The 72,089-nt window shown below is 28.6% G+C and overlaps 2 long non-coding RNA genes across 2 annotated transcripts; one reads left to right on the forward strand and one right to left on the reverse strand.

Moving 5' to 3' along the window:
- The first annotated feature begins 20,608 nt into the window (after positions 1 to 20,608).
- On the forward strand, positions 20,609 to 25,586 carry LOC132716783 (uncharacterized). Its single transcript, XR_009623868.1, has 2 exons — positions 20,609 to 21,084; positions 25,514 to 25,586. It is a non-coding gene; the product is annotated as an uncharacterized LOC132716783 (long non-coding RNA).
- A 17,485-nt stretch (positions 25,587 to 43,071) lies between these two features.
- Positions 43,072 to 48,715, reverse strand: LOC132716784 (uncharacterized). The gene is made up of 2 exons (XR_009623869.1): positions 48,325 to 48,715; positions 43,072 to 44,100 (listed from the first exon to the last, which is right to left on the reverse strand). It is a non-coding gene; the product is annotated as an uncharacterized LOC132716784 (long non-coding RNA).
- Between the last annotated feature and the right edge of the window lie 23,374 nt (positions 48,716 to 72,089).

Here is a 72,089-nt window from a genome sequence, read left to right on the forward strand (position 1 = left end):
AGTGCAGAACTCTCTTTGCTTGCTTTGTTTAAAGATCCTGTGACACAAATTTTTATGGTTTTAAATCATAAATATGATTCTCAACTTAAGAATTATCAATATAGTAGGTTCCAAAAAACATTATTTATAAAGATATTACCGAATTTAACGTTGACGGGAGGTAATAAAACATTTTTTTCTATAAAGTTTGAGTCAAATTTTACAATAACAAATAAATGCATTTATTTTACTGATTACATATAATATTCACAAATATTTGCAGTACATATTTTAAATATTCTTCGATCTTGAAAATTGTTTTATTTTCATAATTATGTACATATAATTACATATTTTCACTTAGTGTGGTTTACCACTTTGATCACAACATACAGGATCTTTAAAAGTATTTTTTCATAAAGCAATATATTCAAGTTGAGATACATTATTTATTTGATATTTTGATCTCAAAGTATTTGCTTCAAACTACCAAAATAGTTACCATATATCACTGGAACCAAAACTACTTAGTAAGGTTTTCATGTTGTTTAGTTCTGAACATTATATTGGTCTATACATTTTTTATTCGACATTCCCATTGCTTTGTTCAAACTGTGGCAATCGAGGGAGTAGAAGGTTCATACTATTGTAGATGCATATGGTTTATATGGTTTGAGTGAAAGGAAGACGTTCTTTATGAATAATTAATCATATGTGCCATATAACATATTCAAGTGAATTTCAATTTGAAAGCAAGATTGTATAAACTGATTTCATTTTATTAAATTTTACTGTTATGTACCTAATTAAATATAGAGCTTATGGAAATTTCTATAAACTTGGTTTACCTTTTTATATCACTAAGATGTCGTTTATAACATTGTGACTTTATGTATATTGTAATCCAAAACTTAAATATGTGTTATTTACAATCGGAGATATGGTATTTCCTTATTAGTCTTTCTTGTAAATATAATTGTGATTTAAAGTAATACCCGGTTTTAAGTGAAGCTATTGCTAACCTAAAGTTACACATAATGATCTAATTAATTTCCACTACTCATGAAATCGATGAGGCATTTATCAGAAATAAATATATGTCCTATCTTAATTTATGATTTAAATAATTATTTTCATATTCCATCTTATTTTACTTAAATTGAATATTGTCATTCATCCAATATCCAGAATTCTAATAATGAAAATTGTTTTCTTCTGTATTTAAAAAGATCTTAAATTAAGGAATTCAACTATCATTCCCGCTAAACGATGATGCCCCTTAGAATTTTTACAGAAGGTCAAACATTATGCATATTTGGATAAAATGGAGAAAATAAGAATCCCTAAAGAACGCCCAAAATAATAGAATTGAAAATGTTTCATGCTCAGTATGATTGAGCCTGTTCATTGACGTCACTGTCAAATGCAAACTATCGTCCACGACCCCGATCACCGACATAAGCAGAATTCAACATTTAAACATGAAAATAGAAATCATTAAGTACTTTATACGCATATTATGACCCAGATGATATAGAAGAGTATAAAGATATAAATGATATGAAAAGATACATGTATATGTCATGGCGGTTTCTATTATTTACCTTGGGTAAATAACAAAGCGCCAGATGTCTCATTTCCATCTGTGTATATTTTCATTGTTATCTGAGCTTTATGCTAATTGTTTAAATTACTGTATATATTTTTCCGTATGTCGTTCTCCTGCTACATTAAACAACATGCCTTTTGGGACATTATCGTGAAAATAGCATTGTCTGAGCTTACTTTCGATCTTTTAAATCCAATTATTCATGTGAGAAACCTGTTGTCATCAAATTATCTGACATGTAATATTTATCTGAACAAATATAGAATAAGTCACATGGTTTTACGAAACATGAAGTTGCAGCTGTTGTATACATATCAGTTTGAAAGATATAAGTTAATATAAATCCATTTTAATCGAGTTGTCTTCGGCATTATCTAGATATTGAGTTTTGTCATCCGTACGTTGATTTTATATGGTTATGAAATACGATATACAGTCCTAAGATTTCAAATTGTATTAAAAAGAAACGTCTATGATTATGAAAGTTTAACTAAAAGAGGGAGTAGTCAGTTACATCTTTTCTATATCATGAAAAATAATTTCTCGAAAATAATAATACAAATGATATCAAACAATGTATTTTGCTGTGCAAACAAAATGCTAATACTTGTTTGCAGAGATCAGTGAATGGACTTTTTGATATAGAAATATATATCCGACCCAAACAGTAGTACATGTATTATATAAGTAAGAATTATTTACCATACTAATATAAGATCATAATTTAGCTTTTGATAACAAATAGTTAATAATCAAAATGTATAATGAGTCGGAGTTAAAAGTTTTCCTTTCTTAACTTATTTGTTTATCTATCTATGCATCACACTACATTAAATAGCATGTCTTCGGGAAAAATATCCTGTAATAGCTTTTGTCTTATTTTACTCTAGCATTCATTACAGAATCCTTAAAGAACGTCCACAATTGAAAATTAAGCAGAAAAACTGTAGAGCTTCTTTTTATAAGTACAGCATTTACCCATTGTTATATCATGTCCAAAGCTTTAAATGGGAGTTCAACAAATATTTAATTAAGAAATACTTATCTTTGTAGAAATTGAAAAAGGAAAATTAGAATCTTTAAGCGCAAAATTTACACCTACTCGGTTAAAGCAGATTAAATATTTTCAAAGTTTTTCAAGAGCTTTATACAGCATATCACAAACATGTGTGCACCGGTTCAAAACTGTTATACTTTTGAAAACTCTTGATGAAAAACACCATGTCTAAAATAATAAATGCACTTTTGTTGCATGCATTTTGCAAGATGAACGTGTACATTTTTAAAATGTCGTTTGTCAATATACTCTATGAAATAACTTGTCCCTAGATAATTGTTTCTGAATAAGATTGCATGTCTGAAGGTATAATTTTCTGGTTCAAATAAGTGAAGTTTTTATCCTGGAAATTGGTGTCTGGTGTAGCTTCGATCATAATTTATAGCGTTTTTTCATATGCCAAAAAATAGTTTTCATTTTGTATGTGTATAGTCATATTTTGATTGAGTATCTCTCTATGACATTTTCTAAATTTCCATTGAAACGTACTTAAAGTTAAAGTAGTATACAATATGATGTTAGCTCATGCAATTGAATTAAAATATTTAAGCTATATATACGCAATAGTAATTTATATTTTAAACCTGTATCGATATTTTATTTGTGTTACAATAATTAAAGTATTACAAAGCATTTTTTGTCAGACATAAGAACAGCAGTTTTAGTTACGCTATTTTTATATAGTATTTGTTCTGTCATTTAAAATCAAATTTTACATTTTATAATGTAACCATTAAAATTTTAGTTCAAATTACATCAAATTTGTAGAAATGTTACAAATTAAACTTAACTAAATTGCAATATGAATGTTAGGATATATGCGGACTTACGAGCTTTCATAAAGAAAATGTTGTTAACTTTGTTTTTGAATATACCAGGTCCATTATTAACATTGAAAACAATCATGAATATTGGATAAACATGGAAATATGTTAGAAAAAAGAACACGGTACATATAAGATAGAATTCAATATTACAATCAGTTATGTTTCTTTTTTTTTTAAGCGTTATGGTTTTGGCCTTAGTAGCAGACGACATAATAAGAATTTAATATAAAATCTATGACGTATGTATAGAAAAACATGCAAATGCCTCATTGATTCTAAGCCCTTCTAGTCTTAAGATGCGTACATATACTACAAATAAATGTCAATAAAATTCATTTATGTTTGATTACTAAATAAAACAAAATAATTGACACTCCTATTATCACCTCTTACAAAGTAAAGTAGTGTGGATTGTCTAGTTTTATTTATGAAAACTTGTATCATTAATTATAGCTTAAAGACGCAGAAATATAATGTTTACATGAAATGTTTATTAACTAACTAATTAATTAATTTATTTATTTATTATTCAATCATTTAATTAATTAGTTTAGGTCAATAAATAAATTAAGTACGCCTGGCTGAAAGTGTTGTTTTTGACAGGCACAAATTATACCAAAAACTATAATCGCAAATATAGTCTTTAAATTTCTGGTATTTCTTTGAAATTAATTACGCAAATGTGTAATTCAACCAACATGTAATGATAGTATATCGTCGCCAATAGTCAAATTATATAACATAAATATTTGAAGAAGCTGATAGATACGCTCTTCCTATGACGTTTTTCTTAACGATACAAATACGTTTATGCATATTTTGGTGCCTTTCCAAATTGTAAACAGTAGTAATATAAACAAATTTCTACGATCTGCATTTCATGAAGATTTTATTGACGGGCTAAATGAGTCTTGACGAAAAATAATTCAATAAATTCAATAACAAGTTTTAACATATTCTTATATTTATACCTCTTGTAGAATGATTAAAAAGTACAAATAAAAACATGCTAGAATTATAGAATTAGAAAATCTGTGATACATCTTATAATGACATGACTCGTAAATAGTTAGACTTTTTCGCAGATTTTTTTAAAATGTGATTTATACGTTCTTTCAATATCAAATAGTGGTATGATTTGATTTGATTGGTACAGTACAAACAAAAAACGTGCTAGAATTTAGAAAAACATGTAATAAAAATCGTCTGGATGACACGCACTGTTGAACCATATTCGTCAATAGTTAGACTTTAAACAAATTTATTTTAAGATTTGCTTTAAATGTGTTTGCCGAAAATGGTTGACATAGAAACAACAGTGTACATGCATGTACCAGGCGGTTTTTTAAATGATATTTGCATAATTCCAAATTGTAAATAGTCATGATTGTATAAATGAATCTCCTTCTGTTCAAAAGTATCATTACATTTAACCATAGTCACCGTCGATTTATTGCCAGCATATTTATAAGCCGTCTTGTTGTTTCTGTTTGCGGGATGACTTATAATATAATTAATATTAAAATGTGTCTTATTTCCACCCCGAGCTTAGCATGCTTTGTACTATCAATATTAGCTTTAACATTGTATGTAAATCAACATTTTATCTTTTAGGCCATTTTTCTTATACGTTTTGCTCTTAAACTTTACATTACCACAATGTTGCAATATGACGATGAATTATATGACGTTACAGTGATGTTGTTTTGTTTCATTACTGTTTATTGCTCTATGTTGTATTGTTATTCCCACCATGCAATTTCTTGGTATGATTGTTCATGCAATCAATTTAAAAAAACTAAATAATTTCACATGTCATGGTTATTTCATTCGCATCACCTAACTTTGACATAAACTTCAGATTAATCAACAGTTTTATAATAAGGTTATTTCTTACTTAGTTTTGCTTATTAAGCAAAATGCTTAGAACAATATGTTGACTTCAAATTGAAAAAAAACCCCAAAAAACAACAACTATTTTTAGACAATGTTAAAGGTTTTGCTTTTCTGTGCTGATTGTATAGGCAGATCCAATAATAAGAAAAGCAATACATGATACATAGAGCACAAAAATTGAATATTTTCCTATGATGTAATAATTTAATACGTGGTAGACGGACATAAAACAATTCCTGGAAGTCGAGAATCTGCATGGTCGATAGAACAGTGCAAAATAGCGATACCGTGTTTTTGCATTCCAATTCTTGTTGAAATTGAGAATTGCTTGAAGTGTGAGATGCTTGAAGTAGAAAACAATGGATAATTAATATAGGATGCTTAATTATTCAAAAGAAGCCGTTCTTGTTTATATGACATTTAGGATGTTTAAGTGAATTTCAATTTGAAAATAATATTGTATAAATGGATCTCGATTTTGTACTCTACTTTGAAATGGAGTATGTATATTACTGAACTGTAAGTAATTACACGTTTATAGTATTCATATACTTGTTATAACTTTTTATTTAATTAAAATGTCGGTGAATGCATATATATTGTAATATTATACGTTGTTAAAACCTGGATATGTTCTCCTTATTTGCATTAAAGCATAAAATTATGTTCTTTTAATAGTACTTCTAATACATTATTTTGACTTGAAGTATTTTAGTGAAGCTTTCGCGAATGAAAAAAATTGATTTAGAATAAACACGAATCTTAATTGATGCATAATATCTTAATGAATTAATGGAATCCTACTTCTCATGAAATCGACGTGCTGTCTATTATAAATTAATTTCAGTTCTAACTTATTTCATGCCTTAATGCAGTTCATCTTATTTAAATTTAGAAATAAACTGAAATCATTTAATGCATTCTATTTTCAGAAAATCTAATCGTGCCCAATTTGCTTTCGTTTATTGTTCACAAGATATATTTAACTATGGGAATAATTTCAACAAAACTCTAATGTCCTTAAGTTATAAACAGAAGAGATTTGGTTCCTAAATACCTATTTATGTCCCAGTTTGTACTCATATCATTGCTAATTATAAATTATATGAAAAGATATGAACGCTAACGAATGTTATTATTTCCTTTCTGTAAATAACAAAACGCCAAATGTGTCATTTCCATATTGTTATCAGAGTTTTACGCTCATTTTTTAATATTTATTCATATTTTGCTCTGCTATATTTAACAACGGGTCTTTGGGGGACAATATCGTGAAGATAACATTGTCTGAGCTTACTTTCGATCTTTTAAATCCAATTACTCATCTAAGAAAAAAGATGTTGTCATCGAATTATCTTGCATGTAATGTTTATCTGAATAAATATATGAAAAGTTACTCGCGTTTTCAGGATATTCAAGTGAATTTCAATTTGAAAGCAAAATTGTATGAACTGATCTCAGTTAATCTAATTTTACTGCAATGTATCTTATTAAATATACAGCTTATAGAAGTTTCAATATGATTGGTTTAACTATTTATTCATATTTTGCTCTGCTATATTTAACAACAGGTCTTTGCCATTTAGTATAAATCAATAACTTAAATATGTGTTTTTCTTGTTTTACAATCTGAGATATGATTTCTCTATAAGTCTTTCTTGAAAATATATGAGATATTGATTTAAAGTAATATCCTGTATTAAGTCAAGCTATTGCTAATCTAATCTTATACATAAGTGCTTAATGATCTTATGGATTCCTACTACCCATGAAAACGGTGTGGCATTATTTAGAAATAAATATATGTTCTATCTTAATTTATGCTTTAAATAATTATTTTCATATTCCATCTTATTTCACTTAAATTGAATATTGTCATTTATCATATTTGCAGAATTCTAATAGTGAAAATTGTTTTCTTCTGTATTTAACAAGATTTACAATTAAGGAATTAATTATCATTCCCGCTTAACACTGATGTCCCTCAGTATATTTACAGAAGGTTAAAACATAATGTATATTTGGATAAAATAGAGAAAATAAGAATCCCTAAAGAACGCCAAAACGACAGAATTGAAAATGTTTCAGACTCAGTATAATTGAGCCTGTTCGTGAACGTCACTGTCAAATGCAAACTATCGTCCACGCCCGCTAGCACCGGCTTTAGCAGAATTCAATATTTAAACATGAAAATTGAAATCGTCAAGTTCCTTTATACGTATTTAATGACTCAGATTATACAGAATTGAATGAATATACCTTAACAATTGCTAAATTTAAATGATATGAATAAATATATGCCATGTCGATTTCTTTTATTTATTTTGGTTAAATAACAAAGCACCAGATGTGCCATTTCCATCTGGGTATATATATTTTCATTGTCATCTGAGCTTTATGCTAATTGTTTACAGGACTCTAAAAAATTCCTCATGTCGTTCTCCTACTACATCAAACAACAGGCCTTTTGGGACATTATCGTGAAAATAGCATTGTCTGAGCTTACTTTCGATCTTTTAAATCCAATTACTCATGTGAGAAACCTGTTGTCATCCAATTATCTGACATGTAATATTTATCTGAATAAATATAGAATAAGTCACGTGATTTTACGAAACATGAAGTTGCAGCTGTTGTATGCATATCAGTTTAAAAAATATAAGTTAACATAAATCAATTTTAATCAAGTTGTCCTTAGCTTTCACTAGATATATGATTGAGTCATCCATTGTTTGCGGTATTCTATGATCATCCGTATAATAATTTTGTATGGTTATGAAATATAGTCCTAACATTTTAAATCTATATTTATAAAAACATCTATGATAGATGAACTAAACGAGGAAAATAGTCAATTTTTTGCTTTTATTAGATGAAAAACATTTCTTGAAAAAGAAAGTCAAATAATATAAAATGTATTGCACCGCACAACAAAAAAAACCACTTAGTCTAATTAATGTTTGCATGGATCAGTGAAGGGACTATTTAAGATAGAAAAATATGTACGAACCGAAAAAGTAATACATGATATATATGAATAAGAATTATTGGCGAAACTAATGTCAAAATAATGTAAAAATGTTATCAAAATAACTTTTGATAAAAAGTAGTATATTAAATAGTCAAAACGTATTTTTTAGACAAAGTTAAATATTTCCCTTGCTTCGCTGCTTTAAATATCTATCTATGCATCACACTACATTCAATAACATGTCTTTGGGGACGCTATGTTATAATAGCATTGTCTCAGCAGACTTTAGAATTGATAACTCAAAAACATTTTGCATACAATTATCTTGATTATGTTTTTTGATCTGAACAAATATAACAATAGCTCGTGTCCATTTGACGTAGGTTTAGGGATATATTATAAAGGTAAATAATATAAACCAAATTTGATTTAAAGTTTTATATCGTATGAATGGGTTGAATGTCGAATTATTTCGAGTCATAGTTGTACTTTCTTGTTGAAACGTAATGATTTAAAATAATTTCGAAAGTAATTATGACAATATATTATGTCCAGAATTTGATAAACAAATAGAAGTTATTGAAGTTGTAATATCAAATAACATTTTTTTAAAATATAAAGTATAAACGTTATCAGACAAAAATGGTCCGAACTTTTTGTCATTCAGTGTTGAATCTAAAAATTTTGTTTGTTCATTGTTCATCCGGTTTTCTCAGCGGTCCGGTATTCTCAATGTCCCCTTCAGCTGTTCAGAATCATATAAACTGAGCAATGACTTACAAAGGATGCTGAACGTATATTTGCATTTTCATGATTATGAGTAAGTATATTGCTAAATAAAGAAATGATAACAATTCTATACAATATGTTTTAATTGTTTTTGTCCCATTATTGCATATAAATACAATAAAATTTTGGATTTAAACGAACAGCAGTTACCTCATAACAATCAAGTCCGATTACACCCGCATATGTTTATATTTGGGTAATGGATAATGATTTAACGAACATACATGTGGTTTACTTTGTTTGTTTATAATTATTCCCCAATTGTAAATATTGCCTATACCATATTTGTCAGATAACGATTTTTAAAGTAGATATCGGCAAAGTTTCACTGTTTTTAATTAATTTAGATTTGTCACTTATCGACAGCTCTCGTCAACTGATTTTAACTTATCAATTCCTTGTGCATTTTGGCATTTATATAAAACAGTAACATCTATACCAACTGTGAAATGAGACATAATTAACAAATCAGACAATCATTGTTCCGTTACCGCTCTATTAGCGTATTAGACACAACCAATTGATAAGTACACAAGGTTATTCACACCTTCGTCGTCCGGTATTCAGGGTAATTGTCTATATAATTGACTTTGTAGTCCCCTATCAACCGTCCGATATTCGGTTTTTACAGATTCCGGTATTGTCAATGTTTAATACAATAGTTTAAAGAAGGGAAAATTTGGGACTGAATTATTCGTCCGGTATTTAGAGAGTTCCGATTTTCTCAGCGTCCGGTTTTCTCAAATTTCACTGTATCATATATTCTTAATTAGATGTGTTAATCCTTTATTAAATATGTACAAATTCCCATGTTTTACAAGGAAATACAAGTAGATATTAATTATTTTGAAGTATATATCATAACTCTAAACTCTAGAGCTACCTTTTCACAATTAAAACATTTACCCACGGTAATGTCATGTCGAAAGCTTTAACTAGTTCTACAAACATTTTAATTAAGAAATAGTTTCTTTTGAAGCATTTGAATCTATTAACGTAAGATTTACACATAAAACAGATTATAAATTTTCAAGATCAAGGACTTTATACAATTAATCATAAACATGTTTGTAACAGCTGGACAACCGTTATACGTTTCTGATTGACTTACATTTCTCTTGCTTACGGAACGTCGGTGGCTCTACTCAGGTGTCCTTTCGTGCATGAAATACTGCACAAAAGGACAACTGAGGTCTCCCTCAATCAGTAAGCTTTGAACATCGCCATATGACCAATACTGTGTCAATGTGACGTAAAACTCAATTAAACAAGCAAACATCTTATTATCAACAACAGCCATGCAGAAGCTCTTGACAAAAACGCCATGTCTGATAAATTATTGCACTTGTTGCATGCATTTTGCAAATGAATGTGTACATTTTGTTTTTCAAACTATCTTGTTAAAAATATACTCTTCGAAATAACTTGTCCCTAGATAATTGTTACTGAATAAGATTGCATGTCTGAAGGTATTATTTCTGTTCAAATAAGTGAAGTATTTATCCTGGAAATCGGTGTCTGATGGAGTTACAGTAATACTATAGACCTTTTATCATATGCCAAAAATTGTCTAAATTTTGAATGTGTGTAGACATTTTCTTAAGTTTCCATTAGCATTATACATAAACGGGTATAAAGTCCTAGAAAATGAATTAAATATTATGAATATGTCATATACAAAATTGCTATATTTCAACCCGATATTGACATTTTCATTAATTTTGAAATACAATATTTATAATTAAGCATAATAAAAATTACTGTTATTTATTCAGACATGACAGAAGAAGTATAAGTTGCGCTATTTATTTTGTAGTTTGCATTTTGATAGTTTGTCATTTCATGCAATCCCTCATTATAAGCCAACTAATTGTAATTCAAATTCACTTAATTGCGATATGAATGTAAAAATATTTGAGCGAGTTGTTTAAGTGAGGTCCAAGCATATGTTGATTTTCTTTTTCTCAAGGATCTTGCATACACCCGGTCAATGTTTAGATTGACATAAATCATGATTTATTGACAAACAAGAAACTATTTAGGAAAAGGATAAACGGTACATAAAAGCTAGAATACAATTCTTCGATTATTTATGTTAATAAATTATACATTTCTCGTCATAGCTCTGTCTAAACTTTTCATAGAATTAGGAACAGAGTTATTATTTTGGCTACAAAAGAAAACGACTTAATAAGATTTTTATATTAAACTATGACGTAAGTGCAGAAAACATACAAATTCGTCACTGATTTTAGCAGCCGTTTTTCTCTTTACACGTGTATATATAATATACTGTAATAAATGTCAATAAAAGTCATATTATATAAGGAAATACTTCATATTTCAAAAAATGAACACTCCTATTTTCACATCTTTCGCGTAAAAGGAATGTGCGTTGTCTAGTTTTATCTATGCAAAGATTGTATCATTGTATATCTCCAATTTAACATGCCAAATATTGTTGTTGGGTTTTACTTTTGTCTCAATGTAAAATGTCTATATCTTGCAACAATTGATAAGTAATTAAAAATGTGTGGTTTTGGGGAACTGTATGAGGTTGACCTGAAAGCAAATGTTATAAACGTATCAATAATCTTGAAAAATCAAAAGAAGTAAATAATTAAAAAAAGATATAAAATGATTTATAGATAAATAAAAATACATAAAAAATTAAAAAATAGAAAAAAGGAAAATTAAATCGAATAATAAAAAAATAAATGAAAATAATTTTAAAAAATAATGAAAATAATAATAAAGTCAATAAATGTATGATAAAAAATAAGTCAAAGAAGTGACGAGGTGGACAAAGTAATTATTACGAAAGATACTAGTTGCTCATATTATTGCTCATTACATTGGTAATGTTGTTTCTTCCGTATTTAACAAGGTCTTAAAATAAGGAGTTTAACTATTATTCCCGCTAAACGCTGATGTCCCTTAGTAAATTAACAGTACAGATGGTAGAAACATAATGTATATTTGGATTAATTAATTAATTAATCAATCAATCAATCATTTGTGATTAATTAAATTAAGCCAATAAAAAAGTAAGTACGCCGGGTTGAGGCACGCATTATACCAAAAAAAGTATAATCAGATATATATGTAATCTGGGATCATGTCGAACATGATAAGTATGGTGGCTTAGAGACACGTTTTTGTTAGCAAGTGAAACTTTTCACCTCTTTGAACCAAGTATATGGTTAAATTCTATGCACACTGATAATTACGTAGATAAAGGTATCACAGATTAAACATTGCACACCTTTCAGTTTTGCAAAACGGAAATATTAAAAGTATTATTGCTTGTTGCCGTTTAATTAATTATGCTAGATTCTATACAAATAATATGAAAAATCAAATTATTGTTATTCAGACAATCACATACCGAATGCTTTCTTCGCAGATAACAAAAATTATATGATTGGACACATTTATTTTGTTTAGGTTCGTGGCAATAGAATTGGTTGTCGGGTTATAAAAATGATAGTGTACTGCGATACAAGCAAATTTAAATAGTTTCTATAATACATTTCGTATTTTAAATGTCTGTTTTTTTTTGAAATTCATTACACAACATTAAGCAAACGTGTAATTCAATCAACTTGTTTTGAAAGTAGATCGTCGCCAATATGTTTAATCATAAATATAAATATTTGACGAAGCTGATAAATACGCTCTTGCTATGACGTTTTTCTTAACGATACAAATACGTTTATGCATATTTTGGAGCCTTTCCAAATTGTAAACAGTAGTAATATAAACAAATTTTTACGATGATGAAATTGACATGTTAATGAGTCTTGACGACAAAATATTCAATACAATTGCTAACATACTTTCAAGAAACATTAGTATGATTACAGTACAAACAAAAACATGCTAGAATTTAGAAAACATTATAATAAATCACATGATGACATGCACGTTTAAACCATACTTGTAAATAGTCAAACTTTTGACAGATTTATTTTAAAACATGCTTTAAATGTGTTTTTGATAGATGGGTTTGACAAGCATGTGCCAGACTCTGGTTTCAACTGGTATTGCATTATTCACTTTGTAAATTGTCATGATTGTCTTTATTAATCTGCTATTAGTATAATTGCATTTAGTCACCGTCGTTTTGCAATCATTATATTGATGTTTCTGTTTGCGGGATGACTTGTTTAAGTAATGGTGATAATTAATATAAAAAAGTGTCTTATTTCCATCCGAAGTTGGCATGATTTTTTACTATCAATATTAGCTTTAACATTTGTATTTTATCTTAGGCCAATTCTTAAGAAGTTTTGCTCTGAAATTATACATTACCACTGTGTTCCAACATGACAAAAAATATTTAATTTTACCGTGGTGTTGTATGGTTTCTTCGGGGTATATTCCGACCATGCAATTTCATAGTGTATGTTGTTTATGCAATTTTTCTCAAAAACTGATTAATTTAAGGTTTATACTTACTCAGCCTCGCGCAAGCAGAATGCTTAGAACAAAATGTTGACTTCAAATTGAAAAAAAAACAACAAAAAACAAACAAACAACAATTTTTAGACGATGTTAAAATTTTTGCTTTGCATTGCTGATTTTTTTAGACAAAACCAACAATAAGAAAAGCAGTACATGATACATAGTGCAGTCAAAATTGAAAATTTGCCTATGATGTAATAATTTAATATGTGGTAGACGGACATAAAACAATTCCAGAAAAGCGGAAATCTGCATGATCGATAGAACAGTGCAAAATAGTGATAGAGTGGTTTTGCATTCCAATTCTATTGTTGAAATTGTGAAATGAAGAGATGCTTGAATTAGAAAGATCACACATAGGGCAATAATTGTAGGATGTGTAATTATTCAGTAGAAGCCTTTCTTGTAATATTTATATGGCATATGGGGTGTTTAAGTGAATTTAAGTTTGAAAGCTAATTGTTTAAATGGATCTCTATTTTGTACTTCTTTGAAATGGATAATATATGACAGTACTGTAAGTGATTAAACGCTTTTTTAACCATATACTTGGTATAACTTTTTTCATTAAAATAATAGTACGTTATTATATATATGTTGGAAGATTATACGTTGTTAAAAACGGAATATGTTTTATTTATTTGCAATGTAGCATCCATATACACTTGGTTTTACTTTTTTGATCACTAAGTTGTCGTTTATCACATTGTTACTTTATCTATACTGTAATCCAAAACTTAAATATGTGTTTTATTTGTTTTATTTGTTTACAATCTGAGATATGGTGCCTCCTTATTAGTCTATCTTGTAAATATAATTTGAATTATAGTAATATCCGGTTTTAAGTGAAGCTATTGCTATCTTAAATTTACACATAATTACTTAATGATCTTATGAATTCCCACTACTAATGAAAACAATTAGAAATAGAAATATGTTCTATCTTAATTCATGCCATAAATTATTATTTTCGTATATCATCTTTTTCACTTAAAGAGAACAATTGTCATTCATTCTATATGCAGAATTCTAATAATGAAAATTGTTTTCTTCTGTATTTAACAAAATCTTAAGTTATGGAGTTTAACTATCATTCCCGCTAAACGCTGATGTCCCTTACTAAATTCACAGTACAGATGGTATAAAACATAATGCATATTTGGATAAAATGAGAAAATAAGACACCATAAAGAACGCCCGAAACGACAAAATTGAAAATGTTGCAGACTCATTTTGATTGAGCCTTTTCATGAACGGTATTGTCAAGTGCAAACTACCATCAATGCCCCCTAGCACCGGCGTAAGCAGAATTCAACATTTAGACATGAAAATGGAAATCGTCAAGTTCCTTTATACGTAAATTTTGACTCAGATTATACAGAAGTAAATGAAAATACCTTAACAATTGCTAAATTTAAATGATATGAATAGATATATGCCATGTCGATTTCTATTTTTTTTTAGGTATATAACAAAGCACCAGATGTTTCATTTCCATCTGTGTATATTTTCATTGTCATCTGAGCTTTATGCTAATTGTTTACAGGACTGTATATATTTCCGTATCGTATGTCGTTCTCCTGCTGCATTTAACAACAGGCCTTTCGGGACATTATCGTGAAAATAGCATTGTCTGAGCTTACTTTCGATCTTTTAAATCCAATTACTCATGTAAGAAACCTGTTGTCATCCAATTATCTGACATGTGTTATTTATCTGAATAAATATAGAATAAGTCACGTGGTTTTACGAAACATTAAGTTGCAGCTGTTGTATACATATCAGTTTAAAAAATATAAGTTAACGTAAATCTATTTTAATCAAGTTGTCTGCGGCATTCTTTGGATATTGACTTGGGTCATCCGTATGATGATTTTGTATGGTTATGAAATACAGTCCAAACATTTCAAATTTATATGTATAAAAACATCTATGATAGTTAAACTAAACAAGGGAAATTGTCAATTTAATTTTTTCTATAGGATGAAAACATTTCTTGAAAAAAAAAGTACAAATAATATCAAACAATAAATTGTATTGTACATAAAGAAGGTAATACATGTTTCAGGGATCAGTGAAGAGACTATTTAAGATATATATAACTCAAAAACATTTTGCAATACACAATTATTTGGTATGTATTCTTTGATTGGAACCTATATAACAATAGCTCCTGTCCTTTTGACTAAGGTTTAGGGAAATATTGTAAAGGTAAATCATGTAAATTAAGCTGTCTTTAAATTTTGAAATCTTATAAATTTTTTGAATGTCGTATTTTGAGTCATAGTTGTATTTTCGTGTTGAAACGTAATGACTCAAAATAAGTTTTAAAAATCATGATAATATATTATGTCCTTATTTTGATAAACAAATTGAAGTTATTGAATTTGGAATATTAAATAACTTTTATATAATTTCCACCAGAAACTTAACTATGTAGACAAAATAGTCCGAACTTTTTGTCATATTAAGTGTTGAACCTAAACATTTCATTTGTTCATTGTTCATAATATCATATTTTTTTAATTAGATAAGTGTAAATCCTTTATTAAATGTGTACAAATTCCCATGTTTTACAAGAAATTACAAGTAGATACAAATTATTTTGAAGTATATATCAAAACTCTAAACTCTAGAGCTACTTTTTTTTATACAATTATAACATTTACCCATGATAATGTCATGTCGAAAGATTTAAACATTTTAATTAAGAAATTTTGAAGCATTTGAAAAAGAAAATTAGAGTCTATTAGCGTAAGATTTACAGATAAAACAGATTATAAATTTTCAAGATCAAGGACTTTATACAATTTATCACAAACATGTTTGTACCAGCTGGACAACCGTTATACCTTTCTGATTGACTTACGTTTCTGTTTCTCTTCTTATCATCTATCCAACTTGCTTACTCTACTCAGGTGTCCTTTCGTGCATGAAATACTGCACAAAAGGACAACTGAGGTCTCCCTCAATCAGTAAGCTTTGAACATCGCCATATGACCAATACTATGTCAATGTGACGTAAAACCCAATTAAACAAGCAAGCATCTTCTTATCAACAACAGCCATGCAGAAACTCTTGACAAAAAACGCCATGTCTGAAAAGTTAATGCACTTGTTGCATGCATTTTGCAAATGAATGTGTATATTTTGTTTTTCAAACTATCTTGTTGAAAATATACTCTTCGAAATAACTTGTCCCTAGATAATTGTTACTGAATAAGATTGCATGTCTGAAGGTATTATTTCTGTTCAAATAAGTGAAGTATTTATCCTGGTAATTGGTGTCTGATGGAGCTACAGTAATACTATAGACCTTTTATCATATGCCAAAAATTGTCTAAATTTTGAATGTGTGTAGACATTTTCTTTAGTTTACATTAATTCTATTTGCAGCATTATACATATGCTGGTATTAAGTCCTAGAAATTAAATAGAATATCATGACTATGTCATATGCAAAACTGTTATATTTCAACCCAATATTGACATTTTCATTAATTTTAAAATACAATATTTATTTTTAGGCATAATTATTTTACTTCTATTTATTCAGACATGACATAAGAAGTATAAGTTGGACTATTTATTTTGTAGCTTGCATTTTGATAATTTATCATTTCATGCAATCCCTCATTATAAGCCAACTAATTGTAATTTAATGTCACTTAATTGGAATATGAATGCTAGAATATTTGAGAGAGTTCTTTAAGTGAGGCCCAAGAATATGTTGATATTCTTTTCTCAAGGATCTTATATATACCGAGTCTATGTTTAGATTGACAAAAGTCATGACTAATTGATAAACATGAAACTATTTTAGGGAAAAGGGTACATACAAGCTTGAATTCAATATTACAATTATTTTTGTTAATAAATTATACATTCTCGTCATAGCTCTGTCTTAACTTTTCATAGCTTATGGAACAGATTTATGCTTTTGCCTACAAAAGCAGATTAATCAGATTTCTATATTAAACTGTGACGTAAGTGCAGAAAACATGCAAATTCGTCACTAATTTTAGTAACCTTTTTCTCTTTACACGTGTAATTATAATATACTGTAATAAATGTCAATAAAAGTCATTTTATATAAGGAAATACTTCATATTTCAAAAAATGAACACTCCTATTTTCACATCTTTTGCCGTTAAAGAATGTGCGTTGTCTGGTTTCATCTATGTAAACATTGTATCACGGAGTATCTCCAATTCAACATGTTAAATATTGTTGTTGTTTTTTACTTTTGTAAAATAGAAAAAAAGGAGCACTAAAACGAATAAAACGAATAAATAAAAATAAATAAATGAAAATTAAAAAAAAATTGAAAACAAAATAATAAAATAAATAAACGTATGATAAAAAAAATAATTCAAAGAAGTGATGAGGTGGACAAAGTAATTATTAAGGAAGAATCTAGTTGCTCATATTGTTGCTCATTACATTGGTAAAGTTTTTTGAAACGCAATTAATAATAAACAACAACAACAAAAAAACAACAACAAAAAACAAACAAAACAAAACAACAACAACAACAACAATACATGCAGATTTATTGCAACATGTGGATACCATACGATGTATTTTCTGTAATTTTCCGAAGTCTCTATGTTGATAATTGATATAAATAAACTACAAAAAACGTGACGTTGCAGCTTTTGTATCAGTTAGAAAAATATAAGTAAATGTAAATCAATGGTCATAAACCTGTCTTCATTGTTCACAAGACAAACAGTTGTTTCATCTATGCACTGTTATTATCTATCTGCGTCTGAAAAACTGTTGCATTCTTAACCAAAACGTATGATTAGAGTAGAATTATGTTTCGTTCGACTTGAGAAATACAGAAAAGAGTGTAATTCTCACGTGCCAGTTGAACTAGGGATGCAGCCTAGTTTACCTTTCCTAATCTTGTTTATCATATTTGGTACGGTGAATACTTTCATTAATTTTGTAGAAAAACATGGAAAAACACTTTTGCGAAGAAAAAATAAAGTAACTGTTTTAGAAAGAAAAGAATTAATTTATGATAAAACCGATGACGAAATATCGATATTTATAGTTTGATGATGTCAAAAGTAAATTCAGCTGAGATATTTCCATCCCATGTTATAGGTTATTTTAATATTTTCCTTATGCTCCATGTCATAACAGGTCTTTAGGGAAACTATTTTGAGGATAACATTGTCTCAGTTTTCTTTATATATCGTTCTAATCAAATAATGTATCTCAGAAATATTTTGCAATACAATCATGAGGTATTTTGCAAAGATTAAAAATAGTACATGTTTTTTACATTTACATTTAACAAAAACACCGTAATAAATACTATGTGTACTACCGATTGCACCGTTACAGCAGTTTTGTTAAAAGTTTGTACTAACTACTAAACCTAATGATTTAATTTTGGTTCATTTCAGATATGACAATCTTTCTATTTTGAAAAAGGGTGTAAACATTAGTTCATAATAGTGTTTAGAGTCTTACAAAATAAATACTTTAGTTAATTTTCCTTCTTTTAACTTTTGTGGGCATGCGACCAGTTTAGTCAAAGACAAACCTTTACATGTGTAATCTGCACTGCTCGCTTTTCAATGTGTAAATTTTTTTTGAACATTTATCTAAAATAATAAAAGGATATATACAGATTGAAAGATAATTAATAGAACTGTATACATTAAGCTGACTTTAAAATATATCAAGCTCTAATTTAAAGGTTGAAAGTATTGATAATTACTATAAGTCTCTTTTTGATTGTAAAATTAAAATCTTTTGGGTTTACACAAACAAAATATGAAACCTTTTAAACTCTACAAATTATACAAACATATTATCAATACATAGTGACAATAAAAGAAAACTGGCTATTGTTTAAAAAAATGGCTCAAGTCGACAAGTAACAGGTAATGCTGCTTTCCAATTGTATATTATGTATGCTCTCATTCAAATTAGCCAAATTAAGTATGAATTTTCTGGATAACAAATAATTTCTGTACTAAAAGATGGGCAAAGTATGATTGTTAACTGGATTGCCTGCGCTTAGACCTACCACGACGTTCTTGTTTTCCAATAATAATAAGTAGATTTACACATTTGTCACATCTAATACTTATGACAATGTAAGTTATGATGATCATAACCACACAAACATTTTCGTATCTTATATAAATATAATAAATCATTATAATATGTATTTTTGTATATCTTATTCTTATATCTTTGTGACATGAAAAAGCAATTATTGCCTCGTACATTTTGTATATAACATTCCAATACCTGTATGTATGTATAAGTGTATATACTATATATAACATACATTGGTATATTTGTTCTTCTCTACCATTATGTTATAACGAGTCCTGCTCTTATATCCGAGTGACCAAATAAAGCCGTACTCTCTATCTTTCACTTCATATCTGTAGAGTAAGTTCTGCATTTTTTACGATAGAATAGTTGCAAAAATGAAAAGTGTATTATGGTCGAGATTTGCAATTGTTGAATAAACTTCCTTGCATAATTTAAGCATTGAAGATAAACAGTTGACGAAATCATACTTGTGTAAATCATGATCAACAACTTGAAATGAAAGAAAGTAGAACTCTTTTAAAATGAGTATAATGCATCTTGCAAAATATACAATGATTAATGACAAACAATAAGAAGGTAATTCGTAATGACAAAGCGACTCTTTGAAGTCTCTCTGCGCTATAAAAACATTATTCTGTAACACTTTTTTCGTTTTTGTCCCTGTAATATTGGGATTCTTAGGCATAATGAGATTTTTGAGGCATTTTTTTCTTTTTGTTCATTATATGTTGCAGAATAATACGAAATTAGCACATCATAATTAGACATTACTATTAACAAAGACATATTTCTTTTTACTTTAAATATCTTATGTAAAGTCCTTTGAGAAATTTAACATCTCAGTAACAAATATTATTATAAGATCAGAGCATCGTATTGTTTGTATTGTTTTCTAATTGTCATACTTAACCTTGTGGTAATATGTACAGTTATTTGTACTTCAAAATGAACTATTCTTAGATATATTTTACAACGTCTAGCACTTTTTCTTGTTGTAGCATCTCCAATAAAAGGAGAAGTCATATTTAGAGAAGCACAGAATTGAATATTCTAGTATGATGTCATAGTTATATACGTGGTAGACAGGCATAATACCACAGTTGGAAGAAAAGATCGATCTGCACAGTGGATAGATAGTGTAAAATAGTTATAAAATGTTTTTTGGCGCCCGATTCTTACTGTTGTAATTGTGGAATAATGCTGAACTTATTCTGAAAAAAAGAAAGAAAATATTATCAAATTGCCAATAAATGTGATAAAAGTCGTTTCTTTTTTAAAGGTATTTTAAAGAAATATTCAGGATGCATCTTAAGTTGAAACCATTTGGATACTAAGACTTTGATACTTGGATTAATATCTCGAAAACTGTTCATTTGAAATGGAAAATAATAATATTTGCATAGTAAGTATGTAACAAAATTCATTTGTACTTTGATTTCAAGTTTTATATATTGAAGATACAATATGTACTTTAAAGTTTTATGACTATGCATCTTAAACATTTATATTACATTTAAACAGGGGAGCTAAAAGATATATTTCCTTAATTGTATATTAAATTAAATTTACATTTCTGTTTCATATACATTTAAAACAAACCCCGAATTTTCATAATGTATTTTGAATAATTTGTTATTTTATAGATTTTTTTACTGAAACATGAATGTGCCAGCAAATGTTTCTGGTCCTTACGGAAATAAGTGTGATTTTCTTAATGAATTTCTTTTTCGTTTTTTGTCACTACATGGAAATTAATTGTTTAATATCATAGTTTGCTTGAAGGTAAAAAGTTCCATTAAATCTGATTCAAGAATGAATTTCAATGTTTTAAATTTAATAGTTACAAAAACAAAAACTTAGGAAATGATATTATATTCTTGCAAAAGATTTCTTTCAAGTAACATTGCCGAAGTTACACGAATATTTGCAAATCATATTATTCCAACAAAAGCTGAGCTGCATTAGAATGTTTGATGCAAAATATATATCATCTGAAACAATAGAAAAAAGCTTAAAATATCAATAAAACAAAAGAAAAAGTGGTATCCATTTAACATCCAAAGATGCAAATTTAGAATATTGCAGGCCCAGTTTGATTGAGCATTTTCATAAATGTACTTGTAAATTCATGCAACCTGCAAACGTTCACGCTCCTAGTGCATGTTTCAGCAGTATTCAACATTTATATATGACAATGGTGAAATTTCAATTTCAATTTAGAATATCCCCAATGGATGACAATTTATCAGTCTTTACTTTAAGTAATTAAAAATATAAATCATATAAATATTGTGTTTGTTTATTTTACAACCATGCAACTGGGCATATATTTATTATAATCTTCATCCCACGCAATAGATACTGGTCTTTAGGGACAGCATTCTGTAGATGATATAGTTTCACTAATTTTCGATCATTAAACCTAATAATCGTGCAAATGAAAATGAGACAAGTCATTCTGAAATATGTGAAAATGCTTACGAAATATATAAATAACTAATAATTTGTTGACATCTCATTAAGAAATGAGATATCACATGACCTGAATCTTATTTAATAAAACAATATTTGAGGCAATGTCAATTGTGTATAAGTAAAACGATTCATTCAGGGGATGTATTACAATAGAACACCATTCATTGAGAATAGGCATGGCATTATTGACGAAAAATATATCACAATCACTAATAATTTCTTTTTCAATATTTTCAACATTTTCCCAGGATCATTTCCATTTTTTATGAATCCATGTCAAAGATAATAACATTTTAACATACGAATATAATTAAAAATCAGATCTTTTTTTATGAATTATAACTTTTATCGATAATGCATTATTTTCTCAGAAATTAAATTCTCCAGATGAATACGTAATTATTATAATAAAGTAAACAAATAAAAAAAGAAGATAACAATTTACCGTTGAAGCAATATAAATCAAAATGTATACTTTTTATTTGTTCATATTTTTTATAGCAAGTTTATCTTTACCCAGTTTATTCCATTTATCTATCTTCACCTTGTGCTATATTTAATAACAGGTCTCCTGGGGGCAGTATATTGTGTGTGATATTGTGTAAGCTTCGTTTCAGTTGTTGAAATCTCAATAACTCATCTGGAAAACCTGTTGTCATCTTCTTTGTCTGGCATGGATTGTATATCTGAACAAATATAGACATTGACTCGTGTTCTCTTGGCGTAACTTGATGATACAGCCATTGTAATGTAATCATCTCTAATAAATGTAAATCGATGCTAATGTAGTTGTAGTTATCATTCTTCATATTTTCAATGATACCAGTTAGTGTATCGATTTATATATATATAATATCATCCCATGACGGTTTAAATTTGTATTGCAGACATAAAAGCTATATAAGGAAGTTAAATTATGGTTCGTTTTAAAGAATAAAATCCAAAACGTAGAGGAAGAAAAGGAAAATGAAAATTATACAATCTCTGATGGGATAACAATTTTAAACGTAACATATTAAATAAAAAAGGATATGTTAAGATATTTCAATTTGCACTTATATACAAGAAGTGTATTACAATTAGGCGACTTTGCAAATCTACGTGAATGGACCTACCTAATATGACATTCATTGAGTCCACGACTGAACGCCGTTTGTCTAAGTCACATCGGATTTTTGTTAATTCCGTCGTAACTCACAATTTCTGATATGTACATGTACTTGTAGGGGAATTTAAGAAAAAATGCAAAGGTATAAAAGTCTCGGGTTTGAACAAAATGGAGATCCCTTCAGGAATGCAGCAACGAATTCTTGTTAAATTTACACGAATATAACTGTCCGCCTTTTTGTATTTTGGTTAAATACTTTTCAATACACTTTAGAATATATACTTTAGAATATAAAGACATTTATTTGTATACTTTTGTTGCATAGATCACGGACAGTATAACGCATTGGCGTTCATGGTGAACAAATAATTCGTCTGCCGGTATAAGCGATCTCCAAGATCTTGCAATGCAATGAAAGCCAACCACAGAATCAAATTATAGATTGTCAGAAAAAAAAAATCCATCATTTTGCAGAAAGGCTGTAAAATAATGTTCTATGTTATTTGTAGCAACAAATATTCAAATGGTCTTAATAAAACCAAGTGTTCGATTTTAATCCAATTGTTCTTATTTTCATTGCTCCCGAGTTATCTTCTTTTTCCAGATTGTTTACACCCACAACAATAGCATGCTGTATAGCAGCTGTAAAATTACATCATGTTTCATCTCCGTGTTGTTTTATTTATATGGTCTTTGAGGTTTTTTGTTCAAATATTGTATAAGTTGGGGTTGAATACATCTTAAGCTGATGCTAGGGGCATGATTATATTGCACATTTCATTATATATTTCTCATGAGCAGAGTCAATCAAACCAAATTTGCAAGTTGTAACTATTTCTGTTTTTCGTTTTCAATGCTTTCAAGGGATGACTCATTTCAAAAAGTTTTTATAAACAAATGGTCAAATTAAGAAATTAAAAAGCTAATCGACTGGATTGAAAAGTGAAGTATCTGGTGAAGTTTATAGGTACAAAATAAACAGATCGGTTTATTTTAAACCCCAAGCCTGTTTAAAGCAATTATACTGACCTTTGCAAATATGTTGATACCATATCAGACACCAAATTCTTTAGAGTCTCTTAGATACAAAGCTAATTGAGGTCACTCATTATTTTAATTTCAATTTTGATGGAATTGTGTAACATAACAGGATTAAGCATATTACATTTGTAACACACGACAATGCTCTGAGCATGCAAAGTGTAAAAGTAAATTTAGAATATTACTTAAACAATAGTAACAACAAGATCCGTATATTTAACTTTATCATACATACAATATTGTTTTACTTCTCGTATATTTTGTACAATCATGTTGTTGGTAGACATTATTAAAATCAATATTTTGGTAATTTAATTTTCTTCCAATGCTTCATATTGTCAGTTGCCCGGCACAGAGTCAATGTAAATCAAACATATGTATGTGAATCTTCAATATCAGTATTTATTTTACTGAGAGCTTTCAAATGAATACCTTGTTTAATGTCATGCTTTCGTATTTGTATTTATTCTTTTCGATTTGTTTCTTGTTCGAATGCTAAATGCAAAAGATAATATAGATATTTTAATAGTATTAATTCATTTTCTATTTGTTACTTTAATTTTGATTCGTTTCCTATTCACTTCTTAAATTCTTATGACAGTAGTATTAGCTCGTAACTATTTATTTTAGAGCGAGCCTATTAAATTATCTTCTGAAAATTTACTTTTCAAACAATATTGATTTATGTAATTTCATGATATTGTTAAATGTTTTACGGGGGACATGAAAAATAATGAGCCACTTCGTGAAGAGTTCGCCAGTATGTCTGCTAGATGCTATTTTTTTTTTGCATCTTTTAAATAAATATATGTTCATCAATATCTTATAACTAGCCTTACAAAATATTTTCATCTCTATACACAGAAGGAATCCATATAGGCTAAGAAACACTGCTCTTCTGTTTATATTTCGTTTAAAAAATATTGCATTAAGTATGTTTTTTTTAGATTTTTATACCTTGTCTTTTGCTCATATTTAAATGGTATCCTTTTATTTGAATTTCAGGAATATATGTATGTAATGAAATTGAGCACTGGAACAATTATAAACATTGAAACTCTATTTTAAATGAAATTTGACAATTAAAAACATGTGTTCGTTACATGTTTGCACGAAAGCTAAAAACAGAAACAAACCAACTTATGATATTCTTTAACCTGATGCTTTTATTAAGTACATGTTTATCATAATATTATTATATTTCCAGGTGAATAACAGAAATACACCTTTTCTAAAGCGGTTGGAATTTGAAAACAACTAATCGAAAATTCCTTATGTTGTACTTTAAATGAAACAATTGAAATGCGGAAATATGTAAAAGAAAATATGTTGGACCTGTCTGAAAGGTAATATAGGAAAGGAAGTTAAACGACCAACGAAAAATTGTGATTACGCGTGATATTAACGTGTTATAAAAAGTAGTACGACAAAATGAGTGGCAATGGAAGAAACACAGATTGTAGACCAAATATTATCAAATATCCGAAGTACAAATCTGAAAAGCATACTAAAAAGACAACGTTTTCACCAGAAACCGAGACCATGGAAAAACAAAAGCCAAATGTACAGCAATACACTACTTACGTTCCTGATACGAATCTGCCGCTTGCTTGCCTTGTTTGTTTATGCTTTAATCTTCCATTAGGTGTTGTTGCAATGTACTTATCACTTTCGGCCGCTGGACTTTACAGAGATGGTAATGTGGAACAAGGTAAAAGGAGGGCTAACCTGTCTGTGTTATTGAGTTTGCTAAGTATTGTGACAACTGTTCTTATTGTGATGGCCATTGTTCTATGGATTGCTGTAGATGACCAGAAGGAAAGAGAACTGAAGGAATTACAAACTTAGTTTTTATGCAATGCAGTTTAGCAGGTTCAATCATTCGGAGTATTTATCTGTTCTATGCAAATACGAAATTAGAGTTTATAGATACGCTTTGTCCTTATCGAACAAATAATTTGTCTAGCCGAAAATGTGTCCTTCGCATAACAATCAAAGTTGATGACGCTTTTGCAAAGAAAGTGCCAAAGATATTACAATCATTATCATTGTTATCACATCACCCTGTATGTTCATATTAGCTCTATACACGCATATTGCATATTTGTATAGACAGATATACAAGGACGTATTGGTTTCTTTGTCTGAAATATTTTTTTATCATGTAGTAAATGGTATGATTAATAAAATAAAACATATCGTGAAAATTTAAGAAAATGTACGCTAGATTTTCTGGATAATTGTAAAATAAAATATGTGTATGTTAATGAAATTCATATTATGTTTCCAGTTCAGAATCCAACATATTATGTTTCCAGTTCAGAATCCATGATTAAAAACTTTTATATAAATTGACCACGGTTTAAATCCATTAACATATATATCGATGTATCTGATTGGCTCGAATGCGCTGACGACTAAAGACGCGTAAACCAAATGTTTATATCACGGAGTGATATTCTATGTAGAGCTAACATATACCCTATTATAGGCGTAGTATATGATACCACGATTATATACTTATTTTAGGTCAATATATTGTGTTTTTTTTCGAACACGATAAAAGTTATATCGACATCGGATTATTGTCCTCGGTCAATATAATTTTTTCATGGTGCGAATAGCTTCATATCGACCTCAAAATAAGTTCATATATAAGCAATGTTTTGCCATCACATATACTTACTTGCATGCTTGTATATTTACGTGTGGTATATTTGTAAAGTATGTTTTATATAAATAATGTGACCTACATTTTCCACGGCTTCACGATGTTAGAAAACATATCGCATTAAATGCTGTTTAAAATGTGCCTTCATGGACAATTTGTTTAGCTTTAAATGTAGAAGATAAATAGTTGGAATGTTATAGAGGTATGAATGCAAAACATGTATACATTTTATACCGAACAAAATGAGTACGTATATGTATGATGACATATATTTGTTATCATTTGCATCATTATTGAGGTAGTCTTACTTATCCTTCACATCCATTCATTTATATATCAAGTCATTTTTACTCGCAGTTTAATACAGCTTGAAAGAAACATCTTAAATTGAAGTTTTACAATATTCAAATTACTTGTTTAAGGTTTATTGATAATTTGATTTAAAAAAATAAGTGATATTTGGAATAAGTCAGGTAACAAAAGCTGTTTTTCATTATTTTTTCATTGTTACGAAAATAGTATTATTCAGTAGGTATTCATTGATTCAGAAAAGCTTGATAGATACATTTTCAAATTCATTATATGACGATATTTAATATTATTTCTAATAATTTAACAAAATAACGGTTTATTGACTTTCAGATTTTTTTTTACGAAATCATTAACTCTTTTATTGTACTTCTCGATGTCATATATACCAGTATTTAATTCGAAAAATCAAGTTGAGAGTTTATCTCACAGGCCATGATACTGTTACTAATTAATTGCAAGTTTTCTACAGTTTTATTAAATCGTAGTATTCTATTTCAATATTTTTTATGAAATATTCTACGTCTTACAAACCAGTTACTTTCCAAATCTTGTTAGAATATTAATTCAAGTAATAAATTATTGAATTTTAACCTTTGGTCTTTCATATGTGATAGATGCTGACATTTTTACTGCTGATATATGAATGTGCGGGAACATATCCATACAACCAGACATGTTTTTAATGATAAGAATATATATTAATTCATATTTACTGATACATTGATTGTATAAATATATGACACATTTTAATTGAGTTATCAATGTTTGTTAGATTTTATATTTAACCAATAGTCCGACCTACAATGTTCAGTTTGGATCATAATTTGTATCCTTTGTAGAAGAAGATTCTGAATTACATGTTACATTCGTGATATAAGCTTTTCATAATATTTAAATCATAAACATCTGGTTAAGTCTTGATCAATTTCATTTTTACCTTAAGTTATAAAATGGTTTCTTTAATTGATAAACAGCTGTGGTGGTTTATATATATAATCTCACAAATCTTGATGATTGTATTCAGCTTTCCATACAATTGTAAGATACTACGTGTCAAGTACGCTAGATGTGATTACATTTGCTACGGCGTCAAGTACAATGTCTGTAGACTTATTGAGTGTCAAACAGCTTGCAAAATAGCATTCTATAGTCACAAAGGAGGAATTTAGAATACCATGAACAGAGTTTACTGACACTTCCCGGTCATAAGTTACATGCATGATATGTTTTATCTCTTTCTCTGCTAAATCCGAAAATTTGACAGAAGGGTTTTAAATCTTTAACTGCTTTTATAAACGCTTTACTTGTAAGCTGAGCTTTCTGACTTCATATCTTAAAACTGCTAATCCTATAAAACGGACTTACTCTGAATTAACTATGAATTTGTAACAGTTTACTATATTTAGTTATTGTAAATAACAGGCTAGAATTGAGAAACTAGCTTCATAGTGCGGGACATGACTCCATCTGAGCTAGTCTGACTATAATGATGGAAGAGGCAGGTTATTTTTGCAATTGCCTTCCAAAAAGTTGATCCCAACCGTTAATAAAATGATGTTGTAAAGATGAAACCATGAGATTATTTTCAAGCTCTTGATATTAAAGAGTACAGTTTATCATGTACATCAAAATAATAATTACGTACGTATTGTTGGTAACCCATATCTAATATTGTTTAGTTGTTGATAGTTTTGGAAGAGCCTTTAATTAACCAATGGCATAACCCGAACAAGCAAAGGGCATCCATTAATTTTAGGTATTGGTAATTGTCCAGAAAGTGAAGCTAAGGTTTTCAGATAAATATTGTATGTGATATTTCTCATTTAATCATTTTATGGGTCTTTCCTATTTCACAATTCATTTTGGAACATAACAAATGTATAGTATTTAGAAATGTCAAACATTACATTTTGATGCATATCATAAAATATTGCTAATCATAAGTTATTGTTTTTATACTATGAAAATGTAAGAACATTGCATGCACCGTTAAAATTGTTGCCAAACACGTTTGTTGATTGTATTACAAGATACATATATTTCATTATATATAATAATCAGTAGACATGTATAGTGTTAGGAAAGGAATTTTAAATTCATCAAATTTGCTCAGTGTTTAAGACATGTTTGTTTCATGTTGATTAGATAGGTAGCCATATTACCATTGTAAATCATGCAAAACTGCCTTCATTGTTATATGATGATAATGTTAATCCATCGGTATTAAATTATTTTCACAATAATTTGTTGTTTTGTTATTGAATGATGGCTCCAAGTCCAAATTCGCATTATTGTCTGTACCCATAAAAATTTAAAAACATTGGTTTTCTTCAAAAACTATTTCAGTATAGCAGGGGAGTTTGTCAGGGTTCAAAACTGTTCATTAACTAGGGAAGACAGTGTGTAAAGACACTCGGTAAAGACGAAGTACGGTATTCCGAGAGTCCAGGTCAGGCTGCACATTTTTCTCACCCTGTGACATTCTTATAACAATCATTATGGTATATAGATGTAAACATTATATATAAGGTAGCAGGATATATTTGATCATTCTGCAACTTTGAGTCGATATAGATGTAGAAAAATCAAGATGCTTGCAGAACTGATGCAAGGGACTTTATACTGTTCATTGTTACAGTTTAGTTACGTTGCTTTTCAATGTAAGGTCATTTTTCACAATAAGAATAATCATTCTGGAAAAATCGGAATGACAAAATAATCTGGAATTTTGCACACAAATTATTATTGGTGTAGACTTACATAAAACAGAACAAATATTTCAAGTCCCGTCATGACAAAACACTTACCTTTAAATACAGAGTTAAACTTTCTTTACCTCGCTTTAAACAATAATAAGATATAAATATAATTTATTTCCATTGGGATTTTCGAATATCCATCAAAGTTGTACCCATGCTACTGTTAATAGTAAATTGGTTATGTTCGCAAAATGCCAAAAAGTCAATCATCTCACAGATTGAAACGCCTGCTTGTCTGCAGTGTATGCTCAAAATAACATGCTTTTTACAGATTAAATTGGAAACTAGTAAGGGAATGTTTTACTGAATTTTAACAAATATTTGACTGCTAGAAAACATCATGCCCTTGAGCTTCCTGTATCAATCACTTTTTTGAAAGCATTTGTATACGGTAAAGTTTTCAAAACGTTTCAAATGTTCCTAAATGAGGCCCTGTGAAACAAACAAAAATAATGTCGATTCAATGACGGGATCGAATATGAGACATTACTCAATATACACATGTGCATGTTATTTATCGTGCAGAATAACTTTGTTTCTTTCAACATTAAACACTGGCCAGTAAACCGTTGGCACTTAATAAAATTGTAAGCAAAGGTTGGCGAGTGCAAATGCTTATTCAATGTAATAACTTTGTTTCAACAAAAGGAGAAAGATTAGATAACCAACAAAAGTTAATACATGCCAAATAAACGTAATATGATTCAGCACTGAATAAGAACAGACAAATAGCGAAGTTACACTTGATTAATGTAGTTAAAGATTTTACAACAAGAACAACAAATTTGTCTCCAAATCATCACAATTATCATATGTAAACACAAGGTATACTGCAAACTTTGTTATAGTCTAAATCTTACGTAAATATATGTACATTCACTTCATTGCATTTCTTGATTCGGAAATTCATTGATTTTTTATATTATTTATATTTTATTTTATTTTATGTAATGATCTCAAATGCGGGAAATAATCTGGGCTAAATCTTAATGTGGCACCTTTCATAATCTCTCATGAACAGAGTGCAAGTACTACCTAATATCTTAAATTGTTAGTGTATTTGATGCATATCTCCTTCATAAAATATTTTCTGGTTAGCTTTATATCATTACCTCTTCGGTCATTGACTCGTTTGTATCTGATTCCTTCTACATTGTTGTACTTGTATAAAGATAAATTGCTAGTGGTATTTTATGGAAATATATTCTTTTACAATACAATTCAAATATTACGCGTATACTAACGCAGTTTTGTTAGGAAGATATGTTCTAATATGTCATACAACATGATGCAGACTTGCAGGCGTTTCACTTCTAAAATAATATAAAAGTTTGACATTTAAAACAGATAGCAAACTTTTGTTTTCATAATTGCATTTTACTACTATCGCATTATATTATACAAATGTTACCATAAAGATAAAAAAGATTCCAAATAATTTTACAGAAACAAAAATGAATATGAAAATGAATATGTGTATACTAGATAGTTAAGATGTTCCGTTTAAAAGAATGTAATTGTATATGAATGATAAGTTATTGCATATCAGTGTCTCATTTGCAAAATATATTATGTTTCACGAGAAAGTGACCAACATTTTTATAGGATATGCCCAGCTGTTAGTAATTCGTTACATTTAGTTGTTTAATTATTTCGTTCTTTCATTTTTAATCTTTATCATTTTAATCTAATTCAGTTTGCGCTTTTTTTTGTTTTTATATCGCGATTGAAAACGAGATAAATACGACAATTAAGTCGGTCACAGTGGTTTAGTAACATCAGTTGTATCTGTAAGAGAAATATACGCACAGTGCCTGTACAGTGCGGTTTCCCATGATCAAAATACAAGAGTCACTTCATAGAGGCTTAAACTCTGTACAGCAAATGCACTTAGCATTCCAAATAAAATTTGCCCCTTTGGCAGGTCACAATTTGCTTCGGGATATTCTGGCACAAAATAGCATCAATTGTATCTTGAAAAGAATAAGATTTGAGGATTTGGAATACAAGTTGTAATATTATTGCATAAATCTAGACTTTTACTCGAAATTTCTCACCAAAATTGATATTGATAACAAAAATTCGCATACGAATGTGTGATCGGCAACAATTATCTGTCTGAAGCATTGTGAAGTGAACGTGAATCAATTGTAATAAAACATTTTTTATATAAAAATATATGAAATACTGTATTTATATACTTCAAGTAGATTTATAGAAAAAAATAGACATATTCATCATTGCGGAAAAGGCTTTGACGAAATATTAGAATATCTTTCGAAACATGGGACATGGAAATCAATAAACCGTTTCAAAACACTTTTTTATTTAAGATAATGGCCCAATACATTAGCCTCAACAGTATTTTTGTGTGAAATTGTTTCTTGTTTATAAGTACAATTTACCTTTTGCAAAATTTCTTACAATGTTAATTTCCGAAGTATGTGGGCTACAAAATATAACTTATGTACGAGTTTCTAACTGTATCAATATTTCCAATTATTTAAACTTGTGTACACTACTTAAAAGTACCATAAATTATTGTCATACAATATAATGATATACAACCTTATAAATAATCACATGCCCAATAAAGAAATCATTACTTTACAGCATTATTTTCTTTAACTTTAAAGATGTTATTAAGATTAAAATAATGGTTTAATAAATCATTATTTAATGTCCCAAATATCTTCATACTCAACGATTTATTTTTCTTTTATATCCCTTTACCTTATTATTATTAATTACGTTAATATTCCAATATTTAATTAATTTAAATTTTGTAATACGAGTATAATAATGATTTATTCATCGCAACAATATTGTTTGCTTGTTTAATATTGGAAACTATTGACATATTTATATCACACCTTTTAAAATCAAAGCACAGAAGGCGCTAAATTTGTTTGGGTCCTGGGACATAAGATGTCCCAGTTGGGTCTCAGAATGTCAGAAAGGTGAAGGTTGTGAGATTATAAAACAATTTAATTTTGTATAGTGCCAACAATGCTTTCCAGCGTTTTAATTGTAGTAGATTGGCTATAAGACTAATTGCAACACTGATATTCAATCCAATGTTTATTTGACTTAAACAATTTGAAAAAAAAAGAGTTGCCTTAACTGGGATTTGAACTCCAGACCTCTCGCTTACTAAAGCGAGCGCAAACCCCTCGGCCACGGTGAATTTATATATTTCTTCAGAAAACCATATTATTCTAAATTAGGGTTTGTAACGACGCTAACTGTTGTTTAACGCTTGTTTAAATAATCATGGCGCTTACTATAAGCATGTATATCTATAAAGAATAAAACAATATTAGAAATCTTCGACCATTCGGGAATTATTTCGCTTGAAAATTAATGCGCCTGTCATGTGACCATATTTACGCAGTGATTTCCCCTGCATTTTTCGGCCTTAGTGTTACATATAAAGGGAAGTAACCGCTTCAAAAATGCGGACTCATTTCGGCAAATGCAATTAACAGCATTAGACTCTGAAATTTCGCTACCATTATTTGTTTGGTCTGATGACCCAAACAAATAATAAAACCAATGAGCTTTCAGCGTTTTAACCACATTGTGTTCCGATAGGAAAATCATTCGATCCAATCTTTTCAATTTAGCCTCTTTTCCATTTCCTGAGGTTAAATATTTTTATATAGAATTATATAAAATGCATATCGTACCAAATTATCTACAGAGTCAAGAATATTTGTCAAATGCATAGCGTATGCATACAGGTTCGTTGTAATTTTCAGATTCCAGAATATCTATAACAAATGCATATCGAACTCAGTAATAGCTTCCTTTTCATTTTCATAGTCCAGGAACTTTTATCAATTCCTTATTGTAATAAAAGTAATAAAGTTTTGTCAAAATGTCAAAAATGTTGGTTTGAAATAAAATGACTGCATATTTACAAGGTTTTTTTTCTCAATACAATTAGCAAATAACATAATAGGTAACAAAGTTAAAAAATAATATGAGGTCATTATACATTGGTCAGTAGAATTGATTCTATTGAACTCGTACACAGTTGTAAAATCTATATCATACAAAGCTAGTGCATCTTAAAGTTTAGGTTGGGCAACCAGTTACTTGTCCAACAGAATTCAGGATTCTACTTAACAATGTATGACAAACCTCATACTGTAATCTTACTTTTTATATTGCAATGCATTTTTCAAATGCTAATTGTATTCAAAATGAACCTTGAAAATATGAAAGTCTTTTAATGCTTACTCACAAGAATTGAAGATACACTCTGGTGTATTGAATGTACTTAAATGCCTTTAATGACTAAAAATGATCTCAGAAAGTGTGCAGGGCTTTTTAAATGTGATGTTTTGTCAAAACAAATATACTTTCGGGTGCACTTCTTGTATTAAAATGACATTTGAATGACTCTAAGTGATCTCAACTTGACAATTTTACTAAGCATCTATAATGTCTGCTGAAGGTTCCGAATTGTAACTCTAAAAAGCTTATTGAAAAGATGCTGCAGTTATATTGCTGGTCGATCGTAAAAATGATAAACTTTACGGACGGTCTTATAAAATAAATAAACTAGAAAGCTCTTAATAAGGACGATTATTGGTGCTTTCAGGTTAAAATAAATGGAGTTTCCCCTTCTCTAAGTTTGCAATTTTGTCGACGAAGAATTTATATTATTATAACAAACATACTCAAATTTTTATTGTATAGACATTAATGTGAATAATTTCCTCATTTGTTGCATAGTTGTCATAGCAAACATTTACCCGATTCAAAACCAAAGTAAGTTAAAACTTAAAAGTAATATTTCTTAGGGTAAATATCATCATTATTATAATTATAGTTATTCTGTGATCATCGTCGTTATATTATCTTTATTATCATTATTATTTCTTATAGATTAATATATCTATAAATATTTAGTTAATGGCCAAACTGTTCTTTTTCTGTCTTTCTTCCTCTTCTTCTTTTTCTTCTTCTTCTTCTCCTTATTATTATTATTTCTTATAAATTAATATTTTTTAAAATCTTTATTGATTGGCAAAAATATCTCAAGATGCACATATTTATTTTTCATTCATATCCTTAAACTTTATTATAATTAAATACGTAAATTAAATTTTTCAATATTTTCATCATAAAATATTTCCCCTCTTCATTTTATAATAAATTTATAAATCAGCCTTTTCCACAATACTGTAAAAAAATTCTGGAAACAAAGTGATCCCTCAGAAGCATTAATCACAACAAAATAACATAAGAATTGCAGACTCGGTTTGTTTGAGTCTGCATATGAGGGATAATGAATAAGTGCAACACCCCACACGCCCCATAGCACCGGCTTGAGCGGTACTCAATTCTCAACACTTTATAGTGTTGGCATCAATGATCCCGAAGGACCAGAAAATATAACAACACTGAAGTGAAGTACGGGGCAACATTTTACGGCTGCTATTATTTACTGTTTCCTATAAACATATGAATACATGCGCAGGTTAAGAGAAGTGCGGGAAAAAACTATCCACTCTAAATTTGTTCTTGAAATTTTACATATTGACTAAGACGAAGGTAAGCTTCATGAAAATAAGAAGAAAAAAATGTATTGTTTCGCTTCATTGTAAATTATCTGCCCTTGATTTTAACGAAAAAGTGCAATTCAAGGGCAGATAAATCGAAAATGAGAACGGTGATCCCAATTTTTTTCCGTTTAAAATGTTTTTATTATCATATTCTAATAACATGCCAAGTTTAAAGAAATTCTATTGAACAGTTTTAATTTTGCTTATATTTCTATATGAAAACGTCTTTAAGTGTAATGTTAGCTGAAAACAAATGTGCACTCGGGTGTACTCATTGTATTAAAACGACGTTTGAATGACTATAAGTGATCTTAGCTTGACAGTTTAACAAGCTATTATATGTCTACAGAAATCTCAAGAATTATCAATCTTAAAAGCTTATTGACAATATGATGCAGCAATATTGATGGTCGATCGTAAAAATGATACACATGCTAATTTAGACATCGTTGAGATTCTTGTCAATAAACGACAAACCTCTTAATCAGATAGATTATTGAGATTTTCAAGTTATATTTACACTATTTTCGTTCCTTTGTTTTTTGTGTTTGTTTTTATTATTTGCGTATTTTCGCAGACGAAAGTTATTAAAAGGTGTAAAGTTAACAGGCATTAATGTAATAAGGTTCAGTGTACAACTGACATCGCAAACATATTTACGGATCAGTATATAATATACCCACTATTTTCAAAATGTAATATGTCAATTTTCTGAGGTATTATTATCATTATAATACTTATTATTGCATTCATAAATGATAATGATTTTCATTCCTCAGTTTTCGTATTGATTTATGAATCGTTATCGATAAAAATGAAAATAAATCAAACTCTTCATCATGTAATTGGTTTATTGATCCTTTTCAAAGGTCAATAAACACAGAATCATAATTGTATTTAAAAATGTCAACATTTTTATTTTAAATTTATACAAACAGAAATGTATGTGCATCAATATAAACTTAAGCAACATTGATTAATTTTTATATAAAATGATATGAATGTCTCTCAAACAAAAGTAATAACTTATAGTTCGTCAAGTGCTCTAAAGAACACAAATACTTGTTCGTGTTTACGTATATATGATTTGTTTTGGCTGGTTATTTAACCATATGTAAACGGTTATATTTCAAACAACTTCATTAACGGCTATATAACCTCTCCGGCATATTTATGACAAATTTATAATACAGCAAGCATCATCTTTTAGAGACAAAAGTGGGATTTCTTCATAAATTGACAGCTGCCATGATTATAGATCTATTTCCAATGAAAAGAGTCGATATTGACAGCAGCCGATATATAGATCTATTTTACACCAATGCCCAATGTAAAGAGAGGTTACAAACGTGCAGAAAAGGATTTGTCAAGGTCATCTGTACTTACTATGTCAGATAATTGAATGACAAAAGCTGTCGCAACGGAGTTATTACATTTAAAAGACAGAACGTTAGCCTCGAAATATCATTTGTGTTACAGTGTCCCAAATGACTTTATGTGTCAATGTATAAATTGACGAAGATAATGTTGAATGTGATACAAAGTACGAATAGTTCAGCTTACAGACAAAAACATTGACACGGTAACTAAACTAACAAGACTTGAATACTTGATGATTTATTTGCATTATAAAAAATACTATATACGAAAAAATACATAAATTCCTGCAAGAAACGGTAGCTTTTTATTTCTCGTATATATGTTCCCTTTAAGTTCCATTCAGCATTTCGTCTTATTAGGTTACAACATCTATAACAATAGATTTGCAATTAAAAGACTTTTCTTTTAAAGATACACGGAAAAAAGCATATTCAAAATGTGTATATTTTCATTTAATAATGCCATGGACAAAGTGACAAAATAACAAATCCGATAGAAATCTTTTCATTTCGCATTAGTCGCATTAGGTATAATTATGTTTATAGAACAGTTTACCCAAACATACATGTAAGAAATATGATTTACAATATAGTGTTGAAAATGTTTGATATTTACGACGTTCGGATGAGATTAAGGCACTGATGATGAAAAACTGATGGCCATTTCTCAAAGCCTTTGTAACTGCATAGAGAAAGCATAAATAAAACACACCACTGTATTACAAATCACGACATGTATGATTATGTTGGGTAAATTTCTGTTTTAAATCAAGATGTTATCATGCTAAAAGAAAAACAAACAACAAATTAATAACTGCCATGATAACATTTGCGTAATTACGGGAAAACAGACATTTAGTGTGGAACTTTATTATACAAAGAACATAATTTGTTTTTAATAGAATGCTTGGTGATAATAAATAACACTCCAACTGTTTTATCTACATGAGTTATGCTTTCTTTGAGATACACTTGCACTGTGAACAACTGTGTTACTATCATATACGTTTGTGAAGGTATATTTGTCATTTAACTGTAATTCCATGTGCCGTATTATATGTTAAACGGGGATAGAAGAATAAAATATTGGTCGAAGGGTTAGAGTCGATGACTTCTAATCCAGTTACCTCTCTAGCGTGGGTTCGATCCCCGGGAGATGCTTTGGTAGTTTAGCGCGGAGGAAGGTAGTCTAGTACTGGTGTAACTCTGGTTAGGAAACTACCCGCCTATATGGCTGAAATACTGTTGGGAAAGGCGTAAAATGAAACAAACAAACAATTTAACCGTACTAATTTTATGCTTCATCAAAACATTTAAGATGTAAGATAAGATGAGATATTAAGATTTTTATTGGCTTGCGATATTACCTCAAATTTAGATTAATTTTTTTGATTATTATACAGAACAAAACTATAGTTGATCATCTGAAATGATAATTAAAATATAATTGCTTGAAAGTCAGTTTAAGATAATCATTTAATTGTACGCTCATTAGTTGTAAGTTAGTTAGTTGTAATTCTTTTCAATTGAGAAATAAATAACAAAAAAGCACAAATTTATATAAATTTCTGTGTCTCATTGACATTCAAATAGAATTGTTAATGAAATAAAGGATACAAACAAATGTTATAATCCTAAAAAAAAGAATCATTTTAAAACAATTGTTTTTAAAATGAGAATAACAAAGAAATAAGAACATGTTATCATAAGTTAGTTACTTTCAAATTAAATGCCAATATATCTAAGAACACAGGCCGCGAGTAAAGATAATCAAAGAAAATTGCCAAAGGATTAAGTGTTTCTGAAGAATGTTTAATCAAATTCGGGATAGCTTTGTCTTTATCATGGTGTATTTCACCACTACGATCTATTTACTGCTGGAACGGACAACACATTCTTGGATATTTTGGTTTTCATTGCAATCATGCACCTGTTTGTAATTGCTAAAGATATGAATGTGAATAAATCAGTTAAATTGTGATAAGTTATCACTTGTCACAGAGTACTTTATTTCCTGAAGGCACATTAAACCTTCAATTTCAATTTGATTACTTATTGCTGCGCAGTGGTATAAGTGAAAGAGCCGATACATTATTTCGTCATGGAAATATTTATCTCCTTGAGGCTAATTTTAGTTTGGATTTGATTGCTGCATAGCGATATGAAATTCCGAATGTAGACATTTGTTTTTATAACTGTTATCTGTTGGCAATGATACACTTCTTGGAAAAGTAAACCATCGGAAACATGAATTGCAACAAAATTACATGACAACTACAGACTCGGTTGATTGAGTCTGCGAGTGAGGGATACGGACGAAGTACAACATCCCTCACGCTTTCGAAAACCGACTTGAGTGGTACTCAATTTTCAACACTTAATGTTCATTGAATTTCTTCGATTCTGACAATAAAAAAATGTGTTTCGTTTTAAACAATAGTCTGTTTGTTCAATCGAATTATTTTTTCGATAACTATAATAAAATTTCTCCATATATAAAACAATCATTTCCATTTAAACTCTTTCAACAAGTAAAATGTTATTGAAATCCAAGCGTTTCCAGATACATCCCGAAACTGTTGTTGGAAAGGTCAATATGAATTGGAAAAATACAGAATATCTAAAGAACGCGCCCAAAACGATAACAATGAAAATGCTGCAGGCTCGGCTTGATTGAGCCTGTTCATAGGCGGGACTGGAAAATGCAAGTTACTGTTCATAGTACTTTTTAGCACAGGCTTAAACAGAATGCAATATTTAAACTCGAAAATGGTGAAATTTTAAATCTCGAAACTACAGCAGATGTGTTCATACGGCGGTTATCATGGAACCTTAATTAAATATAAAACTTCGTGTCATTACATGAAAAGCGGCGTATGGCCCCTCAATAAAAGAAAGCGTGTGCCCTAAACGAGAAAACAATGGACTGAACTTAACAAAATGGAATTTTGAAGGGGGGTCAGAGGTTATGATGCCTGCATAGTACAGATGAGACGTTAAAAGACAAATCTAAAACGCAGATACCATGCCCAAAGGGTGATTGTACAGTATTCAAATAGGAATACTGTAACCACCTAAATTGAAAAAGGTCGAATAGAAGAAACTATATATACCAAAAATTTCGAAACAGCGATTGAAAAGATCAAAAGACAGTTTATAGTACGAGATAGTTTTCATGTTCTAGAAGCCATCTTTGTTCATTTTAAATGACAACAAATAAGCAAAATGTTGTGAAAATAGTTTATTACTGGTTAATTAACAATATTTTCATATAACAATTATAGCAATTGGCAGGATATTCATTGTACAATGTTATATTTATATAGCTATATATTTCAAAACAAGCAATATATAATAATATGTTCAAATACTGATTAATCATCTAAAGCAGTATGAATCAGAATTGTGATTTTCTTGGAATTATTTTCAAATATTCAGATATAAAGACTTAACCAAACTCAAGGCACTTTACTTTCATAAAAATGATTAAAAAACGTCACAACATAGCCTTTTTTCCGTTTGTAACCGAATAGAGTCTTCAGTAATGTAATCATATTTTTCTCCAGCAAACATGCAAAAGTGTCACTTGGCTTGTCTAACATTTGCCTACAGATATATATTTTGGCTATTACTGTATTTCTTTAAATATTGTTTACTTATTCACATGCATTTAACTTTTACACTTCCCTTTCTACCAAGGTAGCAGCTTTAAAATTATGAGGAAACGTTTAGCTATCTTTTTCAAAACCTGCCTTTAAACGAAGCTATATTAAGATTTTTCTATAGTTGAACGAAACTTTAATCTTGAAATTGCATGTGACTGCCAAATCGAGACCCACTGTATATCAAATAAATATCATATAATAAACTGAATGCCTGAGATTTCATTATTATATTTACCAATACAATATAAGTTGGCTATTGTGGCGAGCTTAAATTTAGAATGTTGTATAAACGTTGTATTAAGAATATTCATTGAAATGTTAATCATCACTCTAAATCAATTTGCTGCATGTGACATGTAAATGCTACTTTATGTTGTTCATTTCTTTTTCTGTTTTTGAAAAGTATTAGGAAACAAATCGTAAAAATGAAATAATCTCATGATTTGTTGTCAGATAAAAGGAAACGAGTAAGATTTTCTTACTAATAAAGGACGTGTCAAACTTATAATGATGAATGTGGAATTATTTGCAAAAGCCACGTTTTCAACAATGCAAAATACTGACAACCATTTCTATATTAAGTAAAAGTCATAGGAACAAAAACGATGTAACGGTTGATAAGGCAGGATATTATTTGATGATGTATGTTATACTTATACGCTAATATTAAAAGTCAAAACAATAATTCAATATTATGATTGAATATAATAATATATACAAACTAAACAATCACAGAGCATGTATATCACGATAAACCAGTGGAAAACTTGTTATGGAACTGGTTAAACCATCAAAATAGCTGAAAGCACGATTTTAACAGGGCAACTGCAATGCAATGTTTTAACAATTAAAATAGTACCATATTTGACTGCATGGGAAAAAGTAATAATTTGAAAAGTATAATTTCAATGACGTTGTCTATACAAAGGATATGTACATTAATTAATATTGCTTACATTTTATTGTCTGATATAAGATGTAAGATGTAAGTTAAGTAAGTTAAATTCACAGGCTACGTGTAAATGTATTTGTCAGACTTAATTAAAATTTATACAGACCAGCTTAGAGATAAAACGAATTTTAAGAAAACTGAGGAAAACATGGTACTATTATCAATGATATGCCTTGTATAAATGTATTGAAGCATATTAAAAATAATACAACATTGATAAACAGGTATTGACATAAGTATACAGAATATTCTGTATTATTTGGTAAAACAAAAACAATAGAATTTCTTATTGCATTGAAATGTGTCCCTGTATACTACAAACAACAGTACAATTAGAGATAAAAACAGTAAAACGTAACAAGCGGTATCAATTGTAAACAAAAGACTTGTAGTTAGATGCAACATAATGCTCACTTTATCAATTTAGAATTTTTTTTAATTTCGACATCACTTTGTAACAAAGTTTTAAAACTGAAATTATTTTACTCATGTATGAAAGAGACCATGACTGAATGACCAAGAATTTTATATGAACTTTTTATTAAAATACTGTATTAATTACATATATTCATAAACATATGACTATATAAGTATAGAATAGAGGCATCCGCATTTTTTCAAAAAATGTTTTGGTTTCAAATATTACCCCTTGTAACATGATATATACTGGTGTTAAAAAATATTCAGAAGTATATATATAATTATGCGTAAAAGATCATAACACTTGTCTAAGAAGGCACATATCACAACAAAAATGCGATATCACTTTTGACGTTTTACAATCGTAATACAATCAAAGTCAAAACTATTGTTATCAAAAGCAGACCATATATACAAAATAGATTATACAATGATTGGAATGATGGTTGTTGTGATTCTTTGTTCTACTGTGCTATTGTTTATATAATATATTAACAAATAACTGACATGAGAAAATCACTAGTCTCTATTTAGATGCATCATTATTACCAATATGAGAAATTCACTCATTTGCAAAACCGATACCTTTAAACTAATTATAATTGGAATTTTGTCTTTCCTAACAGTATTATTATGGAACTTGTAAAAGCAATACGTATGTTTTTACCTATCATTTTATAATTCTTTTTAACATGATTTTTACATTCCTTATTGATCGATAGACATACATAAATAATATGAAGTTATAAAGTAGTGTTTAGAGATATAATATACAATGATAATTTCTTTATTGTCACTTTAAAGAACTTGTGAGTACACACTGTGAAGATGTGTAACGGTTTAACTCTTCTCACTTTAGGTAAACATTCTTCTTTAAAGAAAGTTTTATATAAACTTTACCAGTAATAGGGAAACAAGCTTCCCAAACATAGTTCGTGCATCCTCATATTCAAATTAACCATATTCCTTAAGAATCACCTAAGTTTCTTTATTCTATCTTTAATGAAATAAATTTCAAAAAAAAACATGAGCTTAGTATATAATTTATTTAAAGCATGATACTTTAGGGTTTAGCCTTAAATGTCATTATATGTCTTGAAATATTACTTCTTAACATTTAACAAAATACTGTAATCATCACTATAATATATGGAATTTTATTTCACAAACTATAAAGCAAAATCTATTTATCTGTCAATGAAAAATGAAAAGGTTCAAAGGTATCATCTGGCAAAACTATAATTTTCATATTTTGCATATTTAGAATTTTGGAAGCTATACTCGCACTTTATTCAACATTATAGTTCACATGTTTTTTATCATATATAATTATCACATATAAACTGGTTCTCTGCTGTCACAATCTTTTTGCTGGCACAAATACCATCACACTCTTGTCGCCTTAAAATTAGCATAAAAATCAAGTTTTTAATTCCTTCAGAGCTCTTTGGTTCTGCTTATCTACCACAATCCAAACAACTATGGCCGTAACTATAAGAACAGTGGTTACAATACTAAACAAACTTAATAACACAGATAACTTTGCTCTTTTTTCACCTTTTACAACATTACCATCTCTGTAAAATCTAGCAGCGGAAAGTGATAGGTACATTGCAACAACACCTAATGGAAAATTGAAACATAAACAAACAAGGCAAGCTAGTGGAAGATTTGTATCCGGAACGTAGGTTGTACGTTGTTGTTGATTTGGCTTTTTGTGCTCGGTTGCTTCAGTTGGTGGTGAAAGTGTTGCCTTTTTCGCCTCTTTGCAAGATTTTGATTTTGAAGATCTGCTGTCTTGGTTAGAACTTTCTCCATTCTTTTCGTCCATTTTTCTGCTTCACATTCAGTCTTTTTAAAGTTATGAAACAATTTCACTTACTTTTATAATTGTCTAAATTTGAATCAATTTGAATCGCCATACTTTTCATTTACTTTTTGGATTTTTATTGAAAATATCGTATTAAAATGCCTAAAAATGAAATGTACGATAATTGAAATTATATTGTCTTTAATACTACATCCTGTATAATTTCCAAAATATTTTCATCTTGTTGATCCTGAAAATACAATAATGAAAATATTTTACATGATGCACTTTTCTTGTAATAATCATGAAAACCATGGGACAACAAATAAAAACAGATTACTAACACATTACTAAGTCTAAAAGCGTTTAGAATAAACACTATGCGTGGAACACTCGTCAACATATTTATTTTATTAGTAAGTAAAAACCTTGTATATTCATCACCATCCTACGATCAATTATAAGTACAAAGACGGATGGTTTTAATTAGCCTTTTTACACAGCACACATCCTGTTAATACTATCATCCTGTTTTTGTAACGTCACCTTTTGAATTCTGCGTAACACTTATTTTTAAATTAGCATTTAGTTGCGTTTTAATAGCATGTGTATTATCAAAATCCGTTTATTTCTTACGTTTTACCATGACAAAGTTACCTGTTGGTTCACTTATGCATGAAAACAAAAGAAGAAATTGATGTTTGATTAAACAACTATAATATTTGTTTGGGAAATAAAATGTCTGTAATAATTTTAACCAGTCGTGATTTTAGACGTGAGGTTTTGACATTTTGAAATATTACATATAAACCCCTCGACATGAGATCGTAACCTTAGCTTATAAACTACATGTATAAGCTTATCAACTAATTTTATTGGGATAATTATGTAATTTAGTTTTTACTATTTTTTTTCTAAATACCGACAATTCATATTTAAAGTAATCTCTTTTGAAGTAAATGGATTGCACCTTATACCTGCATATTTAAACAATAAAAGTACAACTTTTATTAAACATGATTGCTGTCATATTATTTATGATTCAAGTAAATATACCTAGTGTGATATGTGTTTTATCTGAATCTATATTATACAATCACGTATCATAAATGTGTCGGTATCCCGCAGCGTGATTGTCATAGATGTTATCCGGACCTCGGCAAATGTGGGTTTTCTCTAGCTAATCCGTAGGTACAGACACACTTTTATCGTTACAGCTTTACGGTGCACTACCCGTCACAATATATTAGTCAACATGTTGCGCTTATTTTCGAAACTGTAACTGAAAAGTTTGTTTTTGCTGAAAAAAAAATTCTTAATTTCGGAGTTAGTCCATACGAGTGATTACAAAAAAAAGTTATTTTTGCCATTTGGCAGATATCATTATAGTATAAAAGTGGTTCGTCAATTTATCTTTTTGAAAAATCATGAATTGTATTAACATGTGGTTGTTTCAGAAGTTTTCCAAAGATATTAAAAATTTCAAACTGTGGAGCAAGGCAAGAATTTTCTTGACAAAAACATACGTCAGTCCAATTTAAAAGTCATAGTGACCTATTCTGAATCAATGTTTACAAATTGCATTAATTTGTTTTCACTGTTTATATAGTTAAAGTAACCTTTAATCAAATATGTAACAGGAAAAACATATCAACTAGGTGTTATAAAAAGTAACATAAAAATTGTATAACTGCCGAATAAATTCTCAGTTTATGTAGCGTTACGTAATTCAGATTATTTCATTCCTTGGCTTTCCGTGAATGACGTTTTATATTATCTCATTTATTCAACAGAAGCTTTCGTTGTGACATGCTTGGCACAGTCTTAAATATAACTATTACATAATTATCTTTATGGCAGAAAATGAGGCATTGGTATGACATTTATTGTAAAGATTAAACAGAGATAATAATATAAATTTCTTGCCAGATTCGTTCTTTACCATTTTAAATCGTTTTGGGACATTTAAAACACATTAATATATTTTACACATTTTATAGAATTAATGCAAAAACAGTCCTCATGAAATACAAAACGTACTCGAAATGTCAAAGCAAGTACTAGCTGATAAGAAAGAAGAATGTCAAAATGCTCAATAATAATTAAATCAATGCAAAGTGGAAGATAAAATATCTCTTTTCTTAACATTGTTTCTTTCAGGCCAGTGTGTAGCAAAGTTAATTCATCTAAGTATAATATGTTAATTTTAAGTTTATCTTACTTTTGTCAGTTTAATATAAAATACATAATTAAATTATAGTTTCTTAACAAACAATGATATGAGAGCATTTGATGTATTCTGATTTAAACAAAAAAACAAATTTATTACGATATGATCTGACGTCAACAATTGCTTTCCAAACAGTTTATTTCTTGTTTAATTCATTCTCAAACTAGTTTATTATATTTTATTTTTATTTATTTCTATTTTTTGATAAATAATGTGTTTTTTAAGAATATTTCTTATTATGAGTGAGTGAGTTGTTATAAAATTATTTTAAGCCAAATAATTTCGACGGAAGGCAATTTGTGATCCAACATAAAATAAGAATTCCATAGTGTCGGACCAAGTCCTAAATACATTTATCAAACACCAAAGACCATTGCGCAATTTAGTATATAAATCTGCTATTATACTTTGAAGTAATACATTGAAAGCAATAATCAAAATTATTTCTGCAAAAATTTATACCCTGGATATTCATCACTATTTCCTATCTTTTTATTTCAGATTCTAATAAAGAAGTTAATGTAGGATTATTTTCAAAATAATGAGAGATCGTCAATAATGTTTTGCAAGTGCTAAAATGTTTGCCTTTGAGAACAAACAAAGTACTTTACGATTACATGCTTGCAGAAAATAACTGATATGAAAAAATACAGAATGTAACGTTATTAACAGATCTACAACACATAATTGTAAACAGTTACACTAAGACAAAATCGAAAACATATATAATATAAAATATCTGGATTTTTTTTGTATCAGGTTGAAATTTCAACAATGTATAATAAATCTTTGCCATAGTTGTAAGCACTTTATGTAGTACAATGTGTTATTTATTGTTTTTAACTTAGAATTAATCTACATTGTTTCAAAACTATTAAATCCAATAACTTGCCATCATATTTCTTTATGGTATATTACTCAAACCAAATTCAACTTTCTGAATAATTATATAATATTTTTAGCAAAAATCATCAGTTTTAAATGACCGCATGTCAGACAACATCATCCATAAAACTCTGTCCCTAACGACCTTAATTATTAAATAAAGATTGAATCATACAACTTAGAAGGAATAATAAGAAACGATTTTCAAAAAGTTTGAAATTCATTTTTCTTATGCTAGGTGTTCGCGTATTGTTATTTTACCGAATGCTTACGTTTTCTAATTGTTACACATTACATCGTTTTCTTTTGCTCAACTTGACTGGTAATTTTATTTGTTGACATCCTTAGATAAAACAACTTATTTTGATCACAAATTTTAATCACAATATATGAAAACATTGAATATGTCAATGCACAGTAAGTTGTATTTATTGTTTTTGTTAAAGGAAAATTGTACTCACAATATCACGATTTCCTGCATGATTAATAAATAATGATTAAATATTCTATTTTTATCAAAATTTGAGCTTGAAACAATTGTAGAATGATATATGTATTTGAAGATGTTGTATGTCATTACAAAACTTTTTTGCCTACTGATATATAATCCTTTACTCAAATTGGTTATCATTACGTTTGGTATGAAAGCTACATGGGTACTTTAATAACATCCAAAATACTGAAAGAAACTGCTATTGTTTTTAAAAATAATTTTCGCTTAAAATTTCTTATTACAATCTTAGTTCTGTTTTTTCCCACTATTTTTCAGATTGAATTAAAATAAAATAAAAGAACTACAGTAGTGACTGCGCATTTTCTCATATATTTATTATGTTAGAATTGAAATAGTGACGAGAACTTAATGCATTTGACAATTGCTTATATAAAAATTAGTTACAATAATATTTTTTTTCCTTTATTATTTCGTTATCGATGAGCATGTACATACCAAAAAAAAAATGTCGTTTTTGTATTCTTAGATTTCATTTTAGTCAATTATCACATGATTGCCTTTAGTTCTGTGTTAACTATTGTCGACGATAACGCATTCATAATATAAAATAAACTTACAATAAAATATTCAAAAGAAAACAACAAAAATAAATTTATGTATTAGTATGGTGACTTTATAAATATTTCATGTTTTCAAAATAGGATATTAATTAATTAACTATTGTTTATTAATATTTTGTGGGTTTTTTTCCACATGCAATCATTCTTTTACCGTTTATTATTATTATAATGCAGCAGTCAGATTTTATATTCTGTTACTCAAAACAATACTATTTTTATATTATTTTATCAACAATGTTATATCTATCATCAATTTTGAGAAGACTATGTCTTCTAAATACTTACACAATATACTGGTACAGTCCATTCTAAGGCATTAAGTAAGGAAATATTAATCCAGAAATAAATTCCCCCGTTTCAAATTTAGTACCCACTATTAAATAATATGTCTTGATTTTCTTGCTTTAGCAATTAACCAAATCACATTAAATGGCTTAATGGTATTTCTTTACAATAATAATTAGTTAATAAAATCCATTAATTACAACACAATGCATAACTACTATACACTATTTATTTCAAATGTAAAGAACAATCTGCTCCCGACTATATACCTTTCAAAAGTGGTATTTTGCTTGTCTACAATTTATCATGCGAGAATGTATAATCCCGGTGTTCTCCATGCATTACTATCCTATTATTGGGTCTGCTTATATAAACTGTTAGAAATGAATGTCAGACAAAGTCAACTGCATTTACGGTCTGGCCAAGACATGTCGGAATGTAACTGTTCCAGTATTTTCATACTTTTGACTTTGTATCATTATCCCAGATTCGCACTGTTGTTTATATGTAATTAGGCTGTCTTGCACGTAAAATAGATTAGAACTCTTTCTATTAAATTTAAACTTATTTTGTGTGTCGTTTGTTATGTTCTTCTTTATCATTTTACCCTATTAGTAGCGGTTATGGTTTGAGTTTATGTTACATATATAAGCTTCAAAGATCCATCAAATTACATAAATGTTTTAAAAACGATGTAATGATATACATAAAATATATAAGGAAACATTAAAAGAATTGGTACAGTCATTTCAGACATGTTTTTCTACCATTGAAATAACGTAATTTAATACCTTCGTAAATGAACTGATATGAAGGATATACCACTGATCATCATTCATCCAAAAACAACACTCCGTAGAGTATAGGCATCTTTTATGTGTGTCTATAATTTTTGTATAGATAGTTCCCGATTTTCACAATATTTACTTTCAAACTGTTTTGGGGGTCAATATTCTTAATTATAATATGAATATAATTTAATTTGACACAATATGAAAGAATCAACATAAAAAAATGATTTACGTGAATGGTCGTTTTCTTTTTCTATATGCAGCAACATATTATTATAGTCTAAATATGTTAAAGATCTTTATCAATTTCATGATGATGATAGAACTATCGTAGATTTTTATCTTATCTCAAGCATATGATTTATTGGGGATAACCTGAAACTGGTGACCAGAGCAGGTAATAATAATTGCTATATGAAAAAATATATATTAAAAAGGTGCGTTTATTCGTCGTAAAGATAATAGGATGTTGTATGTATAGTAATAATCAGTAAAAGACAAACGAAACGTCAGGGGTAATTTGCAGTTATATCACCTCAACGACGTATGCAACATGCGTGCTGTAAATGTGTTTTACATCTGTTGCAATTACAATGCAATTAAAAGCTGGAAATTTTTTACTCCGTTTTGAAAATTAATTATTTCTATTGCGGTAACCGTTTTTAAATTCATTTTAGAGTAAAATAATGATAACAAAGCCAACTTTAGCTGTAACGGCAGAATACATTGTTCTAGTAATTTATGAATGAAAAATCTGCACAAATAATCATTATGGTGCTTCCCTTGATGATCAACAAACAATTCAAGGCTTCTACATCAAGTACATTGCACAAGGTATACAAAATATGAACATCCCCGATGGCTAGGATAACGTTATGGGAATAACGTCTGTACTGAATAACCAACAATTATGACAGCAAGTGTTTGTTCCTAATTTTCTAATATTCTAGATACACAGAAAAGAACTATTCACCTGTAGAACATAACGTTAACTCATTACTTCAATTATTACATCAAATGAGAAACATTGCTCTATCTATTAATGTTAAAGCTAAGGATAATAATTAGTTCGTTTATTACAGATTATGTCAATATGAAACAACATACAGGTCATATGCGGTGATAAAGTCTACAATGTGGCAAGCTATAAATATAATTTTGATCTTTTATCAGTAATATTACGATTCGCTTATCTTTTTCTTTCAATGTATAAAAGACATCGCCTGTTTTCGGTATATATTCTTATATCTAAATTCAAACAAAACGTGATAGGTGAGATAAAAAAATCGGACTTGCCTAAATAAATATCAACATTCAAATTCATCGATGAAGTTATTACATAGATATCTAATTGATTAGTATTGAAGTGAGAAAGATAAAAAAATATGTAAACTATGTCTTAATATTACATCGTTCGCCGCAAAAATGGACAATTCTCTTTGAAAATTTAATTTTCCAACCAAGTTTTAGTACAATGCATATTATCAAATGTTTCTTCTTTAGCTGAAATATAAATTATCTCTCTCTTGAAACCCTACATTTCCATTATCCTAAAAAAGGTGGAACACTTTGTTTTATGGCTACATTTGGTCATTGATAATGTTATTTTATCAGCAATTTGTCCAAAATAATAATCGCGTGGTAAAATTGCATGACTTATTCTATACTTCTTATTGCAATTTACATAATTGCTACAGGATCAGAATTTTTCATTGATAATTTAATTAGGGATTACATGTGAACTAAAATTGCAATATATTCCCTTACTTCTAGATAAAAGCTTATTTCAATTAAGATTTCAACTGAAATTGTTTAACATATGAAGCTCTATATGGATTATATAATATAAAACATTTGAACTTTGTCGTAAGTATTTTATATTTTTAAACATTTATTGTCGTAAAATTCAGTAAATTGTAGAATGAATTGCCGTACGTTTGAAGTTATTTCTACAAGTGATTGAATTATTGATATGCTATTTTAAAATTCAATGATTTGTTGCTTCGGCAAAGTCGTTTAGTCAGGTATTCAATAACATGATATGACAGACTCGCAATCGATAGTTTATAATTCATTTAATAGCTAATGGTCCTATTCAGTTTTGTTGTAAATAGCAAAAATTATCAATAACAGTCTATAATCGATATATTCAAGAATAGTAAATAGTAAACTGCCATAATAATTAAATTCAAGTAAGAATTTATGTGTATAAAAGAAGATATTTTGAAAACATTTATAAAGAGCAAATGTTTAAAATATGACATCAAATCTAACATAATTTATTCATGATTGAGTATTGAACATTAAACAGATTCTCAACTTGTTATGATTATGTAAACTGTTAACACCCTAATGCCTTAAAATCTTTGTGCATTCTGAGTAGATATAAATCGAGACATTTGTGATCTTTATAACGTTACACTAGATCGCAATTGAATCTTTCTTTGCAGAAATGGGATAATTGCCAATTGAAAGGAAAACAAAAACACAAACAAATATCTGCCCTCGGCATTCCTATGAAGTACAAAATAATTTCACGTCACTTGTGTGATGATAAGAAAATTAAAAGTGACTGGTATGATAAACCTTAAAAAATAAAGTACCAAAGAATAACGTGTTGACATTCTACTGTCAAAGAGATATGCCTGTATGAAAAACATTCATTTATTATATACATTATAAAGAATGTCGTATGAATTATAATTAATCACATAGCTTAATGCACATAGTGTATTCCGTTTCATGATAAAAAATGACTTCAACATTTTTATCTGTTATGCCCAGCTGTTCAGAACATCATTACAATTGGTGGTCATTTTGAATCATTTTCATCCGAGAAGTTTGAGCTTTTGTTTTCGTTTATTTTATCGCAATTAAAACCGAGATGAAACCGTCCAACTATGTCGGTCACAGTGGCTGAGTAACATCAGTAGTATCTGTGCAGGTGTCCTATGATCTAAATATAACTGTTAGTTCATAGAAGCTTAAAAGTCTGTACAGCAAATGCCCTTAGCTTTTCAAATAAAATTGATCCTTTTGGCAGGTCACAATTTGCTTCGGGATATTCTGACACAAAATAGCATCAATTGTCTTGACAAGAATAAGCTTTGAGAATTTGGAATACAAGTTTTAGAATTATAACATAATTCTAGACTTTCACTTGCAATATCTCACCAAAATTGATATTGATCTATAAAACCTAAAAGTGAAGTGAACGTGAAGCGTTTGTAATAAAACTTAATATCTATTAGTATACTTCAAGTAGATTAATAGATAGAAAAACAAATATTTATCATTGCAGAACAGGCTTTAAACCAATAATTAGAAAATCGGTAGAAATTTGGGACTTGGAAATCAATAAAACGTTTCAAAACACTTTTTTATTTAAGATTATGGCCCATTAGCTGAAACAATTATTTTCTGTGTGAAATTGTTTGTTGATTAAAAGTCATCGTGTTGCGCAAATTCTTACATACAATGTTAATTTCCGAAGTAAAAAGGCTATAAAATATAACTTGCATACAAGTTTCTAACTGTATCAATATTTCTAATTATGTAAACTTGTGTATACTCCTTAAAAGTACCATAAATTATTGCCATGCAACATAAATATAATTATACAACCTTATAAATAATCACATGTCCAATAAAAAATCATTACTTTACAGCATTATTTTCTTTAACTTTAAAGATGTAATTAAGATTTTGGTACTGGTTTTATAAATCACAAATGTCCTCAGACTAAGCGATTCAATTTACTTTTATATCCATTTACTTTATTGTTATTATTTACGTCAATATTTAAACAATAGAGGATTTTCTTTATTTTGTAATATAATAATGAATTATCAATCGTAACAATATTGTTAGCTTGTTTAATATTGGAAACTATTAACATATTTTTATCACATCTTAATGAGCTGTCCGCGTTTGAACGACTTAGTGTACCAATAGAAACAATCTTTTCATCCAATCTTTTTTTACATTTCCAGAGTCTAAACGTTTTATATATAATGCATATCCTATCACATTTAGCCTCGCATTAATTTCAGAATCAAGAATATTTGTCAAATGCATAGCGTATGCATACAGGTTCATTTTAATTAATATCTGTAACAAATGAATATGTATTCAGTTCAGCTTCCTTTTCATTTTCATAGTCCAAGACCTCTTATCAATTCCTTATTGTACTAAAAGTAACAAATTCTGTCAAAACGTCAAAAATTTTGGTTTGAGATAACGAGATTTGCATATTTAAAAGATTTTTTAATACAATTAGCAAATGCAAATAGCATACCAGGTAAAAAAAGAGGTCAGCTAAAAGGATGTCATTATAAATTGTGCAATGGATATTTAATTTTATTGAATTCGTACACAGTTGTAAAACCTATTTCATACAAAGCGTATGCCTCTTAAAGTATAAGTTGGACAGAAAGTTACTTGTCCAACAGAATACAGTATTCTTATAAATAATGCATGATAAACCTCATATAATCTTACTTCTTGTTTTACAATGCTATTTTCATATGCTAATTGTATTCAAAATGAACCTTGAAAATATGAAAGTCTTTTAATGCTAACTCAAAAGAAATGAAGATACACTCGGGTATATTTAATGTACTCGTACTTAATGACTAAAAATGGTCTCAGAGCGCATTCACGATATTTGAAAGTATGCAGGGCTTTTAAATTTGATGTTTCTCAAAACAAATAAACATTCGAGAGCACTTCTTGTATTGAAATGACATTTGAATGACGCTAAGTGATCTTTACTTGGCAATTTACTAAGCATCTATTTGTTTACTAAAGGTCCTAATAATCATTACTCAAAAAGCTTACTGAGAAGATGCTGCGGTTATATTGCTGGTCGATCGTAAAAATGATAAACCTTACGAGGCAAAAGTCTTTGACGGTCTTGTAAATAAACTTGAAACCTCTTAATGAGGACGTTTATTAATGCTTTCAGGTTAAATTGAATCGTGTTTTCGCTTCTCTAGGTTTGCAAATTTGATTTGTGGACGAGGAATTTGTATAATTATAACAAACATACTGAAGACAGTATTTTTTTTTATCATTATTATTATTATTATTATATTATTTCTTATGAATTGATATTCTTATAAATCTTTAATGAACAAAAAATATCTCAAGACTTTCTTTTTTCACTAAAATGCTTTAACTTTATTATTATTAAATGCGTAAATGTTTCAATATTTTCATCATTAAATATTTCTCCCCTTCATTTTATAATAAAATAATAAATCAGTCTTTTCCACAATACTGTAAGCCTATTATTTACTGGTACCTATAAACATATGAATATATGCGCAGGTTAGGAGAAGTTGGGAAAAACTATCCACTCTAAATTGGTTTTTGAAATTTTACATATTGACTAAGACGAAGGTAAGCTTCATGAAAATAAGAAGAAAATAATGTATTATTTCGCTTCATGGTACATAATCTGCCCTTGAATTTAACGAAAAAGTGCAATTCAAGGGCAGATAACTCGAAAATGAGAACGACGACCCCAAATTTTTTCCGTTTAAAATGTTTCTATTATCATATTCTATTAACTTGCCAAGTTTAAAGAAATCTTATTGAACAGTTTTAATTTTGCTTAGAAAATATGTCTATATGAAAACTCCGAAAATCGTCTTTAAATGTAATGTTAGCTGAAAACAAATGTGCACTATGGTGTACTCATTGTATTTAAATGACATTTGAATGACTATAATTATATAAGTGATCTTAGCTTGACAGTTTTACCAAGCTATTATATGTCTACAGAAATCTCAAGAATTATCAATCTTAAAAGCTTATTGACAATATGATGCAGCAATATTGCGGGTCGATCGTAAAATGATACACATGCTAATTTAGGCATCATTGACATTATTGTCAATAAACTACAAACCTCTTAATCAGATAGATTATTGAGCCTTTCATGTTAAATTGGCTCTATTTTCATTCTCCGTTTTGGTTTTCGTATTTCCGCAGCCCAATTGGTATAGGTATAAGAAAAAAGTTAAAAGATGTATTAAGTTTACTGACATTAATGGACTTAGTATTATTAACTGACATAGCGAATCAGACTGTCATTACAATTATAATGATGATGATTTTCATAACTCAGTGTTCGTACTTATTTTATTCCTCAGTTTTTCTGCTTATTCATGAATTGTAATCGAAAAAAAAAAAGAATTGAAAATATGTCAAAATCTTCCTTATGTAGTTGGTTTATTGACCCTTTTCAAAGGACAATAAACACAGAAATAAAATTGTATGTGAAAAATAAACTTTTTTTATTTCAAACTTGTACAAACAGAAATGTGTATGCATCAAGATAAACTTAAACAACATCGATTAATCTTTATATAAATATGATATGAATGTCTCTCAAATAAAAAATGTTTTAACTTATGGTTCGGCAAGTGCTCTAAAGTACATAAATAATAAATTGTTCGTATTTACGTATACATTATTCGTTATGGCAGGTTATATTACCATATATAAACGGTTATTTTTCAAACAACTTCATTTACGGCCATATAACCATTCCGACATATTTATGACAAATTTATAATACACTAAGCATCTTTTTTAGAGAGAAAGGTGGATTTCTTTAAAAATTGACAGAAGCCGTGTATATAGATCTATTTGACACCAAGATCAAATGAAAAGAGACGTTACAAACGTGCAGACAAGGGTTTCTGAGTTCATTCGTACTTACTATGTCAGACAATTGAATGACAAAAGCTGTCGCAACGGAGTTATTACATTTTAAAGACAGGACGTAAGCCTCGCAATATCATTTGTATTACAATGTCCCCAAAGACTTTATATGTCAATATAAAAATTGACGAAAATAATGTTGAATGTGATACAAAGTACGAATATCAGCTTACAGACAAAAACATTTACACGGTTACTTAACTAACAATTAACTCTTAAATACTTTATGATTTATTTGCATATCACGCTTTTTTGCCTAAAGACACATTATGTCGGTGAAATAAATATCTTTCTTCTTTAAAAAGGTCAAATTTAATATGAATTTAATAATGTTGAATTTATGGTTTAAAAGCATATGTGATACATGTCATATTAAGTAAGTAACGCTGTATGAGAAATTATGTATCATAAATGTAGCAAAATGTCAACAAAGTGGTATGTTGACTTCCATACAAAATACTAAATTGCTTTTTTAATTACAAAAGCCAAATAATCAAAATATATTTGAGGTAATTGGCCAAAGTGTAACTTTTTGATAAACTTTAACACGACATCAAAACTGAAAAGCTATGGAAATTAAAAATATAACATTTCTAGGGCATAATGGGTCCTTTATAGCATGGTACGTGTACATAAAAGTAAAATTTTCTAAATCATTTATATCAAAATAAAACTTTTTAAGGTAAAATAACAATGACGCAGATTTAAAATTTAAACGACCAGCAAATAACATGACCTACTTTTTCAATCATATATACAATTTTTGTGCATTTATAGCATATAAAGAAAGTCTTTTAATTAGAAATATTATTATATACGCTTACTTTTGAAAAGTTACATAAATATCTTCTGCGAACGGTAACTGAATTCTATATACGAACCCTTTGAGTTCCATTCAGAATTTTATTATTAATATTCAAAGCATTATATTTGCAGATACACACAAAAACCTATCCAAGACATTTTTTTGTTTTCATTGACAGTTTTTAACAAATCAGTTGAAATAGTTTCAATTTTGCCTTAGGTATATATATGTTTACATAAAAGTGACGCAGACATAAATGTAAGAAATATGATTTACAAAATAATCATTAAAATGTTGGAGATTCACGACGTTCGGATGAATTTAAGGCACTGATGATGAAAGCTGATGGTCATATCACAAAGCCTTTGTAACTGCATAAAAAGCGTAAATAAAATAAATCACTGTTTTACAAATCACGAAATGTCTAATTATGTTGCCAATGGGTTAATTTCTGTTTTTAATCAAGGTGTTATCAAAAACAAACAGCAAATAAATAACTGTCATGATAACGTTTACAAAATTAAGGGAAAACAGACATTTAGTGTGGAACTTGATTATACAAAGAACATAATTTGTTTTTAATGGAATGCTTGGCGATTATAAATAACAATCCAACTGTTTTATCTACATGAGTTATGCTTTCTGTTAGATACACTTGCACTGTGAACAACTGTGTTACTATCATATACGTTGGTGAAGGTATATTTTCATTTAACGGTAACTCAATGTGTCGTATTATATGTTAAACGGGGATAAAAGAATAAAATATTGGTCGAAGGGTTAGAGTCGATGACTTCTAATTCAGTTACCTCTCTGGTTTGAGTTCGATCCCCGGGAGATGCTCTGGTAGTTTAACGCGGAGGAAGGTAGTCTAGTACTGGTTAGGAAACTACCCGCCTATATGACTGAAATACTGTTGGGAAAAGGCGCAACAAAGAAACAAACAAACAAACAATTTAACCGTACTAATTGTATGCTTCATCAATACATTTAAGATGTAAGATAAGATGAGATATTAGGATTTTTATCGGGCTTTTATATTACCTCAAATTTAGTTTAATTTCATTGAACAATACTTTAGTTGAGTGCATCTGAAATGATAATTAAAATATTGGTAAAAAGTCCTTTTAAGATAAGCATTGAATTGATCGCTCATAAGCTGTAAATTAGTCAGTTGTAATTCTTTTCAATTGAGAAATAAATAATAAACAAAGCACAACTTTATATAAATTTCTGTATCTCATTGACATTCGAATAGAATTCTTAATGAAAAAAGGATACGAATCAGTGTTATACCTCTTAAAAATCATTGAAAACAATTCTATTTTAAGTGGTTTTCACAATGAAATAAGAACATGATATCATAAGTTACTTACTTTTAAATTAAATGCTTAAATATCTAAGAAAGCCATGCCGAAGTATTTAAGAGTAAACATAATCAAAGAAAATTGCCAACGATAAGGTTTTGTTTTCGATGTTTGATCAAATTCGGTATAGCTTGTCTTTATCATGGTGTATTTCACCACTATAATCTATTTACTGCTAGAACGGACCACAAAATTCTTAGATATTTTGGTTTTTATTGCAATCATGCACCTGTTTGTAATTGCTAAAGATATGAATGAGAATAAATCAGTTAAATTGTGATAAGTTATCACTTGTCACAGAGTACTTTATTTCCTTAAGGCACATTAAACCTTCAATTTCAATTTGATTACATATTACTTATTGTGGTATAAGTGAAAGAGCCGATACATTATTTCGTCATGTAAATATCTATCTCCTGAAGGCTAATTTTAGTTTGGGTTTGAATGCTGAATAGCGATATGAAATGCCGAATGTAGACTTTTGCTTTTATAACTGTTATCTGTTGGCAAAGATGCACCTCTTGGGGAAAGTGAACCATCGGAAACATAAATTGCAACAAAATTACTTGAAAACTGCAGACTAGGTTGACTGAGTCTGCGCATGAGGGATAATGACGAAGTACAACATCCCTCACGCTTCCGAAAACCGACTTGAGTGGTACACAATTTTCAACACTTAATGCTCTGGAATGATAAAAAATGTTTTCATAGAATAACTTCGATTCAGACAATAAAACAATGTGTTTCGTTTTTAACAATAGTCTGTTTGATCAATCGAATTATTTGTTCGATAACTATAATACGATTGTTCCATATATAAAACAGTCGTTCCCATTTAAACTCGTACAACAGGTTACATATTATTGAAATCCAAGCGTTTCCAGACACGTGTAAAAATCATGCAACAATTGTTGGAAAGGTTGAAGCAGAATGCAATATTTAAACACGAAAATGGTGAAATTTTAAATCTCTTAACTACAGCAGATGTGTTCATACGGCGGTTATCATGGAACCTTAAATATAATACATTCGTGCCATTACATGAAAAGCGTCATATGGTCCCTAAATAATAGAAAGCGTGTGCCGTAAACGAGAAAACAATGGACTGAACTTAACAAAATGGAATCTTGAAGGGGGGTCAGAGGTTATGATGCCTGCATATTACAGATAAGACGTTAAAGGACAAATCTGAAAAGCAGACACCATGCCCAAAGGGTGAATATATACTATTCAAATAGGAATATTGTAACCACCTAAATTGAAAAAAGGACGAATAGAAGAAAGTACATATACCAAAAATTTCGAAACAGCGATTGAAAAGATCAAAAGACAGTTATGCATTTATACTATAAGTTTCATATTCTTGAAGCCATCTTTGTTCATTTTAAATGACAACAAATAAGCAAAATGTTGTGGAAATAGTTTAATACTGGTTAATTAACAATATTTTCATATAACAATTATAGCAATTGGCAGGATTTACATTGTACAATGTTATATTTATCTAGCTATATATTTGAAAACAAGCAATATAATAATAATATGTCCAAATACTGATTAATCATCTAAAGCAGTACAAATCAGATTTGTGATAACCTTGGAATTATTTTCAAATATTCAAATACAAAGATTAAACCAAACTCAAGGCACTTTATTTACATAAAAATAATAAAAAACGTCACAACATAGCCTTTTCCCGTTTGTTACGTGATAGAAAACGTCACAACGTAGCCTTTTCCCGTTTGTAACGGGATAGAAACTTCAGTAATGTTATCATACTTTTCCCCAAAACATGCAAAAGAGCCACTTTGCTTGTATAACATCTGCCTTCAAATAAATGTTTGGCTATCACTGTATTTCTTTAAATATTGTTAACATATTCACATGAATTCAGCTTTTACACTTCCCTTTCTAATAGAGTTGTAGCTTTAAAGTTATAAGGAAACGTTTAGCTCTCTTTTTCAAAACATACCTTTTGCTTATTGACATTATGACATTATGCTCATATTTTCATAGTCAAGTTGAGGTGAATTAAATATGTATTTCAAAATATTGACTGTTAAAATAATGAATGACCAACAGTTCATATTGGATAATGTTTAATGTAAAATTTAAATCTGCCAAAAATATAAAAAGACTGCCCGAATCTTTTTATGAACTGAACGTTACAAGTAAATTCAAATGGTTATTTACGAATCCCTGCATTGTTTATTGTTAATGTGAAATAATTTTTTATATTAAAAGGAATTATGGCAAAATGAAAACTTACTCATTTATACTCTTGGATGGACATAATGTCACTTTAAGGAGCGTTTTTAAGAAAGTACTAAAGTTTAACGAAATTTTAATCTTGAAATTGCATATGACACATGAATTAAGTCCCACTGTATATCTAAATAATATCATGTAATAAACTGAATGCCTGCATAGATTCATTTTCTTTCGATTTCATTATTATTACTAAAACAATATATTTTGGCTGTTGTGGCGAGCTGAAATTTAAAATGTTGTATAAATGTTGTATTAAGAATATTCTGTGAAATGTTAATCATCACTCTAAATCCATTTGCTACATATGAAATGTAATTACTCCATTATGCTGTTAATTTCTTTTCTGTGTTTGAAAAATATTAGGAAACAAAGAGTAAAAATGAAATTTTATAATAATTTGTTATCAAACAAAAGGTGACGAGTTAGGTTTATGATTTATTGTAAGTTACCAATGTCGGGAGTGTCAAATTTATAATAACGAATGTGGAATTATCTGCATAAGCCACGTGTTTAACGATGCAAAATAATGAAAACAATTTCTATACAGTAAGTAAGTATAGAAAAGTCATAGGAAAAGGTATGATATAACGGTTGATTAGGCAGGACATTTTTTGATAATTTATGAACGCCAGCATGAGCAAACAACTATCAACGTCATTTGCTGGTATAATGACACCAAAAGACGTTAACGTTGTCATTGACATTAAATGTAAAAAAGAGATCATTCTCGACTATTAATAGGTAACAATAGGTAAATTTCATAATAGATAAAACTCTTAATATCTTTAAGAATTCAATGTGTATATCGGAAAAACAGTAAACGATGTTAAGGGTTGTTTGCTCAAGCCGTCGGTCGTATGTTATACCTATAACATACACAATACTTATAACATACGCTCATATTGAAATAAAAACAGTAACATGATATTATAATTAATCATATGTACAAATTAAACAATCACAGAACATGTATATCACGATAATCCAGTGGAAATCTTATTATGGAATCGGTTAAACCATCCAAAAAGCTGAAAGCACGATTTTATCAGGGCAAGTAGAATACAATTTCTTAAATGGACTGGACTAAGGCCTTTTTTTAACATGACGGGGCTAAGAATAATGTTCCATTTGATGATAGTCTCGACCAATAACTTGTGTGCAAAATTTCAGATAATTCTCTTTCCAGGAAAATTATTATAATTGTAAAAATAGCCCAAATTAAAAAAAACAAAAAACAACTAAAAAAGTTGCAACGATTTTCTCTTTAATAGGACTTAGAAAGGCCTACAATGTGATTTTCAATTTATTAATCATCTTTTGCATATACGTATATTTCTGTTGCCCAAGCTCATTTATGTAAGAAATTTAAATTGTACGGTTTCAGGCTGTTGTACCTCAGTCGAGTTCCTTTAACTAGTACCATATTGGACTGTATGAGGAATACAATACAAATATAATCACATAGCGTTGACTATACAAAGGATATGTACGTGAATTTATATTGCTTCTTAAATCACAATAGACTTATGGAAATATGTATTATGAAATTGGTTAAATCATCACAAAAGCAGAAAACACGATTGTATCAAGACAAGTCGAATACAAGTTTTCAACAAAAAAAAATAGTACAATATTAGACTCCATGGGAAAAAGCAACACAAACAGTATCTTAATGGCGTTGTCTATACAAAGAATGTGTATCTTATATATAGCAATACCTATTGCTGTCTGATATCAGATGTAAGTTATGTACAAACGCATATGTGTAAATGTATTCGTCAGCCTTAAATACAGAACAGTCTAAAGATATCACAAATTTTGTGAAAACAGAACAAAAATCAACGGTATACATTGTACAAATGTATTTAATCATATTAAGAAAAAACAACATTATAATAGCATATCAATTAATACGAAATAGATATACAGTATAAACTTATTATTTGGCAAAACAAAAACCATTAAAATTTCTTGTTTGCATTGATATGAGTCCCTGTATACAACAAACAATACTAAGTTAAATGCGGTATCAAATGTAAACAAAAGAATAATGGTTTCATGCAAACATATTGCTCACTTTTTTAATCTAAATATTTTTTTAATTTCGACGTCACTCTGCATCAGAGTTTTAATATTGAAATTATTTTAGTAATTTATGACAGAGCGGCAAAGAATTTTTGACATATTTCATTTGATTTGCAATTGCTAGTCTTTTGTTAAAATACGGTATAATTACATCTGTTTATATCAGTATAGCAACACATCATGGTTATGACATAGCATTACTTTTATAAGAGACCGAGTCATTTCAAACATATTTGTAAGTTTCAAATGTTACACAGTGTTAAATGATATTAACTGGTGTTAACAAATATTCAGAAGTGTTGTTTTATATGTAAAAGACACACAACACTTGTCTAAGAAGGCACATATCAAAATCAAAATTGCGATCATAATATAATCAAAGTCAAAAGCATTGTTTACCATAAGCAGGCCATATATACAAAATAGATTATACATGTATATTAAGGATTGGAATAATAGTTATTGTTATTTTTTGTTCTACTGTGCTATTGTATATATAATAATATATTAAAAAGTAATTGACATGAGCGAACTACTAGTCTCTATTTAGATACATCACTATTATCACTATGAGAAATTCACTTATTTGCAATACCGATACCTTTAAAGTAATTATAACTGGAATTTTGTGTTTTAACAGCATAATTAGGAATACTCGAAACATGCAATAAGTAATTAATTTATCTGATGTTTTACCTATCACTTTACAATTTCTTTTAACACTTTTATACAATCCTTAATTTTTTCAATGTTATGATTTAATTCGCATGAACGATAAACAACTAACGTGTCCAAAGGAAATGTTTGTAAATACCCATTTGAAATTACCTGTAACGTACTAATTATGAAACGAGAGGGGCAGTATTTTGATAATTTAGGCAGATTTATATTATATTCTACCATTTTCCTTTATCAGTTGTTGGTAAATCATCATTATAACAGTAAATCTTTTGAAATATATTCAGCTCACTTTGACAAAGAAAGAAAAAACGAGCAAAGTATATTTTTTAGAAAAAAAAAACAACCCAAATTAAATTGACCAATAATAGGGAATGCAGCTATCCAATCATAGTTTGTGCATCCTCTTTTTCAAATTAGACATATTCCTTAAGAATCACCCAGGTTTCTTTATTTTATCTATAATGAAAGTAATTTACAGAAGAAAAACACACAAAAAGAAAAAAAAACAACATGAGCTTAGTATATAATATTTTTAGCATGACACTTTAGGGTAAGCCTTTAATGTCCTCAAATGTCTTTTACTCTTATTTCCTAAACGTAAAGAAAATACTTTAATCATCACTATAATATATGAAGTTTTAATTCATAAACTATGAAGCAAAATGCATTTATTTGTCAATGAAAATATGAAAAAGTTAAAACGCATTATAAGGCAAATCTATAATTCGCGTAATTTTGCATATTCAAATTTTTGAAAGCTATACTCATTTTCCCTAAATCACACTCTTTTAAACATAATAGTTCACATAATTTTATCACATTTAATTATCACATATTAGCTGGTTCTCTGCTGGGTTCCGCATTTGTCACAATTATTTTGCTGACGCGAATACAATCCCATCATTTCGCCTTAAAATAAGCATAAAAATCAAGTTTTTAATTCCTTCAGAGCTCTTTTATTCTGCTTATCTACCACCATCCAAACAACTATTGCCGTTACTATAAGAACAGTTGTTACAATACTAAATAAACTTAATAACACAGATAGCTTTGCTTTTTTCTCACCTTTCGCAACATTACCATCTCTGTAAAGTCTAGCGGCGGAAAGCGATAAGTACATTGCAACAACACCTAATGGACAATTGAAGCATAAACAAACAAGGCAAGCGAGTGGAAGATTTGTATCCGGAACGTAGGTCGTACTTTGTTGTGGATTTGGGTTTTTGTGCTCCGTTGCTTCAGTTGGTGGTGAAAGTATTGTCTTTTTCGCCTGTTTGCCAGATTTTGACTTTGAAGATCTGCTGTCTTGGTTAGAACTGCCTCCATTCTTTTCGTCCATTTTTCTGCTTCACTTTCAGGCTTTTAAAGTTATGAAATAATTTTGACTTCCTATCTAAATGCTAATATATGATTATTTAAATCGCCATACTTTTCATTTAATCTTTTTATTGAGAACATCGTATTAAAATGCCTAAAATCGAAATGTCTAAATGAAATAATACTGTCTTCAATACTGCATGCTTCCACTGTATAATTTCCAAATGTTTTTTTTCTTGTTGATCCTGAAAATGTAATAATGAAAATATTTTACATGATGCACTTTTCTTGTAATAATCATGGAAACCATGGGACAACAAATAAAAACAGATTACTAACACATTACTAAGTCTAAAAGCGTTTAGAATAAACATTATGCGTGGAACACTCGTCAACATATTTATTCTATTAGTAAGTAAAAACTTTGTATATTCATCATCATCCTACGATACAAAGTACAAAGAAGGCTGGGTTTAATTAGCCTTTTTACACAGCATACATCCTGTTATTTCTATCATCCTATTTTTGTAACATCACCTTCGGCATGTGTATCATCAAAATCCGTTTATTTTTTACGTTTTACCATGACAAAGTTTGGTTCACTTATGTATGAAAACAAAAGAAGAAATTGACGTTTGATTAAACAACAATAATATTTATTTGCGAAAATAAAATGTCATGTAAAAATGTAATAATTTTAACCAGTCGTGATTTTAGACGTGAGGTTTCGACATTTTGAAATATAACATATAAACCCCTCCACATGACATCGTTACGTTCAGCTTATAAATTAAATATGTATAAGCTTATCAACTAATTTCATTGGGTAATGTAATTAAGTATTTTACTATCTTTTCTATCTATCGACAGGTATATTCATATTTAAAGTAAGCTCTTTTGAAGTAAATGGATTGCACCTCTGCATGATACGCATGCATGCCTGCATGTTTAAGCAAAAGCACAACTTTTGTAAACATGATTGCTATTATATTATTTGTCATTCAAGTAAATATACCTAGTGTCATATGATTGCTATTATATTATTTGTGATTCAATTAACATACCTAGTGAAATATGTGTTATCTATCTGAGTCACGTATCATAAATGTGTCGGTATCCCGCAGCGTTATTGCAATAGATGTAATCCGGAACTCGGCAAATGTGGGTTTTTCCCAGCTAATCCGTAGGTACAAATAAACTTTTATCGTTATAGCTTCACGGTGCACTACCCGTCACAATAGATAAGTCAACCTGTTGTGCTTCTTTTCGAAGCTGTAACTGTAAAAGTTTGTTTGTACCTACGGATTAGCTGGGGAAAACCCAAATATTCTTTATTCCGGAGTAAGTCTTTTCTAAATTGCTCAAGGAGTGATTACCAAATATTGTTGTTGTTTTCGCCAATGACAGATGTCATTTTAGATCATGTATGTTGTAATTGAGGTTGTATACCACATTGAAGTGAAATTATATATATAATTATGCTTATATATTTTATCCAAAACATTTGCTAATATAAATGTTGGTCAATCGCTTTTATAACAGTCAATCTTTCAAACTATATAGGCAATTTAGCTCAACTTTAAAAATAAAAAATGTGCATAGTGTTCCTCTAAATAAGCTAATTCTTAAGCAGGAAAAACATAACTACTAGGTATTATAAGAGTAACATAAAATTGTATAACTGCCGAACAAAATCTCAATTTATGTAGCGTTACGTAATTTATGATTATTTCATTCCTTAGCTCTCCATGAATGACGTTTTATATCATCCCATTTATTCAACAGAAGCTTTCGTTGTGACATGCTTGGCACAGTCTTAAATATAACTATTACATAATTATCTTTATGGCAGAAAATGAGGCATTGGTATGACATTTATTGTAAAGATTAAAAGAGATGATAATATAACTTTCTTGCCAGATTTGTTCTTTAACATTTTAAAACGTTTTGGGTCATTTAAAACATTCACACTTTATAGAATTAATACAAAAACTGTCATTTTGAAATACATAACGTACTCGAAGTGTCAAAGCAAATAGTAGTTGATAAGAAAGAAGAATGTCAAAAATACTCAACAATAATGAAATCAATGCAAAGTTGAAGATGAAATATCTATATTCTTTTACATCGTTTTTTTTTAGGTCAGGGTGCAGCAAAGTTAATTCATTTAAGTATAATATGTTAATTTGTAAAGTTTATCATACTTTTGTCAGTGATATAGAATAGATAAGTAATTTAAAGTTTCTAAAAAAACAATGATATGATAGCATTTAATGTTTTCTGATTTAATTAAAAACTGTTTTATTACGACTTAGTCTGACGCCAATTGTTGCTTATCAAACATGTTGTTTTCTTGTTTTATTCAAACAGACTTGTTCATTTCAAAATATTTTTATTTTTTTATTGTTTTTATTTATTTTTGTTTTTGATAAATAATGTGTTATTTACGAATCATTTTTATTATGAGTGAGTGAGTTGTTATATTATTATTTTTTAGCCAAATGATGTCGACGAAAGGCAAATTGTGACCCAACATAAAATAAGAATTCAATATTTTCGGACCAAAGCCCAAATATCACACACCATAGACCATTGCGCAATTCAGCACATAAATCTGCTATTATACTTTAAAATAATACATCGAAAGCACTAATCAAACTTATTTCTGCAACAATATATACCCTGAATATTGATATTCATTTCCTTTTTAATTTCTGATTCTAATAATTCACAAATAATGAAGAAGTTATAATGGACCTTTCCGGTATTTCACATTGGAATATAAAGAAACGATTTTCAAAAAGATTGTAGGGCTGTATTAACATATAAATACATTGAAAACATAAACATTAACCAATGTGACCGTATATTTACCAAACTTGATTATTAGGAATTCGTTGTCTGCTATATTTATGAAGAACTTATTATAATCTATTGAATGTTTTCTGTTTGGATTCTTTTGTCTTATGCTAGGTGTTCCTGTGATGTTCTTAAGCCGAATGCTTGCGTTTTTTAAAATTATACTTGTTCTTGTTTTGTTTTCTTTGTTTTTGTTCTGTTTGTTTTTGTTCTTTTTGCTTAGCTTTATTGGTAATTCTGTTTGCTGAAATCCTAAGATCCAATCACAATGAGTGAAAACTTCAAACTGTCAACGCAAAGTCAGTTCTATTATTATTTTATTTTTGTTGTAGGGAAAAATGTAAGTCACAATTTCATGATATTCTGCAATGTTAATAATAATAATTATAAATATACTGTTTTTATAATATAAGCTGTTGCAACTGTTGTGAACTGTCTTGAAACAATTATAGAATGATAGACATTGTATTTGAAGATGTAGTATGTCATTACAAAACAGTTTTGCCTACTGATATATAATCCTTTACTTAAATTGGAAATCATTACGCTTGGCATGCAAGCTACATGGGAACTTTATTAACATTCAAAATACTGAAAGAAACAGCTATTGTTTAAAAAAATATTCACTTAAAATTTCATTTCACAATCTCATTTCTGTTTTTCCAACAATTTCTCATATAACCATATTGATTAAAGAAATAAAAAATAAGAATGACAGTAGTAACCGTGTAATCTGTCAAGTCATATACGTATTATTTTAAAACTGTAAATTTGAAGGGAACTTAATGAATTTGACAAAGATAAAAACTAATTTTAGAAGAATTATTGTTTTTCATGTATTGTTTCGGTGTCTGATATGCATGTACATAACAAAAGAAATATGTCGTTTTTAGAGTCTTAGATTTTATTTTAGTCAATTATCACATGATTGCCTTAAGTTCTATGTTAAATATTGTCGACGATAACGCATTCATAATATAAACTTGACATACAATTAAAAAAATATTCAAAAGAAAACAACAACAAAAACTTATGTACTAGTGTGGTGAATTCATAAACATTTCATGTTTTCAAAATAGGATATTAATTAACAATTGAGTGTTAATATTTTGTGTTTTTTCTTCCACATGCAATCATTCTTTAACCGTTTATTATTATTACAATGTAGCAGTCAGATTTTAAATTCTGTTACTCAAAGCAATACTTTTTTATATATTTTTTATGGTAAATGATTTTAGTTCATCGACAATTTTATATTTATCATCAATTTTGAGAAGACTATGTCTTCTTAATACTTACACAATATACTGGTACAGTCCATTCTAAGGTATTAAGTTAGGATATATTAATCCAGAAATAAATTTCCCGTTTCAAATTCAATATCCACTATTAAATAATATGTCTGGACTTTCTTGCTTTAGCAATTAACTAAATCACATTAAATGGCAACTTAATGGTATTTCTCAACAATATGAATTAGTTAATAAAATCCATTAATTTCAACACAATACATAACTACTATACACTATTTCTTTCAAATGTAAAGAACAATCTGCTCCCGACTATATACCTTTCAAAAGTGGTATTTTGCTTGTCTACAATTTATCATACGAGAATGTATAATTCCGGTGTTCTCCATGCATTACTATCCTATTATTGGGTCTGCTTATATAAACTGTTACAAATGAATGTCAGACAATGTCAACTGCATTTATGAATAATGTCTTCTTTTGTTTTCAAGATACGGTCTGGGTAAGAAATGTCGGAATGTACGGTGTTTCCATACTTTTCAATTTCTTTCATTATCCAAGATTCGCACTGTTGTTTATATGTAATTAGACGGACTTGCATGCAGAATATTTCAGAATTATTTCTATTTTACTTAACTAATTTATTTTTTCGTTTGTAATATACTTTTTTATCATTTTACCCTTTTAGTGATGGTTATAGTTTGAGTTTATGTTACATAATATATAATATTCAAAGAACACGCAAATCACATAAATGTTTCAAAAATGATATAATGATATACATAAAATAATAAGATAACAATAAAAGGATTTGTACAGTCATTTCAGGCATATTTTTCTACTTTTAAAATAACAAATGCACACACTTTGATAACTATGTATTTTTTCTGATGTGAAGACTATATCATCACATCAGTTTTCATGTGGAATTGTTATCTTATCTTAAGCAAATGATATATTTGGAATGACCAATAGATGCCAGGGGAAGTAATAATTGTAGGGTTGACCTCCAAAATGGCGACCTGAGGAGGTAATAATTGCTGTGAAAATTATCTACGAAAAATGTGCGTTTATTCGACGTCATAAAGATAATAGGATGTGATACATATTGTAATGATCAGTCAAATACATACGACAGGAGTAATTTGCAGGTATATCACCTCAACGACGTATGCAACATGCGTGCTAAAAATGTGTTTTACATCTGTTGCAATTACAATGCAATTAAAAGCTGGATATTTTTACTTCGTTTTGCAAGTTAATCAATATTTCTACTGCGTTCACCATTTTTAATTTCATTTTTGAGTGAAATAATGATGACAAAACCAACTTTAGCTTTATCGACAGAATACATCATTTTAGTAATTTATGTATGAAAAACCTGCACAAATCATCATAACAATGCTTCCCTTGATTATCAACAAACGATTCAAGGCTTCTACATCAAGTACATTGCACAAGGTATACACAATATGAACATCATCGATGGCTAGGATAATGTTATAGGAATAACGTCTGTACTGAATAACCAACAATTATGACAGCAAGTGTTATGTTCCTAATTTTCTAATATTCTAGACACACAGAAAAGAACTATTCACCTGTAGAACAAAACGTTAACTCATTACTTCAATTATTACATCAAATGAGAAACATTGCTCTATCTATTATTGTTGAAGCTAAGGATAATTATTATTTCGTTTATTACATATTATGTCAATATGAAACAACATACAGATCAAATGCGGTGATAAAGTCTACATTATGCCACGTTATAAACATAGTTTTGGTCTTTTATTTGTAAATATACAATTTGCTAATATTTTTCAATGTACAAAAACGCCGCCTGTTTTCCAAAAAAAAAATACAAGTTAAATTTTTTTTGGATTTGCCTAAATAAATATTAACATTTAAATTCATTTTTGAAAAAGTTTATGGATAATTAATTGATGTGTATTAAAGTGATACAAATAAAACAAATGTAAACCACTTGTTATTATTAAATTGTTTTAATAAAAATTATCAACGCAAAATTGGACGATTATTGCTTAAAATTTAATTTCCAAACTAGTTTCCTGACAATGCATATTTTCATGTTTCTGTCTAAGCTAAAAAATCAAAATTATCTTTTTCTTGAAAGCCTACATTTCCATTATCCTAACAAAGGTGGAACGCTATGTCTTATTGCTACACAGGATCATTAATAATATTATTTTATCAGCAATGTATCCGAAATGATAATGGTAAAATTTCCTGACTAATTCTATTCCATTTACGACATTTTACGACCTTTTATATAATTGCTACAGAATCAGAATTCTTCATGGAACATTAAATTAGTGATTACGTTTTATACGTGAACTAAAAAAAGCAATTGTTCCCCTAACTTCTACATAACAGCTTATTTCAATTAAGATTTCAGTAGGATTTCTAATAAGTTTTAAATCGTTAATTGATAAATATATCATGAAGCCTTTCAATATTGTCATTGTTTTTTTTGTAATTTTAAACAGTTATTGTCGTAACATTTAGTTAATAGTAAAATGAATTGTCGTAAGTTTTAATATATTTTCAAACAGCTATTCTCGTAAAATTTAGCAAACGGTAAAATGCATTGCCGTACTTTTTTTTAAAAAAAATGTAAAAATTATTGAATTATTGAAATGCGTTTTTCAAGTTCTAGTATAATAACTTTATTTCTTGCTTTTTGAGAAGCCGTTTCGATATGTGTTTAATAACTATACTCAGATTAAAATGATTATAAATGATCAATAGTATCGCCTTCGATTTAATTTCGTTTCATTGTTTTAAAATAGTTTATAATTCATTTATTGATTTATACCTAATGATCTTATTTAATTATGTTGTCAGTCGATTGTAGCTATAATCGATACATTTAGAAATTGTAAATAGTATATATATTATTCCCATAAACAGATATGCAGATAATGTTATCTTTGTCTCTGGTATAATAATCATGTCCGAGTTGGACTTTATACACGGTATAAAAGAAGATATTTTGATTATTAAATGCAAATATAAGAAAAATGACAGAACTAGCATAGATTTATTGTTATAATCAATAGTACACACTTACTTGTGTTCCTCTTATTCAGTCGCCATATCGAGTTCGAGGTACAAATGCGTTATAATATTATAAATATAACATAAGGTTTTACTTCGTTTACGGAGTTCAATTATTTGCTTTATTCATATTCATTATTTCCTTTTTAAAAATAAGCAGGTGTTTAAAACGTTTGCAATATAGACAAGAACAAAATTATCGATTTTATAGGAATAAATTATAAATAACATGTCACGCAAATTTTTTTTACACAACACAAAGGTGTAGATCAAAGATGTTCAGAGGTTTTAATTGTTTTTATTCAATAATAATCAAACGAATGTCAATACTTAATCTGCCAGGATAAGTATTATGAACAAGTCTTATATTACATATGGATGTTGTCTGGACTACAACCTATAACATTTGGAAAAATATGATTGTTTTAAAGTAAGGATTAATAAATAGTTTTGATACTGAAATATGCAATATCTGGGGTTTTAACAACACATTCGTGATTGAGTATTGAACATTAAAAAGATT

Source organism: Ruditapes philippinarum, unplaced genomic scaffold (assembly GCF_026571515.1).
Source record: "Ruditapes philippinarum isolate M1 unplaced genomic scaffold, ASM2657151v2 ctg480_1_1_1_1, whole genome shotgun sequence".
Taxonomy (NCBI): domain Eukaryota; kingdom Metazoa; phylum Mollusca; class Bivalvia; order Venerida; family Veneridae; genus Ruditapes; species Ruditapes philippinarum.